This window comes from Sorex araneus, chromosome 2 (genome assembly GCF_027595985.1).
Source record: "Sorex araneus isolate mSorAra2 chromosome 2, mSorAra2.pri, whole genome shotgun sequence".
NCBI lineage: Eukaryota > Metazoa > Chordata > Mammalia > Eulipotyphla > Soricidae > Sorex > Sorex araneus.
This window is the reverse complement of record NC_073303.1, coordinates 362319099-362380046: the sequence shown is the minus strand read 5'-3', so window position 1 is coordinate 362380046 and position 60948 is coordinate 362319099. Positions and strand designations below refer to the sequence as shown.

At 44.0% G+C, this 60948-nt stretch overlaps 1 protein-coding gene across 1 annotated transcript; it reads right to left on the bottom strand.

Moving 5' to 3' along the window:
• Positions 1–289: 289 nt before the first annotated feature.
• On the bottom strand, positions 290–34535 carry POLI (DNA polymerase iota). The gene is made up of 10 exons (XM_055128813.1): positions 34436–34535; positions 33071–33193; positions 27940–28104; positions 22897–23049; positions 19015–19251; positions 16585–16763; positions 14625–14716; positions 9579–9709; positions 7184–7389; positions 290–4736 (listed from the first exon to the last, which is right to left on the bottom strand). Exons 1-10 carry the CDS (start codon positions 34494–34496, stop codon positions 3909–3911), a joined length of 2175 nt encoding a protein of 724 aa, XP_054984788.1. The 5' UTR covers positions 34497–34535; the 3' UTR covers positions 290–3908.
• Positions 34536–60948: the final 26413 nt, after the last annotated feature.

Sequence of the window (60948 nt, the reverse complement as noted above, 5' to 3'; positions counted from 1 at the left end):
GGGAGTAATTCCTGAGTGCAGAGCCAGGAGGAACCCCTGTGCACCGCCAGGTGTGACCCAAAACGCAGGGGAAAAAGTTAGAGTTTTCCCAAATGATTTCTGCATATTTTTGAAAGACTTATGGGCTAGAGAGATGGTACAGCGGGTAGGGCGTCTGACCCTGGTTCAATCCATGGCACCATGTATGGTCGCCTGAGCACCACCAGGAGGGATCCCTGAGCACTGAGCCAGAAGTGAGTCTGCCCACCGCTGGGTGTGGGGCCCCCCAAAAAACAAACAGATACAGGTGTCCAGTATTTTAAACTTTATTATATGAACCATATAAGAATTACAATTTAGGGCAGAAAGGATACCCAAATATCTCCAGATGAGAACTTCACCACTATATATTAAAAGTGAACCCTGTGAGCAAAACTTGAGACATAATTGGTAACATCCATCAGCTTTACAGGACGAGATTACGTTGGGAGGGCACATCTCCTTGTGGGAAAATAACTCGTACAGATAATATTGCAAGCTAAAAGCATGAGAGCAAATTCCATTCTCCCAATAATTTATTTATAAGTGGTAGTGTGGAGAGAAATGAGATAAATTTTTTAAAAAATGAAATTATTGAATCTACAGACGAACCAAACTTTAGAACCCACACAGGGATGTCCACCAACTCCTGCAGGACTGTACTCTGGATAAACTGAGGAACCAGAGGAAAAATAACCCTAAAAACATCAAATAAAAGACAAAAAGGTAGGGCAGGGAGAGGTGGCGGGAGGATGACCCCCAGTCCTTGCCCACAATCTTCCTAGACCTGGGGCTGAGCTGTCAATGCGAGATCGAGCTGGCTCAAGCTTCCGGTGTTGCGGAAGTGCTCCGGGAAGGGAGGACCAGCATCTTCCAGAGGGATCCACCAGATTCAGGCCTTAGGAGTCCCACAGGTAGAACCCAAGACCAGAGCACACTCAAAACTCTCAGGAGTGCCAGGGCTTGAGCACTGTGGTAGAGCACTAGCCTTGCTGTGTGAGGTCAGGGCGGGATCCCCAAACCGCATCCCCGCCCATCCCGCCCGTCCCAGTACCCCCAGTGAGCCCCGAGCCGCAAGCCAGAGCAGCTCGCAAGCACTGCCAAGTGGAACCCCACCCCCAAAATTAAATAATTGAAGTAAAAAAAAATCTATACACCTAAATAACAATATGAGAATTGACTCCATCAGAGAATTCGAACATTTGCATCTTCTAATACAGAATAAAAATGACGACATCGTGCTTCCACGGAAATACCCAAATGGGAGGGCACATATGGAGCATTGTGAGGCCCCGGATTTGCCCCTGGCACTCCTTTCTCCTTCCCTAAATTTTATTCCCTAAATTTTATTTAGAAAAGAGGAAACTACAACCAACCAAAGGGGTAGGTCTAACACAGCGAGTGGAAGAGAAAGTCAGGCCAGGACGGGAAACCTGGCGATTGTGTTCACACAGCGTCTTCCCTATGCTCTGACACGCGTGCTCCTCGGAAGCCGGGCTGCGACCCTCTGCCACGCCCGTGACCCCTTTTTGCTGGAGCAGTTTAGCTCCAGTGCTCACGACGCATTGGATTCTGAGTTTGCTTCTGGTAGTCGTGGAACATTTCCCTCCACCGGGATTTGAGAGGCCATTGAGTCAAGGACCCCATTCCAGAACCCAAGCCCCAATTTCGGGACCCGGGCTCTGAAGCATGAAGGGGGAGCGTGGGAGGCAGAGTAAGCAAGGGGACAGGGCCAAGAACTTGCCAGTCTGCTGGAGCTACTGTTGCTTGGTGACTCAGGGACAGGTCATGTCAACAAAAGGGGCCAGGGTGATAGTATAGCAGGTAGGGCCTTGCACGCAGCCGACCCAGGTTTGATCCCCGGTATCCCATATGGTCCCCTGAGCACCGCCAGGAGTAATTCCTGAGTGCAGAGCCAGGAGTAAGCCCTGAGCATCACCAGGTGTGACTGCCCCAAAAAAGCAAAAAAAGAAAACAAAAAGCAAAAACATGTGAGCACTACTCTGGGGGCCGCCCAGAGAAGCCGACCTTCAACCTGGACACAGGAGAAGGCAGGGCCAGCCCGGAACCTGGACTGGAAGAAACAGCCCCTGAAAAGAACAGAGAGTGGAGATGGTGCTCTGGTGAAAAAGGAGATTCCACCTAACTGAGTGCCTGCGAACATTCTAGAAACACTTAAGAGGAAAAATAATAAAAACAGGAAAGATGAAACATTAAGACAAGCTGGAGTAATTCCTGCTGCTGCTGCAGTGATAATGTGACTTACTCAAGTCTTTCCCGACTCAATGAAGTTTTAGACTTACTGAGGTGGGGGGGGGGTGGGGGGACTCGAGAATGTCCAAGCAATCAAGTGCTCAGCCACACCCAGGGCCCTCTCAGGCAGCGTTGGAAAGGAATGAAACAGTCCTTCTACCTAGGATAGTACAAAACAGAGACAGTGGAGGCAATCTCTGCAGAAACCTCGCAACTAAGTTCTGTGAAGCAGTGGGGAGAAGAGCTGGAAAGGCCACTCCCTAAATACCCCGCGAGCCCACCCACCCCTGGGCAAGTGCTCTTTTTAAACTGGCCCGAACCACTTGTTTTCTTGCCATCGTTTCCTGTTTGCTGCACTGGGCCACACCTTAGCAAGAAGGTCGGGACAGCGGTCATTCCCAGCAATGCCCAGCGCTCCTTGAGATGCCAGGGATCAAACGCAAGGCTTCTGCATTCAAAATATGCATTCCAGCTCTTCGTACTCACTCCCCGGCACAACCCCTTTTTTGGTGTGGTACAGGGGCTCAAACGCCTGGCCTCACACACACAAGTTTACTGACCTACAGCCACAACCTCTCTGTCATGTTTTTACAATTCCTGCTGTTCGATAATTTCTGGCTGAAATCATTACAAGAACCACTGGAATTTTTTAAAACAAGTTATCTTTTTTAAAAAGCAATATATTTCTCTGCGCATATGCTGCCTGAGCCCATGTGCTGCTTGTGCCCACGTGGCCGAGCACATGCGGTGCCTGAGCACATGTGTCGCCCGCATCTCCCCCCTTGAGATGTGTACTCTCATACTTTCGTGTCCAGTGCTAGGATGTGTGTAGAGCTTCCTCCACCCTTGGAGAAGCCCGCGTTCTCTATTGAGCGCGTTATTCTTACTAGTCTCTCTCCCACTTATCCCTTCCTCCTTCCCTCAGAAACCTCTAAATAAAATGTTTACTTCAAAAAAAAAGCAATATATTTATTTTGTGCTTCTATCAGAATACTATATGTTGAAAATTCTACTGTTCTTAGTCAAGATTATGAAATATTTCCATAGTGAATAGTTTCTGATATTCCTGCTCCAAGTTATTACCCCTCAACTCTGTACTAAAAATTTTTGGTGGATAGGAAATTTCCAAATGCCTTAGAATCTGAACTAACAGTGCTTACCTAAAAGTGCTTACTCTAAAGCTACATTTCACCTGTATTTCTGCACCTTAGACTGAGCAAGTCTTTAGATGATCTGGAACAAGTTTCTAAACTCGACAACAAGGGTCCCCCAGAAATACAAGTCATATGGGATACTTCAGTTGCATCCTTCTGTCTTGCAAATTATAAAATGTCCAGAATCTCATATCCAATTTTTAATGTGTCAGGTAAAAGAAAAAGGCAGTGATAACAATGGGAGAAAGAGAAGATTCATCAATTTAGTAACTTGCACAGCTGTGATTCTGACCGTCTAAATCTCATCTCTCAAATACAGGGAAAATGCAAAATATCGAATCCAGATGAACTTCCATTATCAAGCATGATTAAAAATCTATTGCCTTCTACTTCTGGTGCCCGTCCTTCCCTTAACGCCTTACGACAAGTTCCTTCTCGATGAAGAACTGACTCATCTGAGACCACAGATATTGCCATCACTTCTTAAGAGACTTTTTTCTGAACATCGGGTTTGTTTTTCTGTACAAAGTGGGAATCTGATCCTGCTCTCCTCCACTCTGCCAGGAGTTCTTTCTGCACCTCTTCCGGTAGTTCATGAAAAACTTCAGGATCAATACCAGAAGGAAAAGTGATTTTCTCTTTAGCCGGCTCTTGTCCTCCGTGAGGAGGGGCTGTGGCGGGCAGCCGCTCTGGGCCGACTGCAGTGAAGTCTGGGGGCGGGAAACTCTGCAAATCCCGTGTAGAGCGATAAGCAGAGACAGCAGGGTTTGTGGCCGGAAGAGGAGATCCTGGGGATGCTTCAGAGCCTGGAGTCGCTCTCTCCCCTTTGGGTCTACTGTCTAAGTAGGATGAACAATTTTTGGGGTTAGGTAAGTTTGAGGAATTGCTGCTATTTAAGCCCGATGTTCCCGGTTCACCGGGAGACACAGAGGACATCTGCTGGGTACTGGACAAATGATCCCTACAGTTTGAAGGACTTTCTCGCACCTTCTTGGTAGAAAAGAAAGATAAAATTCCCCTGGAGGCAGGCAGCGAACACCTCGGACTTGCTTTCGAGTGAACTTTTTCTCGAGAGTGTCCAGCAAGGATTTCTTCTTGAATATCCACTGGGAGCTGCCTGAAGACCTCCTGATCAACACCCTCAGGGAGGGAGCTGCGTGGCCCCTCACGGCTGTCTTTGCCTTGAGAAAAGGCTGTAGACTCAAGTTCAGACGCTCCAGTCCTTGCACTTTCAATGCTTCCAGGCGGCAGACATCCCCAATCTGGTCCTTTGTCCTTGGACAACTCTTCCATGTGGGTATCATTCATTTTCTGGAAAACAAGTATGACAGAGTAACTCATGGATCTGAGAATGTTCTGCTCGGGAGCTCGGCCTGGGGGCTACTGCTGACTCAGGGCTCAGGGGCTGCGCTGGACGGGCGGGGGGACCCTGTGATGCCAGGGGTCTAACCCAGGGCTCTGGCACGCAAAGGACTGCTCCAGCCGGTTACGCTACCTCCCTGGCCTCTAGCCGTTTTTCTTTTAAATAATCACCCTGAAGTGTGACGGAACTTATGGTCTATTCTAACATCAGCATATTTCTTTTTTTTTTTTAATTTATTTATTTTTAATTAGTGAATCACCATGAGGGTACAGTTACAGATTTATACATTTTTGTGCTCATGTTACCCCCATACAAAGTTTGAGAAACCATCCCTTCACCAGTGCCCATTCTCCACCACCGGTACACCCAACATCCCTCCTACCCTCCCCATTCCCGTCTCCCCCCACCCCACCCTGCCACTGTGGCAGGGCATTTCCTTTTGTTCTCTCTCTCCCATTCGGTGTTGTGGTTTGCAATAGAGGTGTTGAGTGGCCACTGTGTTCAGTCTCTAGACCACATTCAGCCCGCATCACCCTTCCCCCGCATGGCCTCTGACCTCATTGTACTTGGTGATCCCTTCTCACATCAGCATATTTCTATTCTACTCAGTAACTTCCATTATTCTGGCCAGTGCCAAACAACTAGAGATAATAAAATCACCAAAATTAGCCGCAGGGTTGTGAATCTTCAGTCACTAACTCAGGAAGAGGTTCCTTCCTGGACGGAGGGTAAGTATAAGTTCAGAGACCTGGAAAGGATCTGGACAATCCTGTCATCAAGCCTCTAATTTTGTGACTAAATGAACAGTGGCCTAGAAAAAGTGGTTCAATAAGTATATCTTTGAGCACACAAACACAGACACACATAGACACACACGAAGGGCATCCATAGCTAGTGTTCTAAATCATGATACTAGTGAAGTGTAAAATTTAACAGAAAGAAAAAAGTACTTCTAGGATAAAGGTGCATTTAATAAATGAAGGCTTGTCAAATGGCCATATAAGGGCCATATATAAGCCTTACATATTTTATCATTTGAAAATCTGACTACTGTCACACAATCTTCTTTTGGAGGGAGAAGGATGCATGGCCACACCCAGTGGAGCTCAGGAGCTATTCCGGGACGGCGTGCCGACTCTGGCGGGCACACTCAATGCCAAGGGAAAAACCCAGTCAGCCGCACATAAGGGAGGGTGCCTTTCTCTCGCGCTAGCTCGCCAGCCCCTGAACAGCCACACTCTCACTTCCCACAATCGTAAAATTGAGTATTTAGATTCTACTAACCCCGCTCTCAGAGATCAATGTAATTTCAAATCAAAAAAGCAAACATTTTAGTATTTTTAAATACAAAGATTATGTATATGTATAAATTAACTGAAAATATTTCATTTTCAATATCTGAAGATTATTATCATGTAATCATCATAGTTCTACATACCGCTATAAAATGCTTTAGCACTTTCAAAAGAGGGACTCTCCGTAATGGTGTTCTCACTTATCTATGAATGCTTATGCTTTCATCTTATTTAATTTTTAATTTTTGGGTCACACCGGGTGATGCTTAGGGGTTACTCCTGGCCCTGCCCACAGGAATTACTCCTGGTGGTGCTTGGAGGATCATATGGGCTGCCGGAGATCAAACCTGGGGTGGCTGTGTTCAAGGCAAATGCCCTCCCCACTCCAGCCCCTTATGTTTCCATCTTAACATTGCAATACAAGGGGCTGGAGAGATAGCACAATGGGTAGGGTGTTTGTCTTGCATGCAGCTGACCTGAGTTCAATCCCGGGTGTTGGTGTACAACATCTCACAATCTCAGGCCTAGCCAGGCTTGGATATAAAAATTGTTTTTCTGTTACTATTACTTTAACTGACTATGCTTCCAGTTATGTAACTGACATTGATACTGTTTCTGTTGACTAAGTTAATTTGCATATTCTGCCTATGTGGCTGAATATCATTGGTTAGAACATTAAGCTAGTTAATAAAAGGGGCTGAACTGGCTGCTCTGGGGCACAGCACAACACCAGAGACAGTTTGTGATCCTCCATAAAGTATTTATTTTGTGTGCATATCTTAATGCCTCAGACTGTCTAACCAAACCTTACTGCAACACCCTCGCATCCCACATGGTCTCTCAAACACCGCCACTAGTAATTCCTGAGTGCATAGCCATGAGTAACCCCTGAGCATCGGCGGGTGTGACCCAAAAAGCACACACACAAAAAACAAAAATAAAAATACTGCAATACAATATGCCCGAGGTTAGTAACTTTAGTATTGGAGGAAATATATAAAGGCAAATCAGCAAACAATATCACAAAAAGGAATTCTTAAATTACATAAAACAAACTTAAAACATGTAGTCTAATCATACAAATCTGACAGTGTACTTACAGAACTGCGCTTGCCAGAACAAGAGGCTGAAGGCGATGATGATGTTAGATAGTAATCAATAGTCCCTTTGTTAGCGGTGTTGACTGCTTGAAGGTTGCAGAAGCACACGCTTAGCAGGGTGAGATGGAAGGGCATCTTCACATTCACCATGTCCCGAAACAGCTTCATGAGTATATCAACCACTGGGGTCATCACTTCATCATTCCCTAAATATTTAAGGAAACATCAAAAACATGCTATCATGTTAAGAGCTCAATAATTTATATTGCTTCCATTCACTTCCCTTGGTCACTTTGTCATCCCACTATTCATCGATTTGCTCAAGCAGGCACCAGTAATGTCTCCATTGTGAGACTTGTTGTTACTGTTTTTGGCATATGGAATACACCACGGGTAGCTTGCCAGGCTCTGCCGTGCAGGCAAGATACTCTCGGGAGCTTGTCGGGCTCTCTGAGAGGGACAGAGGAATTGAACCCGGGTCGGCCGCATACAAGGCAAACGCCCTACCCACTGTGCTATCGCTCCAGTCCGTTGCTTCCATTAAGAAAATGAAATCCTAGATCAGTCTCATTGGGAGATTCTAATGTTATCATGATCGCTGTCATTATTATTGTAGTTTGGGAGCCATACCCTGTGTTGCTCGGGAGAGACTCGCATCTCTGTGCTCAGGGTTCATTCACGGCAGTATTCAGGCCGCCATGTCGTACCAGACATTAACCCAGGCCTCCCACAAGCATTCAGCCCATTGAACTTTATCTCCAGCCCTGAAAATCTTGACATTATTTACTTAAATGAGCCACCTCAAACATGAACACAAAATAAGAATTGACATGCGTGACTTACAATTCCAGCAAACTGACACTTTAAGAAAACTGTATAAACTGTAACAAAACAAAACAAAAATTGTCAGAAACAACCATCTTGAGAATCTGGAAATGAACAATGGCCAATCAAGTGAGAAGCACTGATCTACGAACAGCCCTTCAGGAGAGTGTGAGGGGGACTGGAGCGACCGTATGCACGCAGGGCGCTGGCCTTGTACACAGCCAAGCCAGCTTCCACCCCCAGGAGCCCCCTAAGGTCCCCAGAGCACTGCCAGGAGTGAACCCTGAGCGCAGAGCCAGGAATAAGCCCTGGCCCAAACTGTGCTGCTTCCCACAGGGACAAAGAAAGGACAGTGAGCTAGGGACGGGGGAGCTCTAGTAAACATGTGCCGCAGTGCCAGGCCGACCACCCCGGCCCCATCAGGCCTGGCCCCGGTGGCCCTAAGCAGTGAACCATCAGGTCTGTATCACCAGACTCAGTACCACCAAGATGATCCCACCCAAGCACTGCTGGGATAACCTGTATGGTAGGTTTTAAGTGAGCAAGAGGGACTGGAGAGAGGACAGCAGAGAGGATCACGCCTTGCACACGGCTAGCCTGAGTTCAGTCCCAATACCCCCCGTGGTCTCCTGAGTCCTACTGGGAGTGATTCCTGAGCACAGAACAAGGAGTATGCCCTGAGCACAGATGGGTGTGGCCCTAAGAACCCCCCCCCCAATAAAAACCATACGGTAAAATGATCTAATAATAAAAACACATGAAATAAGCAAATCAAAGAAATGAAATGCTTACGTTTATAGCCAGTTTTTGACTAAGGTATATGATAATTCAATTTTTTTCAAATGGTCTTCTCTACAAATTTTGTTGGAACAATTAAATGCCTATATGCAAAATAATGTAATAAGATGGTTCTCCTAGGCCCACATAAAAATTAACCCCTAATGGATGTAACTGTAAAGTTTCAGTACACACAGACTAGGCGATAGATGCAGGGCGAGTACAAACGCTGCGGTGAGGCAGGGGTCCCTGAGCACCACCAGGGGTGGCACCAAAACCAAACCAAACAGGATTCCGAAAAGAAAACAGAAGAAAATACCCCCCACCTAGGTGTAGGCAAACACTCCTGCCAGTTGGTAAGAGCCTAGGTTGTTGGGGCCACTCTGAATAAAGTGTGGTGGTTTCCTGGGGTACAACTCTCCCGCTCATTACAATCCACCCAGGGCAAAGAAAGGAAAGCTTCTGTTTACTAGCGTGCCCGTGTTCACAGCAACATTTTGTTTTCTAACAGGCCAAAAATGGAAATAATCTAGTCGTAAAGTTAGCTCGTGCCCTATCAGAGTTCTGTTTCCACTGGACGTGGGAGACATTTTTAATGACAGATTATTTTCAGTATCCATTTGAAAAGCACCCACCATCAAAGCCCGCGGAGGAAATATCTCTAGGAGAATAAAGGTATTTAATAGCTCCCTCGCGGTGAAAGCCCTCCGTCTTCGGATCACGTTTCAAATTCCAAGTCTGCCTTTTGAAGAGCTCACCCTGCCAATTAAATTATTAGGGAGCGGGTCAGTACCTGCCCCGAACTTCTGCACCACGTGGGCTGGCAGGGCGCGCTGCCGGCTCTCCCGGCTCCAGTGCTTCTCCGGGGAGTGCCGGCGCAGCGCCAGGCGCACCGTGTGCGGCTTCCTTCCGTCTCGGCGCACTCTGCAGGACAGCGGGAACAAGAAAGGAGGAGAGCATTACAAGAGGAGTCTTTGAGGAGACCTAACGCCTCGCTGATCCGAAGGTGCCAGCAAGGCAGAAAATAACAGCCCCTGGAGAGCCCAGATAAGTTTTACAAAGTCTACACACGTGAAAGCACTCCATGTACCATGTACTAAGTCGAAATTTCAACAAACAATCCAAAATATTTAAAATATTAAAATTACAACAAAACTAAAGAAATCCAAAGATCTTTCTTCAATAGAAGCAAATATCACTGTCACTGACACTGTCATCCTGTTGTTCATCTATTTGCTTGAGCAGGCACCAGTAATGTCTCCATTGTGAGACTTGTTACTGTTTTTGGCACATCAAATATGCCAGGGTAGCTTGCCAGGCTCTGCCATGCGGGAGGGATACTCTCAGTAGCTTGCCGGGATCTCCGAGAGGGGCAGAGGAATCAAACCCGGGTCGGCCACATGCAAGGCGAACACCCTACCTGCTGTGCTATCATTCCAATTGCAGAAGACAGTTTTACAAACTATTTTGCAAATAAAACTATGACTTTGCTAAAGAATACTAACCAAAGAGATCAACAGTCTAATCAGTAAATCACCATTACATGGTAGATTAGAGGAGTGAAAAATTACTTGTACAGTGTTTAAGATAAGCATGTGTCTACAGATTGTAAAAAAGCTGTCATCCTAATAGTTTTGGTATTGAAAACAAGAGGTTATTTTTTGTTGCTGTTATTGGATTTTGGGGGGTTGTCTTTGGTTTTAGTTTGGGGGCCACACCTGGCAGCGCTTTGGGCTTTTGCCTCACTCTGCTCTCAGGAATTACTCCTGGCAGGCTTGGAGATCATGTGGGATGCCAGGGATCAAACCTGGGTCAACCACATGTAAGGCAAGCACCCTACCCATTGTACTATGGCTTTGGTCCGAAAACAATAAAATTCACTTGCAATATGTAGAAAATCTCTTTACTAAAGGGTATGTTATTAAAGAAAATTTTTCAATTTTACATGAATGCATTTTAAGTATTTACATGCTATATATATTATATGCATGGCTCTCTGGATGCAGACATTATTAAAATACCAAATACAAACATTGTATATAATTAAACATGCCTAAGTTTAGATGATGAAATTTTTAGGTTTCTGTAGAGAATGAAGTTTTCTTATTGCTTTATCACAAAACTTTTTGTTGCTTCCCTAAGACTACTATGTCATTTAAATGGTTCCTATAAACACACTAACAGCCTAAGTATCTCCCATTAAACTTGGTCAATGAAGTCATTATGCAAATAAAATAACATGTTTCCAGTAAGTAACTAAGACTTACTAGAAAGACAAGGTTGTATTATGGTGTTTTAAACTAGTTTTAAGCTAGTAGCATAGGATGAATTAGAAATTCAAGATCTTAGAGGGCCAAAATACATACTTTGCATGCAAGTACCAACTGGTCAGCTGTGCACAGCCAGGAGTGACCCATACGTCTTAACACCACAGGTGTTCTCCAAAGGCAAAACCAAACAATTATATAATTTGATGTCTTGCTTACTATGTTATCTACAGTCTAGAAGAAAAACACAATAATTTGGACAGTCACTGAGAAGGAATTTATCTCAGAAATTAGGGGCCTTTTAAAAGAGGGACTAGGGGACTGAAGAGACAGTAGAGCAGGTAGGGCGCTTGCACGCAGCCGACCTGGGTCTGAGCCCCCATGCCGCATAAGGTCCCCCAAGTCACCCCAAGAGTGATTCCTAACAGCAGAGCCAGGAGGATGACCTGAACACAGATGACTGTAGCCCCGAAACTAAAGCAAAAAGAGGAGGAGGGAATGACTGGCAGGTAAATATGGGAAACTGGTTAATGTCATTTCACAGGTTTAAGGAACATTGTCCCTTTTCTTACTGAGCTTTCAAATATGTGTAAGTATAATTATAAGACTTACACTCCTATATGTTACAGATGAGTGTGCGTGTGTGGTCATACTTGTAAGCCTTTGTGTATGTGTGCATTCATCTGTATGCATTTTACTTAAAGATTAATACTCCAGGCTGCTGGGACCATGTGGTCCTGAATAGTCTAGGAAGAAAAGTAGCAAATGAGCTTCCTGGCTTCATGTCACATGCAAGGGTGCTCTGAGGACGAGCCCTGTTTATAGAACAGAAGAGTTAGCTGCAGAAAAGAGATAAAACCGAAAACGAACCCTTCTGTGAAAAATAGTGTTGACTCATCAATTCCCATTAGATATTATGACATGCTCTAAGTTCTTATATTGTCTGTTTCTTTAAACTTTTGTTCATTGTATTTATAAGAAAGTGCTAAGATACTGATTGCAATTCTTTAAAACTAGATAGTGTATAAATCTGATGTGGAAATCAATTTTAGTTGATGTGTGATATGTCTGATTACTGTTAATCAGACACATTTTCTTTTTTACGCTTTTAGATTTTTAATGTTTCATAAACCATGGCGCTGGTGGTAAAGCTCAGCTGTGAAAAGAAAACTTGTAGTATTTTTTAACTTGAATATCAATTTCAAGTGCATCTGAAATGGTTTCTCCAGGAGAGGCTCCTTCAAAAGAGAAACTCCTGCAGAGAAAGTAGTCTTCTTTGGAGAAAACAAATATGTTGTGTTATGTTGGTGTACTACGGCAGTGTAACTGTTTCGTAGGGCGTCAATGGAAAACACAAATGAGATTTTTAAGTAGGCTCTTCTCCAGTTCGAGAGCGAAGGACTCAGTGTGCACCCTTTTCGTATGTAAAATAAAATGTCTTACCTTTCCTGACTAAAAGAAAAGCAAAGACTTACACTTCTTGTGTTCTGCCTACGTGCAGAACTGCTCCCAAAGGCTAGGCGTTCCACAGTGGTCTTATAATTAACTGAAGCAAACGAGATGACCCAGTTTCACTGGCTTACTCACAAGCCAGCCTGAGTCATCTCACCGAATCTGTATCGCCTGATCAGCACAGCCACGTGGCGCACAGCTCTGCTCAATGCAGGGGACCCGCATGACATGTGAGGCAACACGTAGCTCACTGCGTCTGTTCTCTGAAAACCATTTCCTCTAGCCACAGCCACTGCCGTGTCATCACAGGAGTACACCTACTCTCAGCCTTCGGGTCTTCACACCCCAGTCGGAGACGCCCAGGAAGGACAGACAGGGTGTGACTCTTCAGTGGAGACTGAGAAACGGGTATAATAACCGTGTCATGATACTGAATGCTCCGCTCCACTCCAGACAGGCCCGGCTGGCTTCCTTCTCGCAGGCCTCAGGCAGGCAGGCTGCACAACTCTCCAATCACAAATCTCCCTGCGTGCACACAGCCTCGATTACTGTCTTTCATCTGATCCCACTTTTATCAGTCAGAGGTGAGACAGGTAGACGGTCTACTTTTTTCTCATTGACATTCTTAATAGTTTCCTAACCATCACAAATACACGAATCATTATGCAGCTTTAGAAATTGCAACAATATTGTTCCTCTTTGCTTTATCCTTAACAAAAAGCAAGTAGTAATTAGACTGAGGACAGAAGCTTGCTTGCTACTGCCACAGGGAAAGGTCAAAACTCACTCCTCCTTGTTATAAAAACCAGTAAAGAGCGGGGAGCGCTTACCTCACACACACCTAGCTAACCTGGGCTCAGTCCCCTGCACTCCAGATGGTCCCAAGCCCTTCCAGGACTGATCTTGGAGAGAAGAGCCAGGAGTAGGGCCTGGGCCCACGACACAAAAAAACTAACATGGGGACACAGTCGAAAGAGCAGGAGTGCCTGAGTGGCATGCATGCACACAATCACAAGGTGGACCCCAGGGGCTGCCCGGGCTGCCGAGGTCAGGTACCCCCAGAACTACTGCCCCTCCCACCAAAACAACAACAACAAAAGAACACTACAGAGATACGAATCAGGGGCTGGAGCGAATAGCACAGTGGGTAGGGCATTTGCCTTGCACGCAGCTGACCCAGCTTCGATCCCCAACATCGCATATGGTCGGTCCCCCAAGCACCACCAGGAGTAATTCCTGAGTACAGAACCAGGAGTTCTGTACATACAGTTCGATACAACCCTGTGCATCGCCGGAGTGTGATGGGGTGTGACCCAAGAAAACAATAAATAAATAAACAGAAAATTTAAAAATAAAGTTTAAAAAGAGAGAGATATAAAGCTGAAAACAAATGCTAACCTTCACAAAAAAGAACTTCTTGCTGAATCAGTGTAGACACTAGAGTGAGCATATTTATTTATTCAGGGACTTGGGGGTCACACCCAGCAGTGCTCAGGGGCTACTACTCCTGGCATCACTTGGGGACATGTAATGCTAGGGACTGAACCCAGGCTTTCTGTACACAAAGTGTGTGCTTGGCCTCTAAGCGACAGCAACAGCCACCAAGCCTCCCTAGGTAAATGAGATTCATCACTAAAATTACAACCAAAGGAAACAGGTCACTGTATCACTGTCATCCTGTTGCTCATCAATTTGCTCAAGCGGGCACCAGTAATGTCTCCATGGTGAGACTTGTTGTTACTGTTTTTGGCATATCGAATACACCACAGGGAGCTTGCCAGGCTCTGCCGTGTGAGCAGGATACTCTCAGTAGCTTGCTGGTCTCTCCGAGAGGGACAGAGAAATCGAACTCAGGTCAGCAGTGTGCAAGGCAAACGCCCCACCTGCTGTGCTATCGCTCCAGTCCCTAAGGAAACAGGTAAACATACTAAATCAAAAGCATCAATCGCAATATCTGCAACAGTTTATTAAGAAATGTCAAGAAATTCAGTGACAAATAAATCTCTGTACATCTATCTTTACCTGAGTTTCTAGTTAATCTTTCAAGGCAGAACATCAAGTATTTTTTCCATATGTTATTCAGAGAATAAAAGAGATGATACAACAAAATGCCAAGTCACCTGTTTAAAAGACTAGCAAGTAGTTCTTCAATCTTATGTTTAGCTTCAATTTCTGATGAACATTTTTTAAATGAATCCTCTTCACTGAAAGACTACCAAGGAAATAAAAATAAGAATGATTACACAAATGTAAACACACACAAGTGTACCCAATTAACAGTACATATATGCAAATAAATGTTTGACACATCTTTAACTGACTTACCTCTCACTCTTAATTTGGACTCATTTAGTTCATCTTAAATTAATTCTTACTCTGCAAATTCCTGTACTCCACTAGAAAATGCACTCCAAGTCAAGAAAAATACGAAGCTCTAACACCAGCTCCAAGCTCTACTGGATGACTGCAGTGATACTTTTATTGGATTTGAATTAAAACTTAACTTGGAGCAAATTATCGACCCTTTCTAAAGTCTAGAACCCTCATCTTCAAAGAAAGAATGGGAGAGAAAGGAAGAAACGGAGGGGGAGAAAAGATTCAAGCAGGGCCCGAGAGAGTTCCTCAGGCTGGGGCGCCTGCTTGGAAACCTGCGTCCATTCCCTGCCTCTCTGTGGCCCACAGACACCTACTGCAGAAACCCCTGAGCACAGACCTGGGACGAACCGCTGAGCACGAGCAGGTAGAGTCCCCAAACAAAAGGTGCAGCAGACAACAGCACCAACTGCCTCAAGGGCCTGTACCGAGGGTAAACGAGGACGATGTCTATGGGGACTTTGTGCAAGAGCACTCACGTGGGGGAAGCGACCAGTGCGGACTGGATGATTTATGCCAGTGCTCTATACTAGTCATGGACCACTTCCGGCCCGCAGGTGTGCGAAAGTCGGAAAGCTCTCCTCTATCACCTTGGACCAGGATGCAGGGCAGGCAAAAAGGGTGGAAAACGTTGATTGAAACATTTCTAAATTCCCCAGATTGTTAAAGAACTCTGAAAACAATTTATTCGTAATGATATTTTGCCCCATATCTGCCATGCAGGCAACAAAAATTCAGATCCAGGAGAGACAGCACAGCTGCGTCGGCCCAGGTGGCCCCCGAGTCAGGGGTGAAGTCTCCGGAACGCTCTCGGGATGGGCACATGGAGTCACTCAACAACTCAAATTTCACAGTACTGACGCCCCAGTAAATCAGAGAGCACAGAAACTCAGATGGGAAAGCTAGGCAGAAGCCCACTAAGCTCAGTGAGCGAACACAGCAACACAGCCTTCTCAACTAGCAACTACTGGCACAGAAAGTGCTCAGGTAATGAGATAGTACCACCACCGTGAAGTGCATGTTGGAATAAGCAATACAAAATAAATTGCTTCATGCCCACTAAGGAGGTAGACTGGGGGTAAAGGGAACTGGGGATACTAGTGGGGGGAAGGTCACACTGGTGGTAGGTTTGTTGGGACACTGAATATCTGAAACAACTGTATGATGAACAACTTCACAAGTTACAGTGTTTTAATAAAGTTTTAAACACAAAAAAAATTTAAATCCTAAATTTTAAAATTAAAGTAGGTAACGAGACATAAATGCTTTTTTTGTTTGTTTCTGGGAATGGAGCGATAGCACAGCGGGTAGGGCGTTTGCCTTGCATGCAACCGACCCAGGTTCGATTCCTCCGCCCCTCTCGGAGAGCCCGGTAAGCTACCGTGAGTATCTCACCCGCACTGCAGAGCCTGGTAAGCTCCCCGTAGCTTATTCAATATGCCAAAAACAGTAACAAAAAGTCTTATAATGGAGACGTTACTGGTGCCTGCTTGAGCAAATCAATGAGTAATAGGACGACAGTGACAGGGTTTCTGGGCCATACGCAGTGGTGGTCAGGGCTTAATCCTGTCTCTGTACTCATGAATCACTCCTAGCAGGTTCAGATCCCCCATTTCCTCAAATAAAAGAACATAATATTAAGATTAGATATTTTCAATCTCAAAATAATGGGATAACCTGTACTTAATCAAAATAAATCTTGTGTACCTGAGGTGGTCCTGAGGGTGTCACAGGGGAATTATCCTCTCCAAAACTGAGTTTCTGGATACGGTGAGCAACTGAAATTCCTAATTCCTTTTCTAATATTCTGGATGAAAAGGTCTGAAGATCATGCACACTACTGATACCCAGAGCTTCAAGACGTTTGCTGGTTTTATAGCCAATACCTAAACAAAAAGAAGTGCATGTGTGGTTAAAGTGACTCACTCACCTTTCTCCTTAAAATAAAATACGACCGTATTATAAACATATCAACTGCACCTTAAATTACATAATCAACACCTTGCTAAGCTCAGTGTAACTGTGAACTGGCCTGTTCTGCTCAGGTTTGTTCTGTATCTGTGTCTCAAGTTACCCACTTCAATTTTAAAATTTAGGATTTAAATTTCTTTTTTTTAATGTTTGAAATTTTACTGGAACACTATGATTTACGAAGTTGTTTACAATACAGTTGTCTCATATATGCTGAATCATAGGACCCATACGGCACATTATCATCACACAAACATGGGTTAAAAATGTGAAATGAGCCAGAGAGACAGCATGGGGATTATGGTGCTTACACAAGGCCAAGTCTGCTCAACCCCCAGAAATGCACACGGCTCCCAAAACATGACCAGGAATGGTCCCTGGGTGCAGAGCCAAGAATATTTCCTGAGCACAAGCAGTAATCCCTGAGCACTGTGGCTCCCAAACAAGCAAGCAAACATAAACGCCAATTATGACACCTGAAGGCTGAATTTCAGTTGTCTTTAAAAGCCTGTGACAACTTATTCCCTAGCAAGGAAAGGAGGCTGAACGCATCTGTTAGCAACGGTCTATGAAGACTCTTGAACTGACAGACACAAAATCAGGCTCAGGGACAGCTCAGGGATCCCTGCCTGGCGAGCCTGAGAGGCTGATTTGATCCCCGGCACTACCCGCATCCACCAGGTGTGGTCACAGCGGCCCTGCTGTCCGGGAGTCCCTGTGCCGCGCCTGGGCTGAAATACAGTCTGGTATGTGCCAGCACCACAGTTCAAGTGTGTGAGCCCTAATGAGCACTGCAGCCTGAGAGCAGGGACATGAGCACCACAGTGACGTAGGATGAGCACTGCCACCAGAACGGGTGTGAGTACCACAAAATGAGTGATGGCCTCTGCTAAGCACGTAAGCCAGCACCACAACCAAGGTTGCTGGATGCCACTGAGCGCCAGGAAGTACCACAAGTGTGCAAGCACCACATTCAGGCGTGTGGGACTCACAGTGGCCACAGCAATAGTAACGAAGATGCAGGAAAGAGGAAGAACAGTAGTAAAATAAAGATACGACCTTGTCCGTGACCTTAATGGAGTAATAAGCCTTTCGTGGAAATTAGTTTCCTCATCTTTAAAACACAAGGGGCTTCGGGCTGGAGCTCGGCTCCGGCCGAGTTTCGACCCGGGTGGCCATGCCTTTGCACAGCCAGTGGATGTGGAACGAGCAGGAACCAGAGACAGCTTTAGGATTTGGGGTTCCAGCAAGTGCTTGCAACCATGTATGGAGACTGTGAACTAAGCTTTTGCTACATGCTGTTCCAGGAAGGGAAATGATTCATTTTCCAACTTAAATCTCCCTGGACTAAATTACTATAATATAGAAATTGTAGACCGCGCGGCCGCAGTAGCAGCCGCGCGACTTTTTATCTCTTCATTCTCATCAGTGGAAAACTTACTATCAAATTTTTCCTTGTCAATAGAGCTGTATTCTTGGGGGATAAATTCCAACAAAAATAGTGAGTCTGTTTTGAAACTCCAACAACAATAGTGAGTTGGAATGTAATCAAGGTAAAGAGAAAAGAAAGTGAAATTATCAGTCATGCACGGGGCGGGGGGGGGTGAAGGGTGGGATGTATACTGGTTTTTTTTTGTTTGTTTTTGTTTTTGTTTTTGTTTTTATTGGTGGTGGAATATGGGCACTGGTGAAGGGATGGGTGTTTGAGCATTGTATAACTGAGATATAAGCCTGAGAACTTTGTAACTTTCCACTTGGTGATTCAATAAAATAAATTTAAAAAAATAAAAATAAAAAATAAATAAAACACAAGGGGCTTTGGAAGGTCGTTTGGACTCACAGTACATTAAACATATTCTCAATCTAAAGTCATTAAAAGACCAACTCTTGTATGGAGATACACCGTACAGTCGGAAGGTATGAACCAGGGAATAAAAATAAAGACTTTCTTTCCAGCTTGTAACTTTCCTGATCATAGTCAAACTACACAAAAGTAGGGGAGACTGGAAAAGTACTTTGGTATCTCCTAACCGGTTCCTTTTAGCAAACAGGTTTTTCGGTTTTCGCCAGGCGTCAACACGTTCTTAGACTTCATTTCATAGATCTCACATTTTTTTAAATCAAAGAAATATTAATGAGACATAGTTTTCAAGTACTTTTACTTACCAGGCAATTCCTTGATGTGCTTCAAACTCTGAATCAGATCTTGGGAACTTTCAGGGAGTAAGACTGTTTGCTGATTTGGCTTAAAGGTTCCAGAAACCAACTTTGCGAGTAGTTTGTTGGCAGCCACGCCGGCACAGCCCGTGAGTCCCAGCTGGCTGTACATGGCCTCCCGCATCTCGGCGGCGACCTGCGCGCCCAGGAGTAGTCTGCAGTGCGTGATGTCGTGCAGGCTGACAGCTAGAAAGACCACCAACGTCGTTAGGGGTCACCACACACAATTTCCTGAGAAGTTTGGAAAGTGTACAGAGCGTATACAACGCCATACCACCACCACACTCATTGTTTTTCTTTTCTGCTCTTCCCAAGAATTCCTTGGTGTATTTCAAGGATCAGTGTGAATGAACACATAATGGGTGTTCTTAATTGTTAAGAAATTACGAAAACTGATCCCTCATTTAAAAAATAATAATAATAATAATAAAATTCTTACAGGGGCTGGAGAGATAGTAAGCTGGTAAGATGCTGACCTGGGGTTGATCCCCAACCCTCAGGAATGATCCCTCAGGGTCCTGAGGGTGATGCTCAGGGGTTACTCCTAACTCTGCACTCAGGAATTACTTCTGGCTCAGGGGACCATATGGGATTATGGGGATCGAACCCGAGTGAGCTGCATGCATGCAAGCAAATGCTCTCCCCGCTGTACTAATTCTCTAGCCCCAGTAATTTTAAATATATGAATCTAAACTTTATACTACAGTTATAATGTGGTGGGCTGGAGCAATAGCACAATGGGTAGAGCATTTGCCTTGCATGCGGCCGACCTGGGTTCGATTCCCCCGTCACTCTTGGAGAGCCCAGCAAGCTACCGAGAGTATCCCGCCCATACGGCAGAGCCTGGCAAGCTACCTGAGGCGTACTCGATATGCCAAAAAAAGTAACAAGTCTCACAATGGAGACATTACTGGTGCCCGCTCGAGCAAACTGATGAACAATGGGATGACAGTGATACAGTGATAATGTGGTAAAAAAGAAATTTCAAATTCGTACATTATTTCGGCCCACATGGGAGAGCCTGGCTAGCTCCCTGTGACGTAACTATGATGGGTCTCATTCTCCTGACCCTGAAAGAGCCTCTAATGCAGAACCTTTGGGAAGAACGAGTAAAGAGAGGCTGCTAAAATCTCAGGGCTAGGATGCATGGAGACATTATTGGGCCCACTTGAGCAAATCAACGATCAGTGGGATGATAGTAATAGTGACATTATTTAAGAGAGCTTTTATGAAAGTTGACAAATTATATGGAAACAGATTTTCTTAAGTGTAAAAATGGTATTGAAGCTATACTTATTATCCTAGGAATATTTAGGGGTGGGGTGGGGACAGAGCTCGGCAGTAGAACGCCACAGGTGTGAGGCATTAGTTTCAATCCCGAGCACCATCCACCTCCCCAAACGCACAGAAAGAAAAGAAAGAGTACTCGGGGATGCTGCACGATGTTTCTGCAATTTACCTCTAAATGGATCACTGCTCAACCAGCCCATCAGTAGAATAGAGCGTGAGTTAAAGCCAATGTGGCAAATGGTATCGGCATCTCTACAAGAAAGGCCGTAAGTGCTCACTACACTATAGATTTAAGGGGGGGGGGGAACTCCAGTCCACCCTTGTGAGCAAGCAGAAGAAAGCATGACTAAAGGGTCTTGTTTGGTTTAATCCCAGCATTGCTGGGAGCCCTCAGGCCCCTGCCAGGGTTGCTGGGAGAGCCTTGAGACAGGAGGGCTTGAATCCAGCGCCTCGGCATCCCAGGCACGCGTTCTAGACAGTGTTCTAGTCAATCCAGTTTGAGCGTGCCTTAAAAATCACAGAGAGGGGTTGAGATGGAGACCAAGGGCAGAGGACGCTGCCTACGAGAGCGTGGGCCCTGGTTTAGTCTCTGGCATCACAAAACCATCTGGAAAGATATTGGGGGCCGTGCGGCAGCACCGGCCTTCTCGGCACGAAACAGCACACGAGCAAAAGACAGAGGGAAGCCCCGCGTCTTCCCGGGGAGAGAACTGCAGCCGCCCCTTCGCAGCTGTGGAGACTGGTACTCAGCTCTCAGGCGGGGAAGGAAGCACACGCTGAGGACTAGGGGGAGCAGAAGGCTCGGGCCAAGCGTCCAGGGCACCAGAGCAGCTTGGCTTCCACGTGGTGTGCTGTGGAAGTGACCGGCAGAGTCCCAAGGCCTTTGCCGCAGGACTGGACAATGGCGGGAGCCTGTCTGCAGCTTGTTTTCCAAGTCAGCGCCTCTGGAAACAGCGTTAGTCATTTCCACCCCCATTCGGAAAGGAGATAACCGCTCTGCTTTCTTGCTAGGAGTTGGCGGAGATTATCTGGACTGACGAAAAACGAGCTGGAAAAAGGTGGCAAGAAGGGGCTGGAGAGATAGCACAGCGGGTAGGGCGTTTGCCTTGCACGCGGCTGACCCGGGTTCAAATCCCAGCATCCCATATGGTCCCCTGAGCACAGCCAGGGGTAATTCCTGAGTGCAGAGCCAGGAGTAACCCCTGTGCATCGCCAGGTGTGACCCAAAAAGCAAAAAAAAAAAAAAAAGTGGCAAGAAATCTGGAGTGGAACATGAGGTCTGACCCCCCAAGGCAGCGGGAGCCTGAGGAGTGCCATGCCTCGGAGACATAGAGGCTCAGAGGAGAGGAAACTGGCCAAGCAAATCTCAAACATTTGTTTCTGAGTAGCTTTATTTGTAACTTTGTAACTGAGTTATAAGCACTTGACCAACCAAGTTGTAACTGAAGGTGAAGGCTCTTGCTGTGCGCCTCCACCCGCAAGCCTCCACATGCACCAAGGGACTCCCAGCCAGCCACAGCCGGGGGCATGAGCACCACACCACTATAAACTGCGTGTGCGCACCACATTTACACCGTCATCACAGGGCCAGAAGGGGGGAGGGGGCAAGAGAAACAATGTCACTGTCACTGTTATCCAGTTGCTCAAGACGTTACTGGTGCCCACTCGAAGAGAAACACAGCTCTAAAACTCAGCAACACACTATGTCAGAGAAATGAACAGTGTAGAGTACACAGAGTTACACACCATCAAAATGTCCTATCATCATTCTGCCTTTTGACTTAATATGAAATGACACCTAACTTTAGTCATCTGAAACTGTGAAACAGGGCTATCCCTTCCACGAAAACCATGCAGCTTTCAGAACACAAGACTGACTGTGGGGCTGGAGCAGTAGCACAGCGGGTAGGGCATTTACCTTGCAGGTGGCTGACCCGAGTTCGATTCCCAGCATCCCATATGGTCCCCTGAGCACTGCCAGAGGTAATTCCTGAGTGCAGAGCCAGGAGTAACCCCTGTGCATCGCCGGGTGTGACCCAAAAAGCAAAAAAAGAAAAAAAAAAAAAAGACTGATTGCTGACACCGGGCCCAGGGAGTTGGTTCCAAGTTGGGGGCATATACCCTGCACGTGTCAGGCCCAAGTTCCAACCCCAGCCCCAGGGCGCCTGAGCACTGCCAGGTGTTTCTGCTGGTCCTGGCATAGCAGGCTTCAGTGGTTCCACATTCTTGGGCCTTCGCTCTACACTGCCAGGACCAATGAGCTGAGTAATAACAGGAGTGACCCCCCCCCAGTACCCCGTCCTCTGAGAACTATATAAAAAAAATCTTTGTACACTGAATTATGGTTTTTATTAGTTTGGGTGTTTAGGGACACCCAGCGATGCCTGGGAGCTACTCCCAATGTGGTTTCTAGAAGATTGCACAGTTCAACCCCAGCAGATCGCGCCCGGGGCTCCCACAGGCAAAGCACACACTCGAGCTCTTTCGGCGGCTCCCGGCTGGGTTTTCATCACTAAGCAAAGGAGGTCGGAGGTCACTTACACTGATTGTTGTACACGTGGCCGGACACAGCCACTTCTGGAAGTTCATCACTCTGAAGCTGCTGCAGTCTCTTCTCAACAATATCAGTGACGTCCACAAAATTCTCATCGAATCCCAGTCTCTCAACAATGGGGCTGAATTCTTCTAACAACTCTAAGTGAAAATAATATTGGAGCACAGACAGGTAATTGAAATTTTTTTTTTAAGTAAATAGATTTTATTCAGAGGTTTCTGAGGAAGGGAGGAAGGGATAAGCGGGAGAGAGAAATAGTAAGAATAACGCGCTCAGGGGAGAACACGGGCTTTTCCAAGGGTGGAGGAAGCCCCTACACATGACCAAGCTTTAGGCACAAAAGTATGAAAGCATGAAAGTACACATCTCAAGAGGGGAGATGCGGGCGACACATGCTTGGGCGACACATGTGCTCGGCCACGTGGGCGCAAGCAGCACATGGGCTCAGGCAGCATATGTGCCAGGTAATTGAAATTTTAATTAGAAATATTCAGTGACTGAAATCTAATCAATGTGTCTGTTAAGGATGATCTCTTTACCTGTATATTCACAGTTCCATGATGTCTTGAACAAGTTCTTGTTCTTACCTAAGTTTTACTTTTGTGGGGGGAGGGGGGACACTCCGAGCAGTGCTAAGGGCCTGAGGCTACCCCTTGGCACGCAGAGCCGGGACGGGAAGCTGAGCTCACACGGTCTCGCATGTACTCCGTCAGCCTCGTCTGGCTCTGCAGCACATTCTGAGTTCAAGGCCGTATCCTCTATCAAAGTTAGCCCCCAAACAGCAGCCCCTGCTGAAGGCTGCTCGTGGAAATATACTTAGCTCCCTTTCCTGAACCTGTAAGTTCTTTATCTGTAGTGTACCGGTCATCAGTGCTTGTAGTTTATAGTTCACCATGACCCGGAGGGGGATTATCAAAGGATAAATTGTAGGAAAGTAGAAATGAGTAACATACTCCAGCTATACTCTCCACAAGTGTCTTACATGAAGCAGACATGAAATTCCCGACTGCAGTGTTTAGTATCATAAACGCCATAGTGAATACACACTACCAGGAGATAGTCTCACTCAGACCTCAGTTTACCTGTTACAAGCAAGGATGGACCAGACATTCCATGAATTTTGTCTGGTACAAAATACAATATTCAGTCCTTTGGTCAAGAACTGAACCTAACCAAGATTTGAAATAATTTCCAAGGAACTATCAATTCCCATTTCTAGAACTAAAAGTAATGACTTTTTTGAGAAGAATTTTTCACTTCTCTCTCTGAATCACGTATTGATGCTAGCTAGAGGGCAGGACACCAATTATTTATGGCCTCTTCAGACAAATAATGTGACCAAAAATAATTACATTCAACCTACATGGAAAACACCATTATCTTCTCTAGTAGGAGAATTTCTGTCCACATAAGGGATTCTTTCACATTTTTTTCATCAGTGTCTGCAATGTTTTTTCAAAGATACACGAACCTGATATGTAAGAGCAACAAATAGAATATAAAAATACATAGACTAACACCCAAGAGTAATAGAGATAAGGATCAGGAGGTCTGTCCCACAGCTTGGGAACTGGCCTCAAATGCTGGGGAAAAAGGCAGCTCACATAGAAAATGGAACACCAAGTAGAGGATGTTGGGAGGACCCATTCGGGTTGGAAGATGCGAACTGAAAGTAGACTATAGACCAAACATGAAGGCCACTCAATACCTCTATTGCAAACTACAATACCCAAAAGGAGAGAGAACAAAGGGGAATGCCCAGCCACAGAGGCAGGGTGGGGTGGTGGGGGATGGGGTGGGGGTGGTAAGAGGGATACTGGGATCATTGGTGGAGGAGAATGGGCACGGGTGGAGGGATGGGTAAACGATCACTGTGTGAGTGAAATGCAAACACAAAAGTTCCTAAGTTTGTAACTGTACATCACAGTGATTCTCTAATAAAAAAATTTTTTAAATACATAGTTTGTATCAAAACAATACTATACAAGAAAAATAAAGGACAAAGTTTTAAATAATAAGCAGAGAAGCAGGTTAAACAGAACCATATACAATGCTGTTGGATCACTGAATAATGATGATACCGCCTCTGTAGTTATATCATAAGCGGAAGCCACTCGACACCCCTCAGTTTGGAGCTGGACGCTTAACAGAGGTTACAGCCTTGCAGGACCACGTGATCCCCAGCACTGCGGGCCCTTGAGCACCCCTGGCATGGACACGTGGCCCCTGGCACTGCAGGTCCTGAGCAGCACCACATCCTCAGGCCTGGAGTCACCAGACGTGGCTCCCAAGCTGCTCTGAGCACTACTTGGCAACCCCCCAGCCCCTGCCAAAGCTCCAAGTTAATCTCCTTTTGGTTGTCAACTTTACAAGCAAGATGCATTTGTTAAACATATAGTTATGTTTAATAAATAAGGCCCAAAAGAAAATTGTAATTATGTAAAGGAATCTAGGCAGAAAGGCATAAACAAAGTGGTTACATATATTCATATACTATATATACATAATATAATATATATGATTAGAGATAAACTCAATCTAGATGACTATAAGCCTGTTTCTCATTTAACTCAGAAAATACTATGAGAAAAATAACAATAAAAATAGTTATCATCAATGCACAAGTCACACTTCGAGTACTGATTTAAATCAGAGCACTCTGAATTATAGTAGTGTGGACGGTGCTATCTCCAGCGGCGGTGTTACCCCACAGCCACCATCTCTAGGTGCCACACCAGGCCAACCACCGCAACCACCACCACCTTAGCACACTCAGCTCCATAGGCCAATTCATTTTTTTTTTTTTTTTTTTACTTCTTGGGTCACACCCGGCAATGCACACGGGTTATTTCTGGCTCTGCACTCGGAAATTACTCCTGGCAGGTGCTCAGCTCAGGGGACCATATAGGATGCTGGGAATCGAACCCGGGTCGGCTGAGTGCAAGGCAAACACCCTACCCGCTGTGCTATTGCTCCAGCCTAGTAGACCAATTCTTAGGGTGCTATCATTGGCTGTTTTTCAGCCCTTACTACATCTGTTTATAATTCACATATGAGAGAGAGCAATGAATAAATTTCTCATTATACGAGTACATTTTTAATTCTTTCAAAATATTTCATAATTAAGGATTGTGGGGCCCAAGCAACAGTACAGTGGATAGGGCATTTGCCTGGCAGGTTTGACCACCAGCATCCCATACAGTCCCCCGGGAACTACTGAGCTCAGAGCCAGGAATAAGTCTTGAGCACCACTGGGTGTGGCCAAAAAAAACAAACAAAAAAGATCAATGTAAAAACTCCGATTTACTTGAGATGGGGTTGTGGCTTAGTGGTAGACCACTTGCCCTGCGTGACCCTGAACATAGTCGTGATTGGCTCCTAAGCACAGCTGGGTGTGACCCGCACCTCCGAAAAAAAAATTACTGAATATTCAATATCACATTTTAAAATATTATGTTTTAGATAACACACATTTTTAAAATCAGGTGCTACTAATAATTATGAAAGACAACAGGTACAAAGTGGGGTGCACTATGTATCACTAATCGAGGCCTATTAAACAAGTACAGAAAAAAACACATGAACTACTGAGCGTGTATTTTAAAAATAAGCTCTGAGTGATATAAAAACTTATTGAGAACAAAGGCAAAATATAGAACCGAATGTTATGTAATCAGTTCTCTGTTCTTTAGAACGGAAACTCAGTATCTAAATAGACGAATTTTGCATGAATGTAGAAGTAGAAATACAGTCTTATCTTTTGTTTAGTTATTCCTTTACCTAACTTCCTCTAATTTTAGCACTCCCTCTTCTCATTTAATCAATGTTTAATCAATGTTTTAATTTAATCAATGTTCAAGGTTAATGTGCATCTTTTCGTGCTTCTCCTCCCATACATGTGCAGACATATACTTTATGTGAAGAGGGAGAGGAAGGGTTTTGATCACTGTTTTTATACACAGGCAAAAATATACACAAGGACTTGAATTTAGTCTTTTATGCACTTTAAATCATGAGTCAAATAGGACATCAATAATGCATTCTGTTTAACTACAGAAAATCCCATCAGAGAAGACTTCTTTGTTTATCCTTAGTTTAGTTACAAAATCTACAGCACTATAGCACTGTCATCCTGTTGTTTCTCAATTTGCTCGAGCGGGCACCAGTAATGTCTCCATTTTGAGACTTGGTACTGTTTGTGGCATATCAAATACGCCACGGGGAGCTTGCCAGGCTCTGCCGTGTGGGCAGGATACTCTTCGGTAGCTTGCCGGGCTCTCGGAGAGGGACGGAGGAATCGAACCTGGGTCGGCCCTGTGCAAGGCAAATGCCCTACCCACTGTGTTATCACTCCAGTCCACAAAATCTATATTTAAATTTATTTTATTCTCTTCTAGACTGGCACTTTATTTCACATTGTTGCCAATTATAAGCCAAGCATTAAAGTAAGGCATTTTTATATATAATTACATGGCTTCATTTCTAATTAGAAAATACCCCAGCAGTGCTACCACTCGTTTGAAGACTAGAAGATGTATCTTTATTTTGGTCCACTCCCAGCTCAGATCTTAGGGTCTTCTGGGCAGTGCTCAAGAGACCACACGGTGATGGGGATCAATCCCAGGCCACTCAGGACATAATACATGCATCCAAGTACCCTGAGCCATAGTCCTATTTTCTCCAATTTTATTTTAAAGTTTTTTCATATCTATATACATACCAATCATGACATTTCAAATTCTGCCCAACCACGCATTCAGTGTAGGTATTATTTATGACCCACAAAGTCAACCTCAAGTAACTAAAAAATGTTTGGGCCACACCCAGCAGTGTTCAAGGGTAGCTCCCAGTTCAGTGCTCAGGGAACAATGAAGTGTCCGAGACTCAACAAAGGCTTCCTTACATGCAAACCACACGCTCCATTCAACTACCCCTCAAGTTCTCATAGAAGTTTTTAAAAGGTAAGGTCCAAAGTGAAAAGTTCTTAGCAAAAAAGGGAACACATGACAGTCTACTGCCCATTCCCGTACCTGTAACCTTGTACGACATCTCCCGGTAACGCGTCAAGTCTTCTCCATTAACTAACACCAGCTGCGGACATTTTTCTTTCGCATCTCTGACACTCATCACTTTCTTAACTCCAAGCTTCCGAGCTTCATAGTTACAAGTAACCACCAAATATTTCTGCTGCACCCCTATAAAACAAAATACACTATGAGACAACGGAACAAAACTGAATATGTATATTCATTATCTTAAATTTTACTAATCCTATGTTATAGGTGTAAACTGTAACACAACATATTTTAATAAAAAATAAAAACCTCTGTTTAAAATTATATCCTTTGGGGCTGGAGTGATAGCACAGCGAGTAGGGCATTTGCCTTGCATGAGGCCAACCCGGGTTTGAATCCTAGCATCCCATATGGTCCCCTGAGCACCGCCAGGAGTAATTCCTGAGTGCAGAAACAGGAGTAACCCCTGTGCATCGCCGGGTGTGACCCAAAAAGAACAAAAAAAGAAAATTATACCCTTTGGTTAGAGATATAGTTCAAGTGGGAACCCAAAGGCCTCGTCTGTGGAAGCCGCTGAGTTCCACCCCGAGTGCTGCTACACGGCTGGACAGCTGGAACTCTAAGCACGGTGGGGGCAAGCACTGCGGCCAGAGACACAGGACAGCAGGTAAGGAAGGCTCTTGCCTTGCACACAGCTAACCCACATTCCATCCCCTGGATGCCAGATGTTCCTGGATCTCTACCAGGGTGCCATGTGGCACCCAAACCATAAATAATAAAAAAACTAAAAAAAAATTGAAATAGTATATTATTAAGTAACAATGTAAAATGCAAAAGCAATTTTAACAAAATAAAATACAAAACATTAAAATTTTAAATTTCATAATTTTATGTTGAATATAATATAAAATAAATAAAAGAATTAGAATAATAAAATCAAAATTATATGCAAAATGAAATGAAACAAATTTTAAATAAAATTATAACTGCATAGTTTAAAATAACACAGGGAGGGGCTGGAGTGATAGCACAGCGGGTAGGGAGTTTGCCTTGCACGCGGCCGACCCGGGTTCAAATCCCAGCATCCCATATGGTCCCCTGAGCACCGCCAGGGGTGATTCCTGAGTGCATGAGCCAGGAGTGACCCCTGAGCATCGCCGGGTGTGACCCAAAAAGCAAAAAAAATAAAAATAATAAAATAAAATAAAATAAAATAACACAGGGGCCAGAATGAAAGTACAGTGGGTAGGGCATCTGCCTTGCATGTGGCCAACCCAGGTTCTATCTCCAGCAACCCTTATGGTCTCCTGAGCCCTACAAGTGATCCCTAAGTGCAGTGCCAGGAATAAGCCCTGACCACTGCTGGGTGTGGCCTAAAGAACAAAAAATTAAAATAAAACCAAAATTAAATAAAATCATATGTAGAATAAATATATAATGTAAGAAAACATAAGACACAAAATTTAAAAAATACAAAATAACCATAAAATAAAATGTAAAAAACTGTCACTGTCATCCCATTGCTCATCAATTTGCTCAAGCGGTCACCAGTAACATCTCCATTTTGAGACACTATTACTGTTTTTGGCATATCGAACACGCCAAGGGGAGCTTGCCAGGCTCTGCCGTATGGGCGAGATATTCTTGGTAGCTTGCTGGGCTCTCTGAGAGGGGAGGAGGAATCGAACCCATGTCAGCCACATATAAGGTGAACGCCCTACCACTGTGCTATCGCTCCAATGTAAAAAACAATAAGTATAAATTAATTACATATTTTTAAAATAAAACATAAGCTAAAAATTACAATAAAATACATTGCTTTGTAAAAAACAAAGTAAAATTTAAAAATACAATATAATAAAAGTAAAATTAACAAAATTTAAACTTATAAAAATAAAATGTAAATGAGAATGTAAATAAAATGATTAAAATACAATGTAAATAAATACATATAAACAAAATAGATCAAAAATAAAATTTAAAAAAATAGATGAAATGACTAAATACTTAAAATTAAAACTAAGCCAGGAATGTAGCTCATCATTAAAGTACTTGTCTTTTATGTTTTGTTTTGGTTTTTTTCCCGCTTTTTGGGTCACACCCAGCGATGCACAGGGGTTACTCTTGGCTCTGTGCTCAGGAATTGCTCCTGGTGGTGCTCAGAGGACCATATGGGATGCTGGGAATTGAACCCGGGTTGGCCGAGTGCAAGGCAAATGCTCTACCCACTGTGCTATTGCTCCAGCCCTTTGTCTTGTATGTTTTAGGCTCTAGGTTGGATCCCCTAGAGTAAGAAAATAATAGTTTTAAGTAAATTTTCTAAATAGTTATAAAAAACATAAAGTAAAAATACTTGAAATACATAAAATATAATCATATAACATTGATGACATTAAAGTTAAATTATTAAATTATGTAGCACTGTAGCACTGTCATCCCGTTGTTCATCGATTTGCTCAAGTGGGCTCCAGTAACGTCTCCATTGTGAGACTTGTTACTGTTTTTGGCATATCAAATACACCACAGGTAGCTTGCCAGGCTCTGTGGTGCAGGCAGGATACTCTCAATAGCTTGCCGGGCTGAGAGGGATGGAGGAATCGAACCCTGGTTGGCTGTGTGCAAGGCAAACACCCTACCCACTTTGCTATCGCTCCAGTATAGAAATTAATTTTACTCTTTAAGCCTTGTCACTTATGGATGGGTGACCTCGATATATCAAGTTTGACAGTATTGGTAATTTTAATTAGAATATTTTTCTCAGTTCCAAAATATATTTCTTTCTATCCTCAAATTTTCAAAAACTCATAGTCATGTTAAAAATAGTTCTAGAGGGGGCTAGAGCGATAGCACAGCGGGCAGGGCGTTTGCCTTGCACTCGGCCGACCCGGGTTCTAATCCCAGCATCCCATATGGTCCCCTGAGCACCGCCAGGGGTAATTCCTGAGTGAAGAGCCAGGAGTAACCCCTGTGCATCTCCGGGTGTGACCCAAAAACCAAAAGAAAAAAAAAAAGTTCTAGAAATTTAGTGATTCATAGGTATAAGTTATAATTAAAAAATGTAAAGTAGCAAATATGAAACTAAGATTTAAAAATTAAACAAAATACATTTTAAAATACAGACTCAATTACTCAAAACTCTATTAAGTATGAAGAGTTTCAGGTTAATATCTACCTATAAGCTAAATACCAATACATTATTTTTTCCTTATCTCAATTTTATCTTTGCTTATTTGCCTAGAGAAAATTTAATCAAAAATATAATGAATAGAAAAAATTACATGTCAAAAATGCATCAATTATTTCATATACAAAAAGTAATTTGGGTATTTTTTTAATTTAGGAAAACTCACCATAAATTGATGTATTTTACAGAATTCTTTAGTGATAAAATACAATCCTTATAAGAATTCTTTTTACACAATACAAAAACAGATTAACACAGTACTACACGTAACTCTAGTCCATGGTTTTTAAAAAAATCTTAAACAACTGAGTACAATTCATTGCAGCTACTCCTAGGAAAGCTCACTCCTGAGTAATAAAATAATGTTTTGGCCCAGAGAGAAAGTACAGTGGGAGAGGGTCTCACCTTGCTCCTAGACACACCTGGTTCCACCCCGGCACAGAATATGGCCCCCTGAGCCAGGAGTATGACCTGAGCACTGTTAGGTGTAGACCCCAAACCAAAAGAGTAACAATGAAAATACAGTTTTCTCAGAGCCAGTGGGATGGCTCGAAAAGCAGATCAGGCTTCAGTGGAAGGCAACAGACCTGTGTTAATTTCCCAAGGGCAAGTCCCCTGAGCACTGCCAGGAAGGAAGAGCACTACATAGGACGATACTCCCCTGCACTACCATGTGTGACCCGAAAATGAATAAATAAAGGCAGTGTTCTCTCCCAAGTACCAATCTACAACAATCAATTAGTATTCCTCCCCCGCCAATAAACACTCTAGTCCTTGACTGCAAGGTTAGTCTGCATAATTCTTCACAGTAATCACAAAAGATTAGGCAATGAAGTGATACTGAGTAACCTCATTAGCAAAAATTACCACATTGTAACATTATAATCATCTACAAGCTGTATAAAAATACTAGTTTACTGGTGCCTTAAATTGCTAAAATTATTTACTTTTCTCATTATATTTGAGTTATTATTTACCACAAAAGTAACATTTGCACAAAATATGTAAAATGTAAACATGTAGAAGTTTATGTCCACTCCCCCTAATGTATGACATTTTTACTTTTTGTTGTGACTGTTTTGGGGTACATCTGGCAGTGCTGAGGGATAAGATACTGCTAGCTCTACACTCAGGAATCACTCCTGGAGGTACACAGAGGATCATACGGGATGCCTTGGATTGGACGCAGGTCAGCAGTGTGCAAGGCAAGCAAGCACCCTACCCACTGTGCTATAACTCTGGCCCCCAGATCTTTAATATTACAAATGCAAAACATTACTCCACAAGACTTTTTATATAACAAATTATGCCCAAAATTGAATGCATCAAAAGTATTTACCATTCAGCCATGAATCACATTTAAAAAATGAATGCTCAATTTGTTAAATTTTTTTAAAAGCAGTCTTTCAGTACAGTACTGCACATTAACACTACTTTATCTTAGCTGGCCAAAGGGTCTGTTTGTTGCGTAAACGAATGATTACTTTCACTTTGTCCAAGAAATTTGTAGCAACCTCTTCACTTCCTGATAATTCCACCTGTGTCTTAATCACATTTTCCTATGAAGCATTACCTACATAGTATTTTTTGTTACAACGCCACTAGCTAGAAATACCTTCAGGAAAAAAGTTAGATCACCCCAATCCTAACCACCGAGCACCCTTAAGAAAGTTTAAAGATCCTACACTAACCTTGGCATACTAAGCACTAGTCCTCTCAATTCTTTAGCCATCAACTGGCCTGGAGTTGTTAGAATTTAGTTAAAGCACTAGCACAAGAGGAGACAGCATGCTCCTTTACACACATACTAAAACAGAAGTAAGCAACCTAGTTCACTGTCTAAACAGCACCTTAATTTCGCTTTCAAAATCTCTCTTAGTATTAAGTCAGAATATAACAATCAAAATAAATGAGTGGCTAGCCACTTTATACAACGAAAATATTGCCGATGTTCAGAATTACCTAAAGGCTTGCCCTTTAGTTCTGGATTTAAGATCATTTCTACTTGTGCGTAAAAGCAATCCAGGTCCACGTGTACTATGACTCTAGATGAACTGTCCTCAGGGAAAACTTGATGGTGAATGGCTGCACAAATATGCAAAGAAAATTGTATAAATATATTTCATTACTTATTATCTGAGTATTTCCAGCTACGTAAGACACGAGTCCAAAAAACTTCATCTACATCAGAACCTTCCATTCAGACAGCACTTATTTCTCCCTTCCCTTCCCGCCCCCACAGCCAATAAGTGTGAGGGGAAGAAATGCCTGACCAATACTGGTAATCCTACCACCTGGAAATTTATAATGAGAATAAATTCAAACATGCTGCAGGTTCAAATGCTCTTAGCCAACTGCCGGCCCCGGATGTTGCTCAATGGAACAGCAATTGCTTTGCATACATAAGGCGCCGGGGTCATTCCTGGCAGCCTGAAACAGGAAACAGAAGCTAACGTACAGGTCCCAGTCGAATCCCCAGCACAGCAACATTATCTCTGTGCTACAGGGTGAACGCCCAAGACCTGGGACAGTGCCTGGCACACACAACAGACTAATCCGTGTGCTTAGGAAGAGGACGGCAATAAAAGGAAAAGCAAAACAGAAATAGGACGCTGGGGGTTGGGAGGAGGGAGAAAAGCACTGAGCAACTACTACACTTGTGTGTGTGTGTTTTAAGTGGCTCATGCCACAGGGGCAAGCAGTTTTCGACTCTTCGCACCAATGACACACAGGGTAAACTAAATGCCACGCAGTGGCATTCACAATAGACTCTTAAATTCATAATTCATAATAGACTCTTAAGAAAGCTTCAACTGGAGTCACACGCCAGTGCTCCTTGCCACGTTGGGACGAATGACGCAGAGCGATGTAGGAAGCCTGCAACTAGCTGAGACCTGAGTGAGCGTGTGTGAGGGGGGCGGCCGGAAGGGGGGCCGACCCAGGGCAGGGAGGCCAGCGCTCGCCCCCACATCTGGGCTGGAGGGTGGGTGTGCAGAGGTGCAGCCCCTGCAGCCGCCCCTGGTGCGGGGGCTCCGGACTCGGCAAGCCTGGACGCCGCCTCCCCGCGCTGGGCAGCGGGCTTAAAAATCGCCTTTCCCCGCACCCCCGCTCCAGCGCCCGCCCGACGCCGAGCCGGGGACCCTCCCCGGGCCGGGTCCCCGCGGGGCAGCACGCGGCGCCCGGGGCCAGCTCCCGCCGCAACCCGGAAGCCCGAAAGGGCCGAGCCGGGCGGGGCCGGTCACGCCCCAACGGACACCGCCGCCGCCGCCGCGGGCGCCCTCCTGTCCCGCGCCGCCCCCGCCGCCCTGCCCCGCCCTTCTCATTTACACCGAGGAGACAGGCCGCCGGGGTCCCCCGGCCCGGCCACACCCGGCTCCGCCCGCAGCATGGCCCGGTCGCGTCCGCTTCCGCGTCGCAGCCGCCTACGTCCTCCGCCTCCACCCCGGATAGCTCCGCCCCCGTGGGGCCACGCCCCCCGTTCGCTCCGCCCCGTTTGGCTCCGCCTCCAACTTCTCTGCCAACCACAGTTCAGTTTCCGGCCGCTTCCGCCTGGTCTCCAGGGCAACCGAGAACCGACTGCCTCCCCGCCACTCGGGCCAGTGCGCCTGCGTGGTGCAGGCCGACCTGCCGGTTACCCCGAGAGCAGCTGGCGCTGCGAGTTTGGGGAGGGGTGTTGGGGGTCCCACGTGCGCAGGAGCCCACCCGGGTGAGACTGACAATGAGAGAGAACGCCTGCCCAGACTGCTCTTTTTGTCGTTGCTCTTGTTGGGGTTTGGGATTTTTGTTTGCGGGGACCACACCCCGTGGTGCTCAGGGTTGACTCCTGTCTCTGTGCTCAGGGATCAGTCCTGGCGGGGCGTGGGAGCAAGGTGGGATATTGGGGATTGAACCCGAGCAAGGCAAACGTTTGCCCACTGTACTGTCTTCCTGCACACATTTTAATTTTGATTGGCCAAGAGGCCACTCTGGATAAACTGTTAACAAAATTGCTAATCCTTAGGTACAGTTATTTGGGGCGGGGGAGAGAGTGAGCTAAAGGGATGAGCAAGCAGCTTCGGGGACTGGTGTGATTAATGGCTGGGGAGCCTTTGTTGTAGGTAAACTGGAAGGAAGTAGTTGGACCTCTGAATTTTTTTAAAAATTGAGGGAAGGAGGTGTGCAGGGGATCCAACCCAGAACCTTACACATGCGAGGCAAGTGCCCGCCTGCTGAGCTGAATGCCAGTCCCTGACCCCTGAATGTTTAAATCGCTAAACTTGGTGTTTCTCAGCCTTTTTTCTACTATGGCGGCCTTCCCACACTTACTTTCTGTGTCTCCCCCTCTCATAGCGTGACCCAAGATTTACATGAGTTTTACTCGTGGCCCCCTTAGAATAACCTGGTATCACACAGGGGGCCGAACCGTGGGCTAAATCAAATGAGGTTCTGATATAGGAACCTTGTAATCAGACAAAATCTCCTTTTCAGGCTGCAACCTCCCTCCCTACCTCCCCCAATTTGCTGTGGCATTAGGCCGAATGCACAACTGCCCTGTTCAGATTTCCCACTGTGGAAAAACACAAAAACAACAACAACAAATCCGTCTTTTCCGCTTTGGGAGGAAAAAGTGAATCATAGATTTATACCATGAAAGAAACAAAAAACCAACTCTTGAATGTCTTGAAATTAAATGAATGGATAGATGAAAAGTGACTTGTGCTTTAATATTTGAATGAACAATGTACATAAAGCAACTGACACCTGTTAAATGTGTTGTGTGCCCATGTATTCATGCAGATTAATATGCAGATATATTCACACTTTTTTTTTCACCTGATTCTACTATGTTGGGGGTGGTGGTGGTAGTGTTTGTTTTTTATTTGCTGCCTCACCCAGTGATACTCGGAGTATTCCTGGCTCTGCACGCAGGAATTCAAGGGGTGCTCCTGGGGCCATATGGGATGCTGGAGATTGAACCTGGGTCTACCGTATGCAAGGCAAAAGCCCTACCAATTGTGCTATCTCTCAGGCCCCTAGTTCTACTGTTTTACATAGACTATGAGACCCTTGAGAAGTCCTTTTAAAGAATGTTTTGATTCATCTATGAAGGAGAAGAAACAACAGCTGGAGCTCAGTGGTTTGGAGACCAAGTCTTCTTCTTTGGGTATTTTTACTCAAAGAGATCTGGACTAGCTCTCTATAAGGCTCCATTCTAAAAATTTTAAAAAGTAAATTCAGAGCGATGCAACTTTCTTTGTGAATGCCGTTTGGATGAGTCAAAATGAGTTGCTTCTGAAAAACAAGTGCCTCATTTTTTTTTGTTTTTTTGGTTTGGGGATAGTTTTTTTTTTTTGGAGGAGGGGTGGATTTTATTTGGGGGCCACACCCAGCTGTGCTCAGGGCTTACTCCAGCTCTGCAGACCTCAGCAGACCATTTGGGGGTGACAAGGATCAAACCCAGAACAGCCACACGGCTATGTGCTAGAGAAGCGCCCTGCCCTCTATACTGTTGCTCTAGCCCCTAACGTGCTCCTTTGTTCAGCACTCTCTGGTCCTTCAGTGAGTCCACTTACTTGTAGAAAAAGAAGATATTTTTAATTCTTGTTGAGAATGAATAAAGCCTCCAGACTACCTTAGTGAATTGAGAAAGCACTTTTCTAGTAAGAGCCATAAACTCACCGACACTCAGCCCCAGGTTCAACATCACATATAACCTAGCCCTCCTTGGTGGGCTTAGCTTATTTTCCTGCCAGTTGTGATCTTTTACCTAGAGAGGCATGGAGACTTGAGCACCCCAGGGAAATAGTGTAAGTTTGCAGTCCTACAGAGCCCCACACTTAAAGTCTCTCCCACACTGAGGTTACTTCTCTGCTTTTCTTCTCTTGAAAGTATTGTTTGATCGGTTGGTTTTGGGTTTTTCAGCTACTCGCAGTGGTGCTGAGGGGCTAGTTCTGGCCATGCCAGGGACTGAACCAGGCTCAGTTACATGCAATGTGACCAACCTTAACCACCGCACTATCTGTCCAGCCCTGACTGGAAGTACTTAAACTGTATTTGAAGAAGGAAGATGTATTTCCATGTTGCACAAGACTTTACAAATTATGTGCCCAGCACTGCAGACAGAAAAGACTACCTCTACGTTAGGCACAGGGCTGAGAGCTTGGAATTATCTTTCCACTTCGAGGGTCTTTATTTTTATTTTACCAGAGATGAAACAGGCAGTTGGAGAGACTAAGGTGCTTACCCAAGGTTATGAACCTAATGATGGTATATCCTCCTTTAAGAATTTGGGGGTGAGGGGCCATGCTAGGCCACACCCAGCTTCACTCGGCTTAGTGCTGGCTCTGTGCCCAGCGGTCACTTGTGGTGGTGTGTGGGAAACTGTATGTGCTGTAGAGGATTGAACCCAGATCAACTGGGTGAAAGCTACATTATCCCTCTGGCTTGTAGAGTTTTTCATAATGAACATTTCATTAATAGTATTTCTTTCTGTTTGGTGTTTGGGGACCACACCAATGACGGTCAGGAAACTACTTTGCCAGGGATCAAACCCAGGACTCCAACATGCCAACATCAACATGCAAATGTTGAAGATAAAAAAATAAAATTTACATGAACTAGGATGTATTGCTTTGTTGTATGATGTATTATGGTAGCTTTTTTTTAAATTCTAGTTAGCCCTTCCCCCAGGTTTAATTAATAGGCACTCATCTAGGATAATTTCAGAAAATAAATATTTTGAATCTGGTTATAATTGTATATGTGAATTCCAAATGAGAAAAAACAATTGCAAGGCAAGATAAACATATGTAATTAAGAGAAATTGTGGTTGAAACAGTTATGGTTTCAAAAATTATAAAAGAATTGCAGCTTGGGGCTGGAGAGATAGCCCAGAGGGTAGGGTACTTGCTTGCCCTGCATCAGGCGACCTGGGCTTTGATACCAACATCCCCTATGGTCTCCCTAGCCCTGCCAGGAGTGATCCCTGAGCCCAGAACCAGGAGTAATGCTGGGCTCCACTAGGTGTGGTCCCAAAACAAAAAAAAAAAAAGCGGGGGGGGGGGGAATAATTATGGTTTCTAAGGCAGCATGGGGCTGCAGCGTGTGTCTGGTAGATAAAGAGAAGGGGGTGTTGTAGAGCTTCAGAGGAGAAGCTGTTGTGAACATGTGTAATGAACAGTGATAAGCAGGAGCGCGCGTGTCAGTGGGGGCGGGGGCAGCAGCCAGCGCCTCTTCTCTCCTGCTGCTGACTAGCCTGAGCACAGACTGCAGAGAACGAGGCCCAAGGGCTTCTTTAAGAAGAATGTCCCGCATTTGGGAGGGTCTACGTTTTCTGCTGGTGGCTGGCAAAAGAGAAGTCAACCACGGGTGGGAAGGAACCATTTGCATTTCTGAAGGTCCCACGGGGCTGGTTTTGTAAGATCTTCCTCGGTGCTTATTTTTTGTCCCCTCCGAGAGGAACTTTGCAACCAAGTCTGGAGGGAGACACTGGGGCAGTGAGGTCTGGAAGACGGTGCTCTGCGCTGGGGGCAGCCAGTGGGGGACAGGCAGGAATGTTGTCCTCCGACACACAGGACAGCCCTTCACTCCAAAGGAGCCTCCAGCCCCAGGGGCAGTGGGGCCAAGATTAGGAACCCCCTGGCCTGGGTCTGCCATCCTGCTTGCCTCGCTCAGTCTCTAAGTCTAATGAATCATGAGACATGTGCACTCACTCTTTGTGTGTGTGTGTGTGTGTGTGTGTGTGTGTGTGTGTGTGTGTGTGTGTGCGTGTGTGTGTGCGCGCACACACACACACACAGCTGCAGGTACTGGGAGCGGGAGGAACAGCTTCACTTGTAGCAATGCTGGCCATCAGGGCCACCCCTGGTAGGTGGAGGAAGGGAAGTGCCCAAGAGCTGTCCAAGAGCAGGCCCAGGGCAAGGCATTTCCTACCACTGAGACACTTTGGATGGGCTTTTAATTATAAAAAAGGACAGTTTTAGAGAAAGAGACTGTAAGTTATTTCTGGCTCATTATTTCTCCGTTGCTTCTCTTTGCAATGCACATCCTGAGGTTCCAAAGCAAACGACTGCATTTGCTAGAAAGGAGAGTTAAGGAAAATAGCTGCATCTCTGTGGAGGTAAGTCAGCCCCAGGGTAACGGGCTAATGAGTCATAACTCCCCAGACCGATGCACTAAAGCCAGAGACACAGCCGGCCTTGAGATGGCTGAAAGCAAACTAATTGTGATATGCTTTTGTCCAACGTGCGTGTCGTAAATGTTTACTTGATAACTGTCACCCAACGGACTCAAGTCCTTTGCATAGAAACTTCGACCGTCATAAAGAAATCCTCTCACTGTCTCTGTGTCTGTCTGTCTGTCTGTCTTGTACATTTCACTGCACACCAGAGCAGCCGTTCCCAGCGCGCTCTCTGTGGAACCGAGTGAGCATCTGACTGCGGCTGGGGAGGCTGAAGAGGCCGGAGTTCCTCAGTCTGCTTCTTTCGGCCTTGACCTTTCACTGTGGTTTTGTAGATGCCTGATGAGAAGGCTGCATAGTCATTTTAGTAATGACACTTCAAACGTTGCTTGCCGGTGCATGCTCCATGGACCTTGCCTCGTCATTCTGGAGAGAAGTAGCGGCCAGTGTGATCACTAGACAAGTCATTCTGGCCCCGGGTGTAGAATCTGCAAACTTCTGCCGCTGATAGAGAACTTGATCTCTTACAGAAACTGCAAGCAGATTGGTAAAGGTCATGTACATTGTGTTAAGTTTATAGACACCTAACTTTAACAATTTATTTTTTTTTTAAAAAATTGTTTTATGATTACAAAAAAATAAGGGGGCTGGAGCGATAGCACAGCAGGTAGGGTGTTTGCCTTGCATGCGGCCGACCCGGGTTCGATTCCCAGCATCCCATATGGTCCCCCGAGCACCACCAGGGGTAATTCCTGAGTGCAGAGCCAGGAGTAACCCCTGTGCATCGCTGGGTGTGACCCAAAAAGCAAAAATAAATAAATAAATAAATAAATAAATAAGTGGTGATTATTGTGGAGAATTTGGAAATAAGAAAGGAGATAAAAGTAAAGGGAAGTAGCTCACAATAGCCTATAATCTTGAAATAACTCATAAAACACAAACGAGGGCTGGAGTGATCGTACAGTGGTTAGGATGCTGACTTTGCACATGGTCAAGTCAGGTTCAATCCCCAGCATCCCATATGGCCTCTTGAGTCCCACCAAGCGTGATCCCTAAGCACAGAGCTGGGAGTAGCCCTGAGTACAGCCGGCCGTGATCCCAAAAAACAAGCAATGCCCCCTCCAAAATTTAAAACACACTTAAAAGAATTTTTTTTATCTCTTTACTGGCTTCTATCAAGGGGCTAAGGGGCTGGAGTTACACCCAGCAGTGCTCAGGGACTCTTTCTAGTTCTGTGCTTGGGGGTAACTCCTAGCAGTGTTCAAGGGAAAGATGCAATGCCAGGGACTGACCAAAACTCAGGCAAAGCAAGTGCTTTAATCCCAGTTCTGTGGCTCCAGCTCGGTATTTATTTACCAAACCACAAAGACCATTGTGAAATCTGTCATCTGAAAAAAAAAACACAAAAAAATTTATGTATTTAATTGTTTTCAATGTTAATTTGAAAGAAATTAGTAAATATCAGCTTAATAACTTCAATTTAATCCATAATATTTTTAATTTTCCTTATTGGGTATCATATACACCCTCAAAAAGGGAAAATAACTTAACAGGATTTTGTCTTTTTAGTTTTCTTTGATTGCCTGTTTGTTCATTTTGGTTTTGGGCCACACCCAGCGATGCTCAGGGCTTACTTCTGGCTCTGCACTCAGGAATCACTCCTGGCACTGCTTCAAGGACCATATGGGATGCTGGGATTAAACCCAGGTTAGCCACATGCAAGGCCAGCACCGTATCCTCTGTACTATACCTCCGGCCCAGAATATAACTTATAGAATTTTTATGTTTGGTTTTGGGGAACAATGTGCAGTGACAGGGAATGAATCCAGCTCAGCTGTGTTCAAATAAGCACCTTATCCACTGTGCCATCTCTCTGGCCCTTACTTCATACAATTGGTTCAAAGAGGTTTTTTTGTGCCTATTAGAGAGGGGAGGGGAGAAAAAGAAAAAATAATAAGTACTTGCAAGGCCTGAAGGAACCTACTAGGGCTAAGCTAAGCTTTGCATGCAGGAGCAGTTCAGTCTGAAGCACAGCCAAAGATAGCCAAGAAGCAATGAAATAAAATGAATTTATTTAAAAGTACTGGTTAATCCTAAAAGTACTGTTTGTGCCTTTGATGATTTTTTTTCTTCAACCCACTGTTTAAGGGAGTCTAGTAAGACAAAAAGATATGAGGTGCCCTGGAAAATCCCTCACAATTTCCACTGCGTCTTGAGATAACCGCTATTAACAGAACTAACCACTTCATCCAACTTTTGCTCATTCACTCCTTAATGTAGGATAGACATACCAGTCAATGCTTATTCATGCTATAGAGACTCATGCATCAGGCCTTTTTAGTTAGCATGTCTTGAACATCATTTATGTTCCATGCCCAAAATTCTCCTGAACTCTTTTTTAGCAGGCACACCCTAAGCAATTTCACATGCATGGACACTTCTTTCTGATTTTGTGCTGCAGTGCCTGTCCTTGCATGTATAGCTTGCTCCCCTTTTTTGGGAGCTGATCCCATCCTTCCCTAAGACAAATCTAATTTCCTAAAAATCTATGAGTGTTAGCATTTTTAAAAACAGTGCACTTTATTTGAGGCACCCTGGTTTCCAATATGTCCATGACAGGGTTTCACGCAGCCAACATTCTAACATCCTACTCTTTCCTCCACCAGTGTTTCAGTGTTTCACCTCTTCTATGCCTTCTTCAAATATTACCTTTATCACTTATATAGAAGAAAACTATATGGACTACATCATGATACTCAAAGCCTTTGGGTTCTTCCTCCAGGCACTCTTGCAAATGCCTCCTCTTCTCTGCATCTGAGCTGCCACCTTCCTGGTCCATGCCCGAGCACAGCATCTCTGACTTAACCCACTGCAATGGTCTAAGGTCTATCCTTCACCTCCTGTGGCTCCTAGAATGATCTTCAAATCACATAATACACAATTTTATTTTCCTGCTATGAACCTTTTTGAGAGTTTCCTATAGAATAAAATTTAGACACTTTCCTTGGCATATTTCATTTTTCTTTTTTCTTCTTTTTTTTTTTGCTTTTTGTGTCACACCCACCAATGCTCAGGGGTTACTCCTGGCTTTGCACTCAGGAATTACTCCTGGCAGTGCTTGGGGGACCATATGGGATGCGGGGATCAAACCCGGGTCAGCCGAGTGCAAGGCAAACACCCTACCCGCTGTGCTATCACTCCGGCCCCTCGTTGGCATATTTCTTAACGCTCTGTGGGAGTGGGCTTCATTTCTCTTGCTCACTTCTTCTCATGGAAGTTTCTGGTTCTTCATGCATTTGGCTTGTACCAGTCTTCCTTGGGTTTTAGGATATGTGGAGAACAAAGCAGAAGCCCTGGAGAGCTGATACAATTCCTGGCTGACCCCAAAGGCCTACCAAAAAAAAAAAAAAAAAGAAGAAGGAAGACCAGAGTGCAAATTGCAGTCCTAGTCTGAGTCTGAAGACAGGAGCAAACCAATGTCCCAGCTGAAAAACAGATTAGAACTCATTCCCCCTCACTTAACCCTTTCGTTCCTTTCAGGTCTGGATCGACTGAGGAGAGGGTTCTCATTGGGAAGCCCACTTGCTTCACCCGGTCGTCTTCCCTGAATATGACCCCAGCAAGAAACCAAGGCTGCAGATTCATTCGGAATAATGTTGAAACAAACGTCTGGGCAATCCTGTGGCCCATTCAAGTTGACACATGAAATTAGCCATTGCAGAACAATTTCCTACCTGCAGATCACTTTTATTGTCTGAAAGGTTTTCCACAGAACCGGCTAGTTCTCTTTCTCTAGTTGTCAAGTCAAATGTGATCTTTCCAAACCACACCCTCTCAATAACTCTCTCCCACGGTGTCCCCTACGCCGTCATGTTCCCTCTTATCATGCTGAAAATCGTGTAGAACACTTTCCGTAACCGTTGATTACTGTTTACCTCCTCCTCCTTCTCTCTTTTTTTGTTAGTTTTTATTTTGGGCCACACTTTGTGGTACTCAGGGCTTATGCCTTACTCTGAGCTCAGGAATCAGTCCTGCTGGGCTTAGGGGACCCCATGGAGTGCAGGAGATCGAACTCAGGTCGACCGCGTGCAATGAAAACATCACTGTATTGCTGTATGACTGTCATCCTATCGATCATCGATTTGTTCAAGCGGGCGCCAGTAACAATTCCATTTGTTTTAGCCCTGAGATTTTAGCAGCCTCTTTTCACTTGTTCTTCCCAGCAGTGCCACATTGGAGGCTCTTTCAGGGTAAGGAGAATGAGACCCATCATTGTCACTGTATTTGGCATATCGAATACGCCACAGAGAGCTTGCCAGGATCTGCTGTGTGGGCAGGATGCTCTCGGTGCCTTGCCAGGTTCTCTGAAAGGGAGAACTAGGCTATAAGAGGTCTCTTCCAGGAGTGTTGTTTTATAGTTTCAGGATCTTGGTCATTGGTGGATTACACGGCGCCAGGGGCAGTTTGTGGTTGTGGCTGCCAAGCTACTGAAAAATGGGGGTCTGGGTGGAGGAGGCCCAGTCCCAATCTGAGCAGGCTTGGAGATCTCAGTCCCGGGTCCCGAACACCTGGGTTCCTCTGCTGGTTCCTTCATGCATGATGCTTGCCGAACGTGTGGAGAGTGGCCTTGAGCATGGCTGTGGCTGGGTTCCGGAGGTCTTCAGCTGCTGGGGCTTTGCTCAAGGCAGGGAGGGAAACTCAACCTGCCTCCTCTCCGAGTGGTCCAGGTGAAGACAGCCAGGTGCAGGGGCAAGAGACTCAATGAAAACATCTTGCCTAAAATCTACAACCTAGTGTCAATTACAGGAAATCTCAGACAAACCCAACTGAGGGCTGGCAAAATAGCTCAGAAAGATGGGCACATATCTTTTATGTGTGTGGCCTAAGCCCAATACCCAGGAAATTGTACCACATCTTTCCCCAGCACTATCAGAAATTACCACACATAGTAGGGCGTGGCCCAAAGGTTGGTGGTGGGTGGGAGCGAAACAAACAAATGGAGAGGTGTTCTGCCTAAATAGTTCAAACATGTCAATCACAAAAGATATGGTAAGTCTATGGAACTATTAAGAGGTCCTAAGAGTAGGGGCAGGAGTGAGCTGGTAGGATGTTTGCCTTGTATGCAGCTGAACCAGGTATGATCCCCGGCATCCCATATGATCTACCCAAGCATGGCCAGAAGTAATTCCTGAGTGCAGAGCCAGGCGTAACCCCTGAGCGTTGCCAGGTGTGACTTCCCAACCCCGACCCTCCCAAAAAAAAGAGAGATCCTAAGAGCATGTGATGACATGACAGCTACATGTATCATGGACCCTGGGATTGAATTCCAAAAGAGAAAGAGAATATTAGTAGAAAAAAATGGTTAAATCCAAATAAAGCCTCCAAATGTATCAAAGTTGATTTCTTAGTTTTTGACTAAAGGAATACATCCCAGAGACACACAAACAAATCTCGGAATCCAGCGGCTTTTGGCAGAAATGCATCCGGACTTGGCATTAGGTTACAGGCGCCGGGCCACCCCAGGTGGGAAAAGGTGTCGTCCCTCCACCTATTCCCCCTGGCGGCTCGGTGACCGCCACCTTCCAGAGGCCACTGGACAATCAGGTATGGGCCAGCAGTGACGAGACATTCAGGGCCTCACAGCATGGGGGTAGAGCCGGCCCTTGTCCTCCCCCACCGCAAGGAGACCCCGAGTCATCGCCCACGAACGGCCCCTCCGGCTTCTGATCAAGCTGCTTAATGGCCATGATCCCAGAGACTCACAAACGAATCTCAGAACCCAGCGGCTTTTTGGCAGAAATCCCTCCAGATTTAATTATTAAAATTTCAGAATTCCAAAATCACACGGCCACTATTGCAGCCACGCAACATCATATGCTATTCATAATCAGGAATAGAAAACAAATTATCTAATGTTGCTTTTTCAGAAGGTCCCAGTGTTGGGGGAAAATCCCAAACAATAATAGTGGGTCTGGTGTCGAAATACTGAATGTAATCAAAGGAGAGAGAGAATAATGTGGAAATCATCTGCCACACAGGTTGGGGGAGGGTTTGGGTTGGGGGATATACTGAGTTTGCGGTGGTGGAAAATGTGCACTGGTGAAGGGTGTTTCATCATTGTATGACTGAGACTTAAACCCTAAAGCTTTGCAACTGTTCTCATGGTGATTCAATAAATAAATTTTTTTTTTTGCTTTTTTGGGTCACACCCAGCTATGCACAGGGGTTATTCCTGGCTCATGCACTCAGGAATGACTCCTGGCAGTGCTCAGGGGACCATATGGGATGCTGGGAATCGAACCCGGGTTGGCCGCGTGCAAGGCAAACGCCCTACTTGCTGTGCTATCGCTCCAGTTCATCAATAAATAAATTGATAAAAGAATAAATAAATGGGGCTGGAACAAAACACAGAGGGCAGGGCATTTGTCTTTCACGCGACCAACCTGGGTGTGAGGGCCCCGCCCTGTCCAGCAGGTAGGACCCTTTGTGGGGCTGAGGAGGGGACGCAGCCGAATGAACAGATGCAGAGACAGAAAGCAACAAGAAAAAGGAGAGAGAGAGAGAGAGAGAAAGAGAGAGAGAGTGAGACAGAGAGCTTTATTCACTGGCAGCTACAGCATTTTATACTTGCCTTCTGGGAGGCAGGCAGTGGTATATGTGCCCGGACCCCGTACAAGCAGTAGTCAATCACAGATCGTGACATGTTCATCTATCATGTCAGGCACAAGTGTCGGCTAGTGGAATGGTAAGGTCAGTAAGGTCAGTAACGGCAACCTTGTTACAGAAATTTTAATTAGGCCCCTGTTTGAGAAGTGCCAGGCTCTGCCTTACTTGAAGATAAGAGCCAGGATTGAAATATGGCTTCCTACATCTGGCTTCCTACACCTGGGTTCGATTCCCAGCATCCCATATGGTCTCCCAAGCACACTGCCAGGAGTAATTCCTGAGTGCATGAGCAAAGAGTAGCCCCTGTGCATTGCTGGGTGTGACCCCCCAAAAAAAGCAAAATAAATAAATAAATATATATATATATATATATTTTTTTGCTTTTTGGGTCACACCTGGCGATGCACAGGGGTTACTCCTGGCTCTGCACTCAGGAATCACCCCTGGCGGTGCTCAGGGGACCATATGGGATGCTGGGAATCGAACCCGGGTTGGCCACGTGCAAGGCAAACGCCCTACCCGCTGTGCTATCGCTCCAGCCCCAATAAATAAAAATTATTTTAAAAAAAAACAGGTGGAACTGGTAAGAGGTTCATGAGAGATTTCTTCATTTTCTTTGCAGCTTTTCTGTGAATCAAAATTTATTCCAAAATAAAACACTGAGGGCTGAGGAGATGCTTAAAGGGCTAGAGCACCAGCTTTGCATGAGGGAACAGCAGGTTTGATTCTGACACTGATTGTGGTGATTATTTTACAATGCTCATGTATGTTAAATTATCATGTGTATACCCTAAAGATAAACAATATGGTCTCTTGAGTACCACTGAGTGGAGACCTCCTCTCTCCCCAATAAAATAAAATAAAACAAAATTTTGTTTTTAAAAATATGTAATCAGGGGGCTGGAGCAATAGCACAGTGGGTAGGGCATTTGCCTTGCATGCGGCTAACCCAGGTTCAGTTCCCAGCATCCCATACAGTCCCCCGACCACCGCCAGGAGTAATTCCTGAGTGCATGAGCCAGGAGTAACCCCTGTGTGTGACCCAAAAAACAAAACAAAAAAAAATAGGTAATCAGGAGACAGAGAGATAATACAGCAGGTAGGGCAATTGCCTTGCACACAGCTGATTTAGGTTTGATCCCCACACCCCATATCATCCCCTGTGACTCTCAGGGAGTGATCCCTGAGCACAGAGCCAGGAGTAAGTCCTGAGAATAATCGGGTATGGCAAAAAAGTTTTGTTAATTAAAAAAATAAATAATCACGACTTGAATCTAAAAATATAACTTTTTAATTTAAAAATATTAAAGACAAAAAATAAACAAATCAAAAACTCCTCTCGGTTTACTATACCAAGGAAAAAGGTAACGGTAGGCAGGGATGGTTTGATGATCTAGTATATGTCTCATGTGTGATGCCCTGGGTTCAACCTCCATTACCTCTTTTTTTAAAAAAGCAACTATATGAGGTGATGAAAATGTTAATTAAACTGATTGTGATCATCATTTTCACAATGTATGCTAAACCATCAGGCATACTCTAAATTTACTCAGCAGTAGAACATGTGACTTGCAGGCATCAGGCCCTAAATTCAAATCCCAGCACCACAGACACAGACACAAAAAAGTAAAAAATAAAAATACTACACACACACACACACACAGAATGTTTCTCAACTATACCTTATTAATGCTAGAGGTGGGTGGGAAACACATCATTTAGAGAAAAAAAATTTTGGTATTAATGACACTCAAATTACAATGAAAATTCTGCTTTTTTATGTTTGTTGACATCTATATAGCCTAATAACTATTTTCCTTTGAATTGTGTTTATAAAATGTCTAACCTCTGAGATCTCAGCTATTTTCTTCATTTCTTTCAACACACTTTAAAAATCCTTAAAAGATGCTATCACTGCAGTTAATGCCCACTTAATGTTTATAATTAAAGAATATTTTGAACATACTGGCACCAAAAGTATCATTACTGCTGTTAAAATCATCACTCCTCTTAAAAAATTCCACATGAGACTTGAAGATTGACAGCAAGGTAGCAACAAAGGCAGCAGAAAGGGAGAACAAAAGCACATCATTGATCTGGGCAGGGAGGGGGAGGGGTGTCAGATCCTTGGGAGAGGAAGGTGACATTGGTGACAGGTGCAGTATTGGAATTTTGTGCATGAGAAATTATTATTAATTATATTGTAACCCACAGAATTTCAATAATTTTTTTAAGAATAGCATTGTCACTCTCTTCCCGTTGTTCACCAGTTTGCTCGAGCGGGCACCAGTAATATCTCCATGTGAGACTTGTTACTGTTTTTGGCATATCAAATATGCCACAGTAGCTTGCCAGGCTCTCCTGTGCGGGTGAGATACTCTCGGTAGCTTGCCAGGCTCTCCGAGAGGGATGGAGGAATCAAACCCGGGTGGGCCCCGTGCAAGGCAAACACCCTACTCGCTGTGCTATAATTGCTGAAACTTTAAAAAAAAAAAAACAACTTTCCACATGAGATCATTGTAATTTGTCTGTTAGTTTAAACTTATTTTTCTTTTGACTAAAAGCCAGAAAGACTATAAGACTATTAAGAAATCAATGGAAATGGGCCAGAGAGACCATGCAGCAGGTTAGGTGCTTGCTTTGCACACAGCCAACCTGGAATTCATCCCTAATACCAAATATGGTTCTCCAAGCATATCCAAGAGTGATCCAGGAGTAAGCTCTGAGCACTGCTGGGTGTGACGACCCCCCCCCATACACACACATGCACAAAGAAAAAGGAAAAGAATCAAGAGAAATCTATTAGTAATGAATACCAGAAGTCAGAATTGCTGAACCTCTAACCCATCTAACTGTTAAGAGACTGGAGTCCGATTGACCATTTTTTCAATCAGTATTTCAAATGGTCAGATGTTAGTAAACTCTTCAGAGAACAAGATTTTCTTTTTATTATCATTTGGGCAGTATAGTTATTTGGATAATGACAACTGCTACCTTCACTTTTGTAATGGCAAATTAATAATCCATCATAGAAAATATCCTGGTTCTGAGTTTTCACAAAACTGCCTACAAACTAATGCCTACTTGTCACTTGTCACTTGTCATCCCATTGCTCATCGACTTGCTCGAGCAGGCGCCAGTAACGTCTTCACTCGTCCCTACATAAAGATGCTTAAACCAAAGATAAAGAAACTATCACGGTTGCAGAGACTACAGTAATAAATAAATGAAATATGAAATCCTGGCACAGAAAAGGAGTCGGGAGGAAACTGACAAAATCTAAGTAAGTTCTATAATTTAATTAATAACTTCTACCAATGTTTATCTTAGGCTTTTGGTAATTACAACAAGTTCTACTAATTGTTAGTTAATATTAGGGAAACAGGAAAGCATAGATAACTTTCTAAACTATTTTTGCAATGTTTTTGCAACTTCTGCAGGTCTATGACTATTTCAAAATAAAAGGTATTTTTAAATTGCGTTAGAAAATTGCCCCAGAAGCAATTAGTCCAGAGAGACTTGCTATTTCTCAGGCAGAAGCTGCACTTTCCTTTAGCTAGCTGACAACTGATGGTCAATAAAGTACAATTGTTGGCTTGTGCCTTGGGAATATTTTATGCAGAAATGTATCTTTCAGTCTACTAGAACTATACTTTGTACAGCAAAACATTCATACTTTGAAAGGTTCATTGGAATTAAGATCAATTGAGGGGGCTGGAGCCATAGCACAGAGCGTAGGGCATTTGCCTTGCACGAGGCCGACCAGGGTTCAATTCCCAGCATTCCATATAGTCCCCTGCGCACAGCCAGGAGTAACCCCTGTGCACACTGGGTGTGACCCAAAAAGAAAAAAAAAGACCAATTGAGAGAAAGGCATGTTTCTGATCTTAAATTTATCCTTGTTGAGTATTTGCTCATTGAGTTGGAGTCTCAGGACAAATTTCCTAAATGAAATTTCCTAAGGGAATTTTCTTTTCCTTCTTTCCAGATTTTCCTTCCTGTCAAGTATATATATCTGAATTTGAATAAGTTGAATGTAGATATCATGTGAACATTGTGATCAATGTAATCAATATACAGGAACTTTGTTAAATGGATGGGGTTTCCTTCTTTGAGTCACTTTGTAAGTAACAGTCATGTAAAGGAGAATCTTCGGGGAGTTCAGTAATTACATCTTGTCTTATAACTATCATTCATTAATCACCTACCATAGGCTTGCCCATTAATTTATCTCTGGTCAATATGGATGGGTCCCTGTTTTACAGAGGCTCTTTTGAAAAGTTAAGTAACTGTCTGCATCTACACTTCAAATTGACTGCACTGTCTCCAAAAACATATTTTGGAGCAAATTTTGGATCTGTCTTGCAGCAAATTCTACCCTTAGTGAATTTCGTCACAGTAAGATTCAGAGCATAAATATTTGATATAATTAAAATATACATCCAATTTCTATGGGAAACATATTTCATTCAAAAACAATCATTTGAAGGTGGGGTATGCAAAGCCTTACCTGGGTTTGATCCCCAGCATCCCATATTGTCTACTGAGCATCACCACAAGTTGTATCTGAGCGCAGATTCAGGAGTAACCCCTGAACGTTGTCAGGTATGGCCCCAAAACAAAAGCAAAACAAACAAACAAAACCAGTCATAATATACATGCAAGAAAATTCAAGGTCTTTTAGATATTAAAATAATAATATGCATTAAGCTAACATCTATGTTAGCTATAGTTCTAAAATCTCAGGCCTAGGACGAATGGAGATATTACTGAGACCTCTCGAGAAATTCGACGATCAACAGGATGATGATGATGATGATGAAGCTAACATATTATTTATTTCATAGGTGCACTCAGTTAACTATATCAAGATACCAGAGAGCCTTTAATAATGTATACTATTGTAGCACACTAAATGTGCTTTTGTAGAGTCAGAAAAAATATCAGTGAGTGATCTAAAAGAAGTAACTTGATGTTTACTTTAAATAGTTTACTTCCTCATTCTTTTATTTATCATTCAGAACCACAGTGAAAATTTTATGGGTAACCTCCATGGTGCAAAGTTCCCTTTCATAGCCGAGATAAATAACGACCCTTTCTTTGATCTCATTGAGAGTTCTTACTGAAAAACTTAATTATGGACTTTGGATATGGGAAATATTATTTAGTTGAGGTTTTCTTTTAGAATACACATGCTTTATAATTGAATAGGTAGACAAAGATCATTTACTTGATAAAGAAGGAAAGAAAACTTTGTGGCTGTTACTGCTTTTACCTAACAATTAAAAGTGACATAATTAGATACTATAGCACCCTGTTATAAGATACAGGTTTAAACCTATTCCTTACATCATGAAACCAACAAGTTTCATCCCATGTGGCTTAACAGCCCTGCTCAGTGAAGTTAAGAAGCATTAAACGGATTCTGAGCAGACAAAATTCTCTCAAACTCTCTAATAAATATTCAACACCAATGATCCTTTTTTAAGCTTTCTAAAGGACAATGTGATCTTTTCATAAAATTTCCCTATCACAATAATCATCTAGGTACCAACTAAAAAATACCTGGTCCTTGGTAAATCTTCTAAAACTTCAAATTTAAATTGGTTCAGGTAGGGCCTGAGAAACCAAATTTTAAGTGGATATTATAGAACTCCAGTACATTTTAGACAAACTTTATTTTTATAAAACAAAATAAAACATGGTGTACAAAAGTACAAAAAAGTGGGAACATAGCTATTAGACAAATATCAGGCTTACTCATTTAGAATTAAGCAGCTTATGCTTCGACGTGTGTTTTAACAATAATAATATGTGGTTCAGAGAAAGAAAAGCAACAGAAAGGCGAGAAAGGAAAATACTCAGAATCTGGAATAGAAGTGGGGATGTGACTCAGTGATAAAATTGTCTTGAATGTGTGGGGCCCTGAGTTTTGTCCTTAGCAACACACACACACACACACACACACACACACACACACCTATTCACATGCATGATAAAGTTGGGTAAGTGCTGACCGAGTCACTAAGTATTCAGGAAATGCTAGATTCTTTCCTTCTTGTGACCTTCACAGTCCCAACAATTCGTTTCCACTGGGGCTCAGCTCCTGTCACCACCATCTCTTATCCTCCGTTGAAGCCCGTCACGTACACTTTCAGCTTCTGGACTGCAGAAGGGCATTCAAAGATAAACAGATGCATGGGCTAGAGAACTGTCTCCTGTAAACCTGCCTCTGAGTTTTCCCTGTAGGCCCTTGCTACCACACTCTGCCACAGACAGAAGCTCACAGCACTTTTTTTTTTTTTTTTTGCTTTATGGGTCACATCTGGCAATGTACAGGGGTTATTCCTGGCTTTGTACTCAGGAATTACTCCTGGCGGTGCTTAGGGGACCATATGGGATGCTTGGAATCGAACCCAGGTCAGCTGCGTGCATGGCAACGCCCTCCCAGCTGTTCTATTGCTCCAGCCCCTCACAGCACTCATTTTTTAAGCCAATCGACTGAAAAATTATTTCAGACATTATTTCATGGTTTCTTATCCTTACTGAGAGTTTTCTACATAGCTTTCAGGAACATTTTGCAATTGTCAGTAGCAGGGTAATAACTAATAACTAAAAAATTTAGGAAAGAATTTTTCAAACGTATTTATTATAGTGTTGGTAGCATTGTTAACAATAGTGTGTGGACTTCTTTTTTGTTTTTTAAGTTTTGGAGTTTCCCTTCTTTCCTTTTTTATTTCAAGCGTTGATCACTGAAACCTGCAGAGTCAGAGAGAAGAATTAAGTAAAACCTGTCTTACTACATCAAAGACGTTTTCAGTAATCGCTTGCATCAAGATGCACAACACATGTTTGTACATGACAGAGAGTGAAGACTGCATTTTAAACCCAAGCGCCGCATGCTGTGAACAATGAGAAATGCTGGCTTCTGCAGTTGCTAAGAACTGGACTGTGTTTATTAAAACAGCAAATAAATTTAGTTTAATGCTCAAAGTTGAACAAGCCATTGCTCAAATGTGTTGATACATCCATACACAAAATCTCCTTCAATGCCTGATGTTTCTTAAAAACTTGGCTCCATAAGAGAATTTTTTTGAAATCTGGTATTTGTTAATGCTCTATCACTAAGTTTTTCCAGTCAGAAATAGTTTTTATTTCTCTCTCAACCCATCCTTGGAGACTTGTGATTATACCCTCTTCTGCAACTAAGCCAGCACCTGAATTCTAACACAGAGTACTCCTCTCAATTGCAGAAGTTCAAAGATCTATAGTTCCTCAATATTAAATGTTTCCTGAACACCACGGAGTGTGGTCCCAAAACCAAACAGAGGTTTAAAGTTCTTGTGTTTTTCAAGCAATAAGTACAGCCAGTCCTCAAACAATGAACCTCATTCTGGTAAATGCTGATTCTTTTCAAGCCTAGCTCCAAGAACCTTTGGGCATGTGAGGTGAGGATTGGTGCAAGTGCACTTTATGGTTCTATTGCTACAGTTCAGGAAGGCTTTCACTTGTATTACTTCATCATCGGTACAAAGAAATTTCTCATTCATGCGCTCAGTTGATCTTCACTGAAATTTAAGATAGACTGAGTTTAGTAGCTCATCCTCAAGAATGGTGATAAGTTCCAGGAACAGCAGCAACCCCCTGGATAGAATCTCGGCTGCTTTTCCCTATCCTTCTGGAGCTGGGTGGAGTTTTTGCCCCCAGTGAGGAATCATTGTGTCAGATGGCAAAAGGAAGCAGGGAGTCTAATCTGACTTATGTCGAAACTGGCGGACTCTTGACAACGGTCAACCTCTTCTACAAAAATGCTGCCCTCAGAAGGATGCAGGCTGAGCATGTCTTGTCCATCCATCTCCCTGTAGTCCTGCCAAAATGCCTGAAATTCCCACCCACAGAAAAGATGTTTGTTGATTTGGTGGTAGTGGTGGTGGTTATGGTGGTGGTGGTGGTGTCTACACCAATGATATGCGGGCTATTCCCAGCTCAATTCTCTGTGAACGTTCCTGGATGTAGTGCCAGGGGATCAACCCCAAGTCTCCTGCATGCAAAACTTGTGTTCAACCAGCTTAGATAGTTTGCACTCGTGAAGTTTCTCAGAGGTACACTCTAAATATCTCTGGAGTTTCTTTTGATGATTGTATGAGGAAAGTCATTGATTGTGTGTGTCTGTGTGTGTCTGTGTGTGTTTGTGTAAGAGACACAGAGAGAGAGATAAGATTAACTACCCAAATGAGGCCAACAGCCAATGAAGCCTATAATACAGGAATGACTAAACACATCTCGTTGGTACATCAGAGTTGAATTCAAGGGTTTATCTCGGGAAATCCCAGTTTTCCTATTAAGGAACTCTGCTTCTGAATTGGATATCTGTGTAAAAGTCTCTGGGCTTCCGGAAATCTCTAATATCTATGGTTTTATATTAACATGGGAGTGGCAAACATTTTCCTATGAAGGCCAGGTAATAAATAGACGTATGAACGTGGGTCTTTGGTGTCCATCATGACTACTCAGCTCCACATTTAGATAAAAGCAAATACTGTCACATAAACAAGTGAGTGTGGCTGCATTCCTGTCAACTTTCTACCAATATGGAATCTTGAATCTCACCCACTTTATGTAAGTCATAAAGTGTTTTTTTACCATTTAAAATGTATAATCCGTGGGGCTAGAGAGATAGTACAGTGGGTAGGGTATTTGCTTTGCACACAGCAGAGCTGGGTTAAATCCCCGACATCCTACATAGTCCCCTGAGCCTACCTGGAGTAATCCCTGAGCCCAGAGCCAGAGGTAAACCCTAAGCACAATTGAGTGAAGCACTGCATTGTAGCACTGTTGTCCCATTGTTATCGATTTGGTCAAGCAGGCACGTATAACATCTCCATTGTGAGACTTGTTACTGTTTTTGGCGTATCAAATATGCCACAAGGAGCTTGCCAGGCTCTGCCGTGTGGGCGGGGTACTCTCGTTAGCTTGCCGGGCTCTACACTAGGGATGGAGGAATTCAACCCAGGTCGGCCACATGCAAGGCAAATGCCCTACCCGTTGTGCTATCACTCCAGTTGACTGTATATACATAGTTGAGTGTGACCCCTATATATATATTACAGACTGGCCTGAGGCTTATAGTTCTGAGAATATATATATATATATATATATATATATATATATACACATATATGTGTGTGAATTTATAATCCCCGGGCTAGGGAGATAATACAGGATGTAATGCTCCTGCCTTGCATGCAGCAAATCTAGGCTGAATGCCTTGCACCCCATATAGTCCCCTGAGTTTCACTAGGAGTGATCCAATGAGCACAGAGCCAAGAGTAAACCCTGAACATCACAGGGTGTGGCCCCAAAACCACTATATATCTAGATAAATGGTCCAATTAAATCACTCTTAGCTGATGAGCTCTAAACATCATCACCAAGGTTGGTGAACAGTGAAGACAGGACAATGGAGACAGTATAGTGGATCGGGAGCATGCCTAGCATTCTCCTGATTCGGTTTTATTCCGTGCATCACATGGTCCCCTGTGCAACCTGGGTGCAGCCCTGGAGCACCCACTCTACACACACACACACACACACACACACACACACACACACACACACACACACACACACACTGCTGCCATGAGGGCCAAGTATTCCCATAGCACCGGGCCCAGTAGCATTGCATCCTGGGGCCTCGCACTCCGCTGTCTGCCACTTGGCTGAGAATCTCAGGTGGGACCCTGAATCTCCTGGACACTGCCTGGGGGGAGCCGCCCCACCCCCAAATGAAAAACAGTCACTGGCTGCTCACGGCCGGTGGGTCCTGTTTTTCAGTTTAAAATAGAATACATCTTCTCTGCACAAGTGAGAGACCCACGGATTCGTAACTGACATTGTCGTTGAAGATCAGAAGAAATTCTGCTTTACTGTTTCCGAGTGGGATACTTTTCCAGAATCCTAGAGTTTTCAAATTAGTGATCTAACCTAAAACCAGAATTTTTCCAAGTACAGCCCAAGATTAATCTTTAGAGAACAAACAGAGAATCTAATTCAGATCCACTGATGTATTTATAAAAATATTCAAATATTTCAGGTCTCTTTGATCCCATCTCCTTAGTAATAGTTGGATAATTGTACTCCGATTACTCTTTTTAAATTAACTTTTAATCTTACAGTTATTTCAGAACTACTGAAGAGTTGTAAAAATGATAGTGAAAGTATGCTCGTATATATAGAAAGTACTCTCCTAAACAGAATAAAAAGAACTCTCATATATAATAAAAAGAATTATCCTATAAACGATTTAGAAGTTTCTTTTTTCCTCTCCTTGTTCCTTAATGTTTCCCTCTATATGTCCTGTATCCTATCACTCCTGTTGGTATAAAGTTTTATAGTCACACACATTTTGTTATTTCAAGGTCACCAGTGAGCCTGTGTCCCTTCCAAGTCTTCATCCTTTCCAACACAGTACAGATTTATATCTTTTGTATGTATGCTATGGTTTTCAAATATTCTTGGTCTATGGGCTTTCCCATCTGACCTAGCAAGGTGGAGCAAGTTTCAAAATTCCTTGTCTTTCTTCACGGTTTTGTTCCCCTACCACCCCCTGTACCTTATCTCTACATTTCTGGTAAGGAGTGGCCATAACTGAATTGTAACTTCGCTCCACATTTCGACCTCAACCTCACCCACCCAGAGCTTGGTTGTTATCTCCTTTTTTTTTTTATGTTGTAATACTTTATAATACCCTCTTGTAATATTCATATCGTAAGAGAGCCTGGGTCATTTTATTGCTTTTGGTTTTTTTGTCATTTACTTTAAATTTGGATGAGTGTGGTTTGAATAACTAAAGGAAGCCTCACAAGGAGAAGTAATTTGTGCAGATTTGTAGTAATTACAAACAATTGTGCTTCCTCTTGTGACATTTTTGTGATGGGCACAGGAATTTTCTGGTGCCAGACTTGTGTTTGTGCTCTGATTCTGCTGTTTATCAGAGAGGTTGTCTTTGGCAATCACCTCATTTCTCACAACTTTTATTCCCACATCTCAAATGATACTTGATGTACTATCTATATTACAAAGATTGGCCTTATTTGGGACCAGAGATACACCGCATGGGGGCTGGAGCGATAGCACAGCGGGTAGGGCATTTGCCTTGCACGGTGCCGACCCAGTTTCCATTCCCAGCATCCCATACGGTCCCCTGAGCACCGCCAGGAGTATTTCCTGAGAGTATGAGCCAGGAGTAACTTCTGAACATCACCAGGTATGACTCGTGGTCACTTGAGCACAGCTAGGACTGACCTTTCACTACAGAGCCAGGAGTAGCCCCTAATCACTGCCAGGTATGACCTTTCTCCCCTCCCCATATAATAAAATTTGCCTTGTCTGCTAGGAATACTTTTGGGGATAGCAGAAAAATTATATGTGAAAGGTCCTTATAAGAAATTCCAGAGCATTTCGACCAGTCTATATCCAAATATTCAGAGTTGGAAGAAATCATAGAGATAATCCAGTCCAGATGGGTCATTTTACAGTTGAGGAAAATAAAACTTGAAGAGATTAAATCAGTTATTTATGGTCACTGAGTTGGTTGGCAGAACCAGGTGTCCCGGCTCCTCGACCAATGCTTATTTATCTCAGCACACTGTCTTCCTCGACAGAGCCTGCCTCTCAAGTTTCTCATATTTATCTTCGCCTCAGCAAGCTTTGTTGTTGTGAAAAATCACAATCCTTAGAGTCCTTGATTTTCGAAGAATCAATTATGCCCTGTGTAAATAAATACAGAAATTTGGGAAGAGTGACACACTTCAATGAAAACGCACAGGATTATAGGTGACTTATAATTTTACTTGACATTACTTGCAATATCTAGAAATCATTCTTGCTCACTGAGCTGCAGGTTTTGTAAAAGCATCAATGACAAAGATTTATGTTAAGCTGACAGATTGGCCTATAGTTCAAGACCAATACGGGCTTCGAACAGCTTTTAATAACTGACAATAATGATCTTGCTTCAGTTGATTTCATTGCAAAGATGCTAACACATATAGCAGGGTAAGAGTAGAATAGTTCACTTAAAGTTCAAGTTAACCTGATCTAAAAATTCTGACTTGCAATTATTGAAAACGTTATATCATTTTCATATAGGCATCAAATTAATGTTTCTAGTGTTGAGTATTGAAGAATACCGTTTGGGACATTCACTTGTATCACTTGTCGTCCAGTTGATCTTTGATTTGCTCAAGCAGGCGCCAGTAACATCTCCATTTGTCCCTGTCACGTGCTAGTGCAGCCCAATGATATCTGCTTGCTTCAGGCACAGGAAGAGCCTCAAATCATTCATCCAGGGATTTGATGAAGAAATCCAAAGGGGATTCAGCACGATAGACCATATCTACACAGTGACCAAACTCATTGAAGTCTCAAGAGAGTTCAAGACGCCACTCTGTCTAACGTTCATCGACTTAAAGAAGGCCTTCGATTCTGTTGAGACTGAGGCGGTCATCGAAGCCCTGGCCAAACAGGGCGTTCAAACTCAGTATATCAAAATCCTCCTCGAGCTGTATTGTGGATTCACCACCAGGATCTCACTATTCTACAAGGAAGTGATCATTGATGTAAAGAGAGGGGTGCGGCAGGGTGATACCATTTCACTGAAACTCTTCAGTGCCACCCTTGAGAACATCATGCGACGACTGGAATGGGAAGGAATAGGAGTAAAGATAGATGGTCGGCAATTACACCACCTCTGCTTCACTGATGACATCATTCTCATAACACCAAACATTAGCCAAGCGGCACAAATGCTGGCCGACTTCGACCACGAATGTGGAAAGGTCGAATTGCAGCTGAATCTCAACAAGACGATGCTCATGTAAAATGAACTAGTCCCTGAAGCTCCATTTGCTCTCAATGGAAGGAACATCTCTGAATACAGCAGCTATGTGTATTTGGGACATTAGATTCTTTCTTTTTTTTTTTTCTTTTTGGGTCACACCCAGCAATGCACAGGGGTTACTCTTGGCTCATGCACTCAGGAATTACTCCTGGTAGTGCTCAGGGGACCATATGGGATGCTGGGAATCAAACTCGTGTCTGCCACGTGCAAGGCAAACACCCATGGGACATTAGATTTTTAACCCAATAATCAAACTTAGGGAAACTTTACGCCCATTTCCATTCCTCATTAAAAAAAGGAAAAATAGTGGTAGGATTCTGTTGTTAAGAAAGCAAAAACAGACTGGCCTGAGGCTTATAGTTCTGAGAACATGACAACCACTATCTGGGAGAAGTCACCCAATTGCGTTATTTTAGCTTTGATGGGGTCAAGAGAGAGTCTCAAGGATGCCTTTGATTTGATAAGGAGCCCAGACCCCTGACTGAAGGGCATCAATGAGGGAGGTCAGCCCTACTCGACCTGAAGTCATTACTGTTTTTCTTCATTACTGTTGTAGTTGAGAGAACTAGGTCTCCAAATGAAGGTCTCCCGGTGACTTGTGAGATATTGCAGGTCCGCTGACTTCTAGCTGTCTTTCCCAATATGCTGCAGGTTCATCGATTTGCTTGAGCAGGCACCAGTAACGTCTCTATTGTGAGACTTGTTACTGTCTTTAGCATATCAAATGTGCCACGGGGAGCTTGCCAGGCTCTGCCGTGCAGGCAAGATACTCTCAGTAGCTTGCCAGGCTCTCCGAGAGGGGTAGAGGAATCAAACCTCGGTTGGCCGTGTGCAAGGCAAACCCCCTACCCACTGTGCTATTGCTCCAGTCCATGCTGCAGGTCACTTATGCAAAATGGAGAGCCAGGAATATAGTAGCCTCCAGACAGGAAATGCCAGTGCCCGTGTCAGTCATTGGGGGGAATGCTAGGAGAAAGTTAAGTCAGGGCAGACTTTACCAGCCTGCCATAAACGCCACCCAGAATGAATGATTTGTCCCATGGGTTTTACTAGGTAACTGTCAGGCTGCACCCGAATTCCACCTGATCGTCACAGCCTGGGAACTTGTCCCCACAACTTGATTTTTGGGGGAAGTAGGACCTCAATCTGGTGAGTGAGGGATTACTCTCTGCAGGAAAGAAAAGCAATACCTTGGTTCTACTCAGGGGATAGGTTTCTTTGGTCTATCCTTGCAGGAAAGAATTTCAGGAAGGAGACAAGTAGCTCTGTAAGGCAAGATTATTTTGGAAGTATAAAGGGAGAGGAAAGATCAATAATCCAAGAAACATGAAATTCTCCAGAGAGGAGATAGTAGAGAATACACATCTCGGGTTGAGAAACCGATACGTGGGTGAATCCCCAAGACAGAGAATGCATCTGCTGATCTCTTCAAAGTTAGTTTTAGAAGGATTTTCCCAAGCTCCTCCCGCACGGTAACTTCTATGTAGATAAAGCCTGTGTTCGGATGCTGTCAAGGGGAAAAGCAGAGAACTCCTGAGGTTCTTCTTTTTGTTCTTAGCACCGCCTTGTATCTCTCTGCCTTGTATGTTGCCCTCCCTTTCAGGAGGTCAAACCTTAACGCTAAGCCTTAGTTTAGGATCGCCAGGCCCTTCAAATGGGTTTCTGCACCTCAAAGACTTCTGTGCTTTGATTTGGACACACGTGGACTCGTTTCAGTCCACATTGGCTGGGCCATTTGCCTACCTGCCTGCCTGCAGTAATTACCAGAGTAACATTCAGTAACATTTCACTGCCATTTTCTGTGCATGCTTTGTATGTCCATTGCGTGTGCCTCAACTGCATATGTCCACCATCCCACCTCATAAATATGCATGAGTTTCTCTCCAAAATTGCTAACTATGTATAGACTGTTACATCACCTTAACTCTACTGGGCATTAAATCAGAGCCTAAATTCCTCTCTTGAAAGTTTTGGTCTAGAGCCTGTGCTGGTGGACATTCTTTCCAACCTAAGTTGTTTTCTGACCACTAAAGCCCCTTTATTCTTTTATTGGTTTTGTTTGGGGGCTACACCCAGCAATGCTCAGGGCTTATTCCTGGCTCAGCACTCAGGAAT

What these genes read in the sequence shown, in the direction of transcription:
- POLI (XM_055128813.1), bottom strand. Translation starts at nt 34,496, where the DNA reads ATGCTGCGGGCGGAGCCGGGTGTGGCCGGGCCGGGGGACCCCGGCGGC. An exon ending in GATGTCGTACAAGGTTACAG is followed by an intron (nt 23,050 to 27,939) that starts GTACGGGAATGG and finishes ATTTTCACTTAG; the next exon opens with AGTTGTTAGAAGAATTCAGC. An exon ending in CTTGCTAGTCTTTTAAACAG is followed by an intron (nt 9,710 to 14,624) that starts GTGACTTGGCAT and finishes GCTGTCCTGCAG; the next exon opens with AGTGCGCCGAGACGGAAGGA.